This window comes from Rattus norvegicus, chromosome 6, assembly GCF_021556685.1.
Source record: "Rattus norvegicus strain SHRSP/BbbUtx chromosome 6, alternate assembly SHRSP_T2T, whole genome shotgun sequence".
Classification (NCBI taxonomy): Eukaryota; Metazoa; Chordata; class Mammalia; order Rodentia; family Muridae; genus Rattus; species Rattus norvegicus.
This window is the reverse complement of record NC_141539.1, coordinates 92,484,846-92,556,934: the sequence shown is the minus strand read 5'-3', so window position 1 is coordinate 92,556,934 and position 72,089 is coordinate 92,484,846. Positions and strand designations below refer to the sequence as shown.

Genomic DNA, 72,089 nt, shown 5'->3' with positions numbered 1-72,089 from the left:
GATCAACCCCTGAAAAAATTTTAAAGTAAACAACTGTCTTATACACTGTCTGAATTATTCAGTTTTATGTTATTATAACAAATGCCTAATACAAAAATACTATTTTTTTTTCAAAAAAATTGTTTTAGTCCCTAGGGCATGTGCAGTTTTTCATTTTTACTAATAACATTTCTAGAAATGGAATTAATAGCATTAATAAAATACCAAAATATACTACATAGAGTAAACAATTGTGATATTAAATTCTAATGTAAATATTAAAATAATCAGATAAATTTGAAAAATAAACTTATGTTGAGTACTAACTTAGTCTATAGTTAAATGAAGTGTACTTCTAAAACTAAAGCAGTGTGATACAGACCAAAAAGTAGGTAAACATATCTGTGGAATAGAATAAAAGGACCAGCAGTACTCCCCAGTATGTTCAGAGTTTGCATATAATAAACAATATCTTTACTCACTAGGATAATATGGATGTTTTAATAAGCAGTGTTGGGACAACTGTGTAAGTATGTAGATATATAAATAAAGTTTGGTCCACACAAACTAATAAAGTGAGGACATAAAAGAAAGAATTTAGAAAAATATTAAAACATTGATGAATTGTTTTTCAATCATGGTACAGAGTTAGACTGTCTTTGACTTAGAAGTCTAGAGACAATGAAAATTATTAATTGAATTATATAAAGAACTCAGTAAAATCAGTCATAACCCAATTAAATTGGTAATTGACAACATAATAGACAACATTCACTCTTCAAACTTCAGACACCAGGAAGGTTAACAGATCACTTGTATAAAAACTCTTAAAAACTGAAAACCCATTTCTAATTAAAACGTTAGTTAAACATAGTTGCCATGATGTCAGAGGTGGGTGAGCTAACACGAGGTAAAATGGAATCACTTAGAGAGAGACACAGATGAACTGTATGAGTGATCCTTGGAACACTCATATATTATTTGATAGCTAAAGGAGGAGAAGAAAGTACCATTAAGAAGAAGAAATCCATCAAAATGTCACTAACACACACCGTGCACTCTTTTCTCAGTGAAGTTTTCAAGAAATGGCTAAGGCATGAGTCAAGTCTAATAGGATATATTTGGAATCCACAACTTGAGAGTCTGAGAATGAAGAACATAAGTCTGAGACATCCTGGTTACACAGCATCCCCAATTTCACTAATAATAAAACAAACAAACAAACAAACAAACAAACAAACAAAAGGAAAATCAAAAGTGAGTCTCATGCAGTTGTAATAAGAAATCTACTAATAAATTAATTGTTCAAGAGACCATAACTCACTGCTATTTTATATCTTTAAAAAAATAACCATTTATTGTTCCTTGATTGAATTAATGGCATTGGAGAAAATTTCCTAAACAAAACACCAATGGCTTATGCTCTAAATCAAGAATCAACAAATGGGATCTCATAAAACTACAAAGCTTCGGTAAGGCAAAGGACACTGTTGCAAGTACAAAATGGCAACCAACAGATTGGGAAAAGAACTTTACCAGTCCCACAACTGATAGAGGGCTTATATCCAAAACATACAAATAACTCACAAAGTTAAGCTGCAGGGAGACAAATAACCCTATTAAAAATGGGGTTCAGAGCTAAACAAATAATTCACAGGTGAGGAATATAAAATGTCTGAGAAGCACCTAAAGAAATGTTCAACATCTTTAGTCATTTGCAAATCAAAATAACCCTGAGTTTCCACCTCACACCAGTCAGAATGGCTAAGATCAAAAATTCCAGTGACAGCAGATGCTTGCGAGGATGTGGAGAAAGAGGAACACTCCTCCATTGTTGGTAGGATTGCAGACAAGTACAACCATTCTAGAAATCAGTCTGGAGGTTCCTCAGAAAATTGGACATTGAACTACCTGAGGACCCAGCTATACCTCTCTTGGGCATATACCCAAAAGATGCTCCAACATATAACAAAGACACATGCTTCACTGTATTAATAGCAGCCTTATTTATAATAGCCAGAAGCTGGAAAGAACCCAGATGCCCTTCAACAGAGGAATGGATACAGAAAATGTGGTACATCTACTCAACTATCAAAAACAATGACTTTATGAAATTCATAGGCAAATGGATAGAACTGGAAAACATCATCCTGAGTGAGGTAATCCTATCACAGAAACACACATGGTATGCACTCATTGATAAGTGGATATTAACCTAAATGCTCAAATTACCCTAGATGCACAGAACGCATGAAACTCAAGAAGGATGACCAAAATGCGGATGCTTCACTGCTTCTTTAAAAGGGGAACAAGAATGCCCTTGGGAGGGAATAGGGAGGCAAAGTTTAGAACAGAGACTGAAGGAACGACCATTCACAGCCTGCTCCACACGTGGCCCATACATATACAGCCACCAAACTAGATAAGGTGGATGAAGCAAAGAGTTGCAGACTGACAAGTACCAGATATAGATCTCTCCTGAGAGACACAGCCAGAATACAGCAAATACATAGGCAAATGCCAGCAGCAATCCACTGAACTGAGAACGGGACCCCCGTTGAAGGAATCAGAGAAAGAACTGGAAGAGCTTGAAGGGGTTTGAGACCCCATATGAACAACAATGCCAACCAACCAGAGCTTCCAGGGACTAAGCCACTACCCAAAGACTATACATGGACTGACCCTGGGCTCCAACAGCATAGGTAGCAATTAATAGCCTAGTAAGGGCACCAGTGGAAGGGGAGGCCCTTGGTCCTGCCAAAGCTGGAGTACCAGTGAATGGTATTCTTGGGGGAGGGTGATACTGGGGAGAGGATTGGGAGGGGAACACCTATATTGAAGGAAAGGGAGAGGGGCTAGGGGGATGTTGGCCTGGAAACCGGGAAATGGAATAACAGTTGAAATGTAAATAAGAAGTACCCAACTTAATAAAGATGAAAAAATAAATAAATAAGTAAAAAATAAAAATAAAAAATAACCATTTGTTATTCCTTGATTGAATTAATGATTTAAAATTTTAATTAAACTAAATGAATTTGTATATAATCTACAATATGGTTTCTACAATCAGAAGTTAACTCTCTCATTTTCTTTCACACACACTCTCTGAATAATTGCCTGACTTTTAGAATCATTTAGCAAATTGTCATTTTCCTCTGCTTTAGAGAATCATAAATATGCATCTTTTTACAGAAAAACGTCTATTTTTAGAAGAAAACAAATCCTAAAATAGCAATGACAGACTACATAATGTTCTTAAATTATGAATTAGTAATTTTTGCCAAAGTATTCAAATTAGATATACTGTGGAGAATATAAACTCTCTGGGTATTGTTCAACCTATGCTGCCTGCTACTTGGTGGCTCCTGGTAAAATCCAGTGATAATAAATAGGGGGCCTGCTATGTTTGACACACTCTTTAGGATAACATGGGGAGTAGAGCAGCAGCGACTGTTTCTAATCATTAACTTGAAATGATTGATCAGCAGTGTTGCTGGGGTGCTAGTCATTTCCATAGAAAAGCTCTTTGACGTTACTAATTTTGGAAAGAAATAATTGAGTAAACAGCCAAGTTAATCATTGTGGATACCTTGGTGTCAAGACAGGCAATCTGTAATTTTGAAAAACAGTGGTATGAAGTAAAAAGAAATCTCATCAGCCTAATGTGATTTGTTTCCTGAAATGTTATTTAAGTGGTGACTATACTTGAATCACTTTGACACAGATTGACTGCAGCATATAAAAGAGAGCGAGCTGATGTATTCCAAATCTAAAGACACTCTCCATTTGTACTTGTCTATTCAGAAAGCAATTAAACACTTCAGCGCTGTCTTCATAGTCCTCATCACATAGCATTTATCAGACACAATCTTACACAGGAGTAGAAGCTGCTGACTGTGGAGACTGTATTTATATTTTATATTCGAACTGGAAACTAAGGTCAAGAAAAGTTTCACGTTATTTTATTGTTCGAAGAATTAGGGAAAAGTTAGAAAATTGGAAAATAATAGTAGCGTCATCTTTATCTTCTTCTTTTTTTATCTTTATTAACTTGAGTATTTCTTATTTACATTTCGATTGTTATTCCCCTTCCCGGTTTCTGGGCCAACATCCCCCTAGCCCCTCCCTCTCTAAAAAAGTTGTGGATGAAAGCAGTACTTTTTGATGAATAAAGTTTTCAAGATGGAAGACTCTGTGAGTTGCTTCTTATTTAGAATGCATGTATCTGTTTCTGGCTCTGTGTGTGTGTGTGTGTGTGTGTGTGTGTGTGTGTGTGTGTGTGTGTGCCTTTAAAATTTAGATGATATTTTCAATATTCTAAAAGTTTTCAATCTTCTCAGCAGATGTTTTCCTCAACCACCTTGCCTTTCTTTTCTGCCTATCAATATCTAGTCTAGTTTAAAGGGAATCATTTAAATGTGGTGATGTTGATTACTGTGGATATTTCTTAGGGAACTGAAGTGAAAGGTTCTGGATGGGTCATGTGGTGCAGACTTACATGGTGCTTTGCTGAGGCAAGCCCACTGGGAGGACATGTGATGATTGCAGTATACATAGGACTCAATGGACAGTGATGGCTTGCTTGCGTAGCTAGCTTTGTTAGTCTCTGGTCTTCACTGATCTTTGCTCCATTGAGAGAGGCACAGCAGAGAACTTCCCCTGCTGTCCTGGCTGATTGTGGTTGCTTCTGGTGACTCATGCTGATTCAGTGAGGTCTGACTGGTAGTACTGATCTTGCCATGGCTGCTGATTCATGTTTGCTATCCTCACACTGCTGAACTGGACTGCTTGTTTCCTGAAGATGGAGATTGAAATTACCCAACGAATGACTTCTAAACAGGTCCACATCCTCGTTTTCTGCTTACCATCTTTCCTCCCCTGAATGTGGACGGTGGGCTAAGAGGGGGTTTTAGAACATCTGAGAACCCTTATTAATATTAGGTGTTGAAAAATATAAGCCTACACAGAATAATACATGTTTTTATTCCAAATAAGTGAATATACGTCTTTAGATAAGAAAAACAACAAAATTTACAATATTGAACTCAAAATCAGAATAACATATTAGTGGTTGTATTTAAGAATAAAGTTGAATATAGCAGAGAGTATTAATGTTTATGGAATACTAGGTTATAAAACTTGGAGAATAACATAAAGTTGGTTTAAAATCTCATAGAGCATGCAATCACACCATATCTTTGCACATGGTTCAAAACTACATATTTTCATATTTAAATATAACTTCAGTACTAGATAGTCCATTTATGTTAAGCCATCACTAAAGACATCAACACTTTTACATGAGTCTATATTTCGTTATTCCAAGTTGATGAAAAATGGCAAAGAAATTTCACATGAACTATTTGTAATTATTATGTGCATTTGTATAAAAATATTCAGTTTTTGTTTTGCGACAGGGTTTTGTTAGGCATTCCTGGCTGAAATTTCTTTTTAGACCAGATGGCTTTTAATTTACATTAATCTTCATACCTTTGCCCATAGAATTTTAAGATTATAGTTGGTGTGCCCTGTATAACTATTAAAGGCTATTTTACAAGTAACTGTGCAGTGACCAAGTCACTCAGAATTCCTACCCCTATAATTCGGGAGTCTAGAAATGTCAGAATCTTGGTCCAGATACAAGGTGCATAAATATGAGAGGAAGTCCCAAATGGATGGTAATATGTTGCTGATAAAGAACAACTTGTTCTCTGAGAACAGGACCCCTTGGGGGGAATTAGAGGAAGGATTGAAAGAGCTAAAGGAGCTTGCAGCCCCATAAAAACAACAATGCCAACCAACCAGAGCTTCCAGGGACTAAACCACTACCGAAAGACTATACGTGGACTGACCCAAGGCTCCAACTGCATATGTAGCAGATAATAGCCTTGTTGGGGCACCAGTGGAAGGGGAAGCCCTTGGTCCTGCCAAGGTTGGACCCCCAGTGCAGGGGAATATGTGAGGGACAGTAAGGGGGATGTATAGGGGGAATATTCGTATGGGGGAATGGGAGGGGAAGGAAGGGAGGCTTATGGACAGGAAACCGGGAAGGGGAATAACATCTGAAATATAAGTAAAGAAATAAATCTAATAAAAAAAGTAGGCATTGGGAAAAAAGAACATCTTATTGACATTTTACTTTTTTAAAAACTGTAGATTAAAATAACTTTGAGATTTCATCTCACCCAATTAGAATGAGTAAGATCAACAAAACGACTGGCAAGTACTAGTAAAGTTGGGAATAAGAAATACCCAATTTAATAAAGATGGAGAAAAAAAAAGAGAGATCTGCATTCATTGTTGATGAATCTAGAAATATTTTTTAAATCTAAAAATAAATCTGTCACATGACCAAGCTATATCACTCCTTATCATAAGCCCAAATACTCAACATATTTTCTCAAATGGAACTGTAAATATAATGTAGACTGCCTCAATTCTGGTAGCTTTTACTTCACCTAGCTGGAAATACTTTTCAGTTATGATTGCACTGGTTTGAGAGGAGAGGAACATTTTCTAGAACCCAAGGGTGAACAGTAGGCTTCAGAGATTCTAAAGCATGGTTACTTCTGTCAGTGGGGTTCTGATGTTATTGGCTCTCATTATTCAAAGCTGTATGCATGCAGAAACTTGCTAGTGGTTTTTGCATATGTGTTTTCCTTATGTTGTCCATGTGATCAAAATCTAATCAATATTATGTGTTCTCTCTCTCTCTCTCTCTCTCTCTCTCTCTCTCTGTGTGTGTGTGTGTGTGTGTGTGTGTGTGTTTATTAGTAGTTCTAGTGAAAGCTTCATTTATGCAACGTTAGGCAAGCATGCTAACACTAGGCTGCATGATCTTTCCAGAAATTTTGACTAAAACAAGACATATTCAAGCCAAATTTCTGGGCAGTACGTTAGTACATTTTTCATTATTTAAATCTCAATAAAATGAACTAACATACACTAACCCTTATGATCAAATTACAGTTTTGTTTTTTAAATTATTAATTTTTTGTTCAATACTGCAAAAAATATACAATCTCTTTGATAATCTATAACTGCATCATTGGCATTTCAGCGAAACAGCAAGTTATATTTATTTAACGTTGATTAAAACCACTACAAGATACATTATTAATCACATGTGCTTTTTAATACTGACCTTGAGAATCTATTTTAGTTTGAAAAACAAATACGTATTTCCTTTTTAAAAAAGATTTATTTATTACATATAAGTACACTGTAGCTGTCTTCAGATACATCAGAGAAGGACACCTGATCCCATTACAGATGGTTGTGAACTACCATGTGGTTGCTGGTATTTTAAATCAGGACCTCTGGAAGAGCAGTCAGCGCTCTTACACACTGTGCCATCCCTCCAGTCCCCCAGATATGTGTTTCTTACACTATCCATGTTTCAAAAGTTAAGATTGGCAACATTATATATTTTTATTATTTCTAAAATAAGATTATTACAGATATGCATATATGTATGTATATATTGATAAAATTTGTTGTGTACATACTCCTTTATAATCCTCAAATATAGAAGAAATAAAATGTTTGCTTGGCTGATGTATATAGTTTGTTTAGTCTTTCTATACCTGCTAAGTTGAGACTATAGGAAATGGACCACTCACAAAGATAGGTATTAATTTCCCATTCTGTCAAAACAAAGGTAACCAGGACTTACTTAATTTGATGATTACTGTTGTCTGCTTGTTATACATACCATGGGAGACTAACAACCTTCTCTTAGCTTTGCATTTGCCTGCCGTTATACTTAAGAATAAAATAAAACACTGAAGGAACAGACTGGATAAACAGTTCTCTGCACCCAAATCCCGTGGGAGGGAGAGCTAAACCTTCAGAGAGGCAGACACGCCTGGGAAACCAGAAGAGACTGCACTCTGCACACATTACTGATTCCAGAGGAAAACACCAAACGCCATCTGGAACCCTGGTGCACTGAAGCTCCCGGAAACGGCAGCACAGATCTTCCTGGTTGCTGCCGCCTCAGGGAGCTCGTGGGCAGCACCCCGCGAGCAAATTGAGCCTCGGGACCACAGGTAAGACCAACTTTTCTGCTGCAAGAGACCTGCCTGGTGAACTCAGGACACACAGAGGCAGAATTCCTCTAGGACCGGGCACTTCCTGTGTTTACTGGGAGTCCCACACCCGCGGATCCTGGCCCGCAGCAGCTCTCTGCTCCCAGACCCCATGGGAGAGAGACCTCACCGCCTGGTCAGGTGGACACTCCTGAGGCTGCAGAGCAGAAGAGACCACCAACACTGCTCACCCCTGCCCACATCCCTGGCCCAAGAGGAAACTGTATAAGGCCTCTGGGTTCCCGTGGGGGAGGGTCCAGGAGCAGCAGGACCTCTGCGCCTCAGACACCGCCAGAACCTGAAGTAACAGACCGGATAAACAGTTCTCTGCACCCAAATCCCCTGGGAGGGAGAGCTAAACCTTCAGAGAGGCAGACACTCCTGGGAAACCAGAAGAGACTGTACTCTGCACACATTACTGATTCCAGAGGAAAACACCAAACGCCATCTGGAACCCTGGTGCACTGAAGCTCCCAGAAACGGCGGCGCAGATCTTTCTGGTTGCTGCTGCCTCAGAGAGCTCGTGGGCAGCACCCCGCGAGCGACCTTGAGCCTCGGGACCACAGGTAAGACCAACTTTTCTGCTGCAAGTGACCTGCCTGGTGAATACCAGACACAGGCCCACAGGAACAGCTGAAGACCTGTAGAGAGGAAAAACTACAGTCCTGAAAGCAGAACACTCTGTCCCCATAACAGGCTGAAAGAAAACTTGAAAACTGGTCTACAGCACTCCTGACACACAGGCTTATAGGACAGTCTAGCCACTGTCAGAAATAGCAGAACAAAGTAACACTAGAGATAATCTGATGGCGAGAGGCAAGCACAGGAACACAAGCAACAGAAACCAAGACTACATGGCATCATCGGAGCCCAATTCTCCCACCAAAGCAAACACGGAATGTCCAAACACACAAGAAAAGCAAGATCTAGTTTCAAAATCATATTTGATCATGATGCTGGAGGACTTCAAGAAAGACGTGAAGAACTCCCTTAGAGAACAAGTAGAAGCCCATAGAGAGGAGTCGCAAAAATCCCTGAAAGAATTCCAGGAAAACACAATCAAATAGTTGAAGGAATTAAAAATGGAAATAGAAGCAATCAAGAAAGAATACATGGAAACAACCCTGGATATAGAAAACTAAAAGAAGAGACAAGGAGCTGTAGATACGAGCTTCACCAACAGAGTACAAGAGATGGAAGAGAGAATCTCAGGAGCAGAAGATTCCATAGAAATCATTGACTAAACTGTCAAAGATAATGTAAAGCAGAAAAAGCTACTGGTCCAAAACATACAGTAAATCCAGGACTCAATGAAAAGATCAAACCTAAGGATAATAGGTATAGAAGAGAGTGAAGACTCCCAGCTCAAAGGACCAGTAAATATCTTCAACAAAATCATAGAAGAAAACTTCCCTTACCTAAAAAAAAGAGATACCCATAGACATACAAAAAGCCTACAGAACTCCAAATAGATTGGACCAGAAAAGAAACACCTCCCGTCACATAATAGTCAAACCAACAAACGCACAAAATAAAGAAAGAATATTAAAAGCAGCAAGGGAAAAAGGTCAAGTAACATATGAAGGCAGACCTATCAGAATCACACCAGACTTTTCACCAGAAAATATGAAGGCCAGAAGATCCTGGACTGATGTCATACAGACCATAAGAGGACACAAATGCCAGCCCAGGTTACTGTATCCTGCAATACTCTCAATTAACATAGATGGAAAAACCAAGATATTCCATGACAAAACCAAATTTACACAATATCTTTCTACAAACCCAGCACTACAAAGGATAATAATTGGTAAAGCCCAACATAAGGAGGCAAGCTATACCCTAGAAGAAGCAAGAAACTAATCGTCTTGGCAGCAAAACAAAGAGAAGAAAAGCACACAAACATAACCTCACATCTAAATATGAATATAACAGGAAGCAATAATCACTATTACTTAATATCTCTCAACATCAGTGGCCTCAACTCCCCAATAAAAAGACATAGATTAACAAACTGGATACGCAACGAGGACCCTGCATTCTGCTGCCTACATGAAACACATTTCAGAGACAAAGACAGACACTACCTCAGAGTGAAAGGCTGGAAAACAACTTTCCAAGCAAATGGTCGGAAGAAGCAAGCTGGAGTAGCCATTCTAATATCAAATAAAATCAATTTTCAACTAAAAGTCATCAAAAAAGATAAGCAAGGACACTTCATATTCATCAAAGGAAAAATCCACCAAGATGAACTCTCAATCCTAAATATCTATGCCCCAAATACAAGGGCACCTACATACGTAAAAGAAACCTTACTAAAGCTCAAAACACACATTGCACCTCACACAATAATAGTAGGAGATTTCAACAGCCCACTCTCATCAATGGACAGATCATGGAAACAGAAATTAAACAGAGACGAAGACAGACTAAGAGAAGTCATGAGCCAAGTGGACTTAACAGATATTTATAGAACATTCTATCCTAAAGCAAAAGGATATACCTTCTTCTCAGCTCCTCATGGTACTTTCTCCAAAATTGACCATATAATTGGTCAAAAAATGGGCCTCAAGGGGTACAGAAAGATAGAAATAATCCCATGCGTGATATTGGACCACCACGGCCTAAAACTGGTCTTCAATAACATTAAGGGAAGAATGCCCACATATACGTGGAAATTGAACAATGCTCTACTCAATGATAACCTGGTCAAGGAAGAAATAAAGAAAGAAATTAAAAACTTTTTAGAATTTAATGAAAATGAAGGTACAACATACCCAAACTTATGGGACACAATGAAAGCTGTGCTAAGAGGAAAACTCATAGCGCTGAATGCCTGCAGAAAGAAACAGGAAAGAGCATATGTCAGCAGCTTGAGAGCACACCTAAAAGCTCTAGAACAAAAAGAAGCAAATACACCCGGAAGGAGTAGAAGGCAGGAAATAATCAAACTCAGAGCTGAAATCAACCAAGTAGAAACAAAAAGGAACATAGAAAGAATCACCAGAACCAAAAGTTGGTTCTTGAGAAAATCAACAAGATAGATAAACCCTTAGCCAGACTAACGAGAGGACTCAGAGAGTGTGTCCAAATTTACAAAATCAGAAATGAAAAGGGAGACATAACTACAGATTCAGAGGAAATTCAAAAAATCATCAGATCTTACTATAAAAGCCTATATTCAACAAAACTTGAAAATCTTCAGGAAATGGACAATTTCCTAGACAGATACCAGGTACCGAAGTTAAATCAGGAACAGATAAACCAGTTAAATAACCCCATAACTCCTAAGGAAATAGAAGCAGTCATTAAAGGTCTCCCAACCAAAAAGAGCCCAGGTCCAGACGGGTTTAGTGCAGAATTCTATCAGACCTTCATAGAAGACCTCATACCAATACTATCCAAACTATTCCACAAAATTGAAACAGATGGATCACTACCGAATTCCTTCTATGAAGCCACAATTACTCTTATACCTAAACCACACAAAGACACAACAAAGAAAGAGAACTTCAGACAATTTCCCTTATGAATATCGACGCAAAAATACTCAATAAAATTCTGGCAAACCGAATCCAAGAGCACATCAAAACAATCATCCACCATGATCAAGTAGGCTTCATCCCAGGCATGCAGGGATGGTTTAATATAGGGAAAACCATCAACGTGATCCATTATATAAACAAACTGAAAGAACAAAACCACATGATCATTTCATTAGATGCTGAGAAAGCATATGACAAAATTCAACACCCTTTCATGATAAAAGTCCTGGAAAGAATAGGAATTCAAGGCCCATACCTGAACATAGTAAAAGCCATATACAGCAAACCAGTTGCTAACATTAAACTAAATGGAGAGAAACTTGAAGCAATCCCACTAAAATCAGGGACAAGACAAGGCTGCCCAGTCTCTCCCTACTTACTCAATATAGTTCTTGAAGTTCTAGCCAGAGCAATCAGACAACAAAAGGAGGTCAAGGGGATACAGATCGGAAAAGAAGAAGTCAAAATATCACTATTTGCAGATGATATGATAGTATATTTAAGTGATCCCAAAAGTTCCACCAGAGAACTACTAAAGCTGGTAAACAACTTCAGCAAAGTTGCTGGGTATAAAATTAACTCAAATAAATCAGTAGCCTTCCTCTACACAAAAGAGAAACAAGCCGAGAAAGAAATTAGGGAAACGACACCCTTCATAATAGACCCAAATAATATAAAGTACCTCGGTGTGACTTTAACCAAGCAAGTAAAAGATCTGTACAATAAGAACTTCAAGACACTGAGGAAAGAAATTGAAGAAGACCTCAGAAGATGGAAAGATCTCCCATGCTCATGGATTGGCAGGATTAATATAGTAAAAATGGCCATTTTACCAAAAGCAATCTACAGATTCAATGCAATCCCTATCAAAATACCAATCCAATTCTTCAAAAAGTTAGACAGAACAATTTGCAAATTCATCTGGAATAACAAAAAACCCAGGATAGCTAAAGCTATCCTCAAAAATAAAAGGACTTCAGGGGGAATCACTATCCCTGAACTCAAGCAGTATTACAGAGCAATAGTGATAAAAACTGCACGGTATTGGTACAGAGACAGACAGATAGACCAATGGAATAGAATTGAAGACCCAGAAATGAACCCACACACCTATGGTCACTTGATTTTTGACAAAGAAGCCAAAACCATCCAATGGAAAAAAGACAGCATTTTCAGCAAATGGTGCTGGTTAAACTGGAGGTCAACATGTAGAAGAATGCAGATCGATCCATGCTTATCACCCTGTACAAAGTTTAAGTCCAAGTGGATCAAGGACCACCACATCAAACCAGACACACTCAAACTAATAGAAGAAAAACTAGGGAAGCATCTGGAACACATGGGCACTGGAAAAAATTTCCTGAACAAAACACCAATGGCATATGCTCTAAGATCAAGAATCGACAAATGGGATCTCATGAAACTGCAAAGCTTCTGTAAGGCAAAGGACACTGTGGTTAGGACAAAACGGCAACCAACAGATTGGGAAAAGATCTTTACCAATCCTACAACAGATAGAGGCCTTATATCCAAAATATACAAAGAACTCAAGAAGTTAGACCAAAGGGAGACAAATAAACCGATTAATAATGGGGTTCAGAGCTAAACAAACAATTCACAGCTGAGGAATGCCGAATTGCTGAGAAACACTTAAAGAAATGTTCAACATCTTTAGTCATAAGGGAAATGCAAATCAAAACAACCCTGAGATTTCACCTCACACCAGTGAGAATGGCTAAGATCAAAAAGTCAGGTGACAGCAAATGCTGGCGAGGATGTGGAGAAAGAGGAACACTCCTCCATTGTTGGTGGGATTGCAGACTGGTACAACCATTCTGGAAATCAGTCTGGAGGTTCCTCAGAAAATTGGACATTGAACTGCCTGAGGATCCAGCTATACCTGTCTTCGGCATATACCGAAAGGATGCCCCAACATATAAAAAAGACACGTGCTCCATTATGTTCATCGAAGCCTTATTTATAATAGCCAGAAGCTGGAAAGAACCCAGATGCCCTTCAGTAGAGGAATGGATACAGAAAATGTGGTACATCTACACAATGGAATATTACTCAGCTATCAAAAACAATGACTTTATGAAATTCGTAGGCAAATGGTTGGAACTGGAAAATATCATCCTGAGTGAGCTAACCCAATCACAGAAAGACATACATGGTATGCACTCATTGATAAGTGGCTATTAGCCCAAATGCTTGAATTACCCTAGACGCCTAGAACAAATGAAACTCAAGACGGATGATCAAAATGTGAATGCTTCACTCCTTCTTTAAAAGGGGAACAAGAATACCCTTGGCAGGGAATAGAGAGGCAAAGATTGAAACAGAGACTGAAGGAACACCCATTCAGACCCTGCCCCACATGTGGCCCATACATATACAGCCACCCAATTAGACAAGATGGATGAAGCAAAGAAATGCAGACCGACAGGAGCCGGATGTAGATCTCTCCTGAGAGACACAGCCAGAATACAACAAATACAGAGGCAAATGCCAGCAGCAAACCACTGAACTGAGAATAGGACCCCCGTTGAAGGAACCAGAGAAAGAACTGGAAGAGCTTGAAGGGGCTCGAGACCCCATATGTACAACAATGCCAAGCAACCAGAGCTTCCAGGGACTAAGCCACTACCTAAAGACTATACATGGACTGACCCTGGACTCTGACCTCATAGGTAGCAATGAATATCCTTGTAAGAGCACCAGTGGAAGGGGAAGCCCTGGGTCCTGCTAAGACTGAACCCCCAGTGAACTAGACCATTGTGGGGAGGGCGGCAATGGGGGGAGGGTGGGGAGGGGAACACCCAGACGGAAGGGGAGGGGGGAGAGGGATGTTTACCCGGAAACTGGGAAAGGGAATAACCCTGGAAATGTATATAAGAAATACTCACGTTAATATAAAAAAATTACCTCCAAAAAAAAAAAGAATAAAACAAAACATTAAAGAGTAAGTTAGAAATATGGTCTCTCCATACATGTGCACAAGTATACAGAGATCTTTAGCAGAAATTTGCGTATAGAAATTGAAGTTATTTGGGGAAAATCTGTTCAACAGAACTTACCTTTGAACTGTCTAATCTGTAAGCTGCTCTAGCTCTAAATTATAAGAAATGAACTCTGTGAGAGTAATGGTTAGCTTGTCTTTGATCTGTGCTGCTCAATACTTACTAGTTTATATATAGTTGCATTTTAAGGCTGGTGTGCATATCTGGAGAGATACAGACCATATTTAATAATTTTAATTTATAATGTGATTTCCTATTTAATTTCTGAATGAGCACAAAAGACTCACCATGGTCTGCTTCCACCTACGCTGCCCTTGGTTTTCTTCTGTAGTCCTGTTTGCTTCCTTTTCTTCTAAAGAATGATGGCTAGTCTCTCTATTGAAGGTTTTGATTCTGACATAGATGTCTTGGGTTAGTCATATCTCAACTTTATGGTGCTTCTTAGAAACCTTAGTGCTACCCCATCCAACATTTTCAAATCTGTTTAGTTTCTAAACTTACACTTGCTTTAATTTCTATTGGACATGTACCTCTCATGGAGGGATTTTCTTATTTCTGACGTTTTTTATGTACTTAATCTATACTTTGAACCCTAAACAATAAAGACTTTGCCTGTCTGTTTGGTACTTGATGAAGTGATAAGACTCTGATCAAGTCTTTTCAGTTTTGAATAAGGTCATAGAAATAAAATTGGTAAATGAAAGAGAAGAATGTATTGATTTTATACAACTGAAATTAATGTATGATTTTTTTATTGTGATCTAACACGAAGCTGTATCTCTCATAAACGCATACACACGGAAATTTTGCAAAACACTTTTACTATTAAAGGAAAGCAATATTTATTCCATTGAAGGTATGTAAAATTATGTAATAGATGAAATCTTTTCCTTTAGTACAATATAAGACATTACAACATTATGCACCTACATATTTCACTTAATAAATGTCATCAGCTTTGCCAGATGCATTTTTAACATTGGCTTGATTTATTTCCACATCAAACTGTGTTTATCCATGTGTGCTCTGAGCTCAGTGAAATGGTGAGAAGGATAAACTAAGGAAAATGTCTTTAAATCCTATGTCTCACTTACTCTACTCAATTGCAATAGATTCTACTTTTTTTCCACAACTCCCAGTCTGCCTGTAGTGCACACCTCATTCTTTGCATGTAGTCTGATCTCTGTGATGATTTCAGTGAGATACAATTGATCATATCATCTTAGTGTCAGAACTTGGACAGGGAAAATGGGTCAGAAACAGAGATGGAGCCTCAAAGATGCCTGGGATGTTAGACTCCGGAGACTAGCATCAGGGTGCAGAGCTAACTTCTATTTTTAGTATAATAACATATATAACTTTTCAGCCAATAAGAGCATGGTTATATAATAAAGGGCCTAACAGGGCATTGCGCATGCTGTCTTGCTGAAGCTTATGTGCTTGCTCTTGACTCTGTACGGGATGGGGAGTCGATTACACAGGAGGATTATCATGAAGACAGAGGAAGTGGCTATCACCCTGGATTTGGGTCCTTTATTGAGTCTCATTGGTTTCCTGGAAGCTATGGTGGCCATATAGGTCTAGATCAAGATTCCTCAGGCAGACTCAGGAAACCATGGAGCTTTGTTCTCTGTCCCACTCTTTCCTCTTCAGGAGTCACTCCCACATCCCCAATACCTTAGTAATATCAACCATCTCTATCATACTAAGGACAAGTTCTCCATTGTGTCACAAAGATTTCTTCAAATATTTAACCTTTCTCCCTCATGCATGCTCACTAAAATCACAACCATAGTTTTCTCCCTTGTCGTGATGTATTTTCTCATATTATTCTGAAATTATTTTGCCAATTCCCAGATTTTTGTCCCTAGATCCCACTCATGATTCAGGACACAGCTCTGTTATTGCCTTCTGAGCAACCCTGTAAGAATTGTCCTAATAGCCTGTGTATTCCTGCACAACACACACTGCAGTCCAGTTTATTTTCTTCCACTGATATGTGTAATTTGATACTCTGGAGAAAATAGGCCCTTGTCTCATATTTCACATCTCTAGCATAGACCTTCAAATGTGACAGATGTTTTTCCACTTGAACCACGATCTTTTTTATAGATTAGTAAATGTGGTATAAATATGAATATGAATCCCAAACAATTTACTTTAAGCTTTAAGATGCTCAGCAATGATTCTCTCTGGTTCACTGTTGTCCTTTGTAGTCCGCTAGCACAGGTCTATCACATAGGCTGAGTTTAACAAACACATGAATGAACAGACTAACCTAGCATTAAATGACAGAAGTATGAATTCTGACCATTTTCAATGTAGATTCATAACAAAATCTCTGAATATAGTCTGTAAAGTTGGGACTAATTATATTTCTAAAACATATTTGTTCTGCCTAAAATTATAGGAATTCTCCAAAAAAATTATACAATGTCTTTTCATTTGGTTTGTCACAAATGTAATCAGTTTACTGGAGGTATTATTAATGCTACTTCTACTGTTCTTTTTTCTCTTTCTTCTTCTATTTTATTGTTAGATGATAGGAGAGGTAAAATTATAAGAGAAAAAATGTGTATGAATAGTGATTTTCTCCTCACAGATACAAAAGAATAAGGTTTCAACAAGAATAATACACAATGCAAAAAATAAAGGAAAAGAATCTTAAAGTTATATTAGTGGTTTTTCAAATATACACAAATTGTATATAGGAATTAGTACTTTACAGTATATATTTACCAATGGAATAGTTATAATGTCTGCCAAATTTATATTTTATTAGACATTAAGTAGAAAATAACATAGAAAATATCAAGACTATGTATTAATAGGCTCATAAGAATATGAATTGCCAAGCCACTCAAATACCGCAGTGGAATCCAAGAATTCTGAAGGAATATATTTGTTGCCTCAAGCCTCAAATTTATGCCATTAATTTTCTAATTAAATATGCTTCTCTCATTGCATTTTGTGCTGTTACAATCTCATTTAGCACTAAAGCAATTCAAACTGTTTTATGTGTTGAATATTTCCGTTCATTGATATTCATCATACAACATGTTCCTTTTCTTTTCAGCACAATCAGATATGAACACGTTCATTTGCATTCTGTACAGTTTGGATAGCAATCTGGCTCCTCTGTCAATATTCCATGATGATAAACTCATATGACTCTTCCTCCAGAAAGCCAGAGATATTTATAAGCTCAACTGGCAAACATGGCCAATGTGACTTTGCCAGGGTGGCAGCGATTGTTTGTAGCATTTATAAAATGAGTCATTTCTCTTAGGCACCCTAGCCTCACAGAGGCTGATTGCTCATTGTGCTCACACAGTGAGGATAATCAGCAGCCTGAACAGAAAGCAAGGTTAACTTAGCTTTTGTTGAAATCAGTGTGGTGGCAGTGTAATGACTTGAGACATCTCTAACTGCACTGCAGCCATAGCTTTTGTATGATCCTCCCCCTAAAATTACTAGCTTACTGGGTTTTTTGTTTGTTCATTTGTTTTATTGGATATTTTATTTATTTACATTTCAAATGCTGTCCCCTTTCCAGGTTTCCCCTCTGGAGACCCCCTATCCTATCCTCCCTCCCACTGCTTCTATGAGGGTGCTCCCACACACACTCACCCACATCCCCGCCCTTGCATTTCTGTACACTGGGGCATCAAGCCTTCCCAGAACCAAGGACCTCTCCTCCCATTTATGTCCAACAAGGCCATCCTCTACCACATATTCGGCTGGAGCCATGGGTGTTTTGTTTATAAAGAAGAAAGATAAAAAGGTGAAAAAATGTTTTGGGTTCCCTTTTTTTCCTCTAACTTACATGAGTTCTCTAGTCTTAGAAGACAGCTGAATGGTCAAAAATGTGGAGAGAGAGACAAAGCTAGAATAAAGCAAATACGTAGGCGAATGCCATCATTAAACCACTAAACTGAGAATGGGACTCCCATTGAAAGGACTGAAAGAGATGGAAAGGGCTTGAGAGCCCTTATGAACAACAATGCCAACCAACCAGAGCTTCCAGGGACTAAGCCACTACCTAAAGACTATACATGGACTGACCCTGGGCTCTGACCTCATAGGTAGCAATGAATATCCTAGTAAGAGCACCAGTGGAAGGGGAAGCCCTTGGTCCTGCCAAGACGTTCACTGGGGAGTGAACGTGATTGTTGGGGGGAGAGCGGTAATGGGGGGAGGATGGGGAGGGGAACACCCATGTGGAAGGGGAGGGGGAGGGGCTAGGGAGATGTTGGCCTGGAAACCGGGAAAGGGAATAACAATCGAAATGTAAATAAGAAATACCCAAATTAATAAAGATAAAAAAGAATTAAAATACATTGTAACTATTTTCTCTTAATAAATATAAATTTCAATTATAAAAAAGGTGGAAAGAAAAGTTAAGTTATAATTTATGACTTCTACATCAGACCTGTAATTTTACAAACCAGAAAGCCTGGTGAATGTAGAAGGAAACTTTAAGTCCAACAGCAGGAACATGCATGGGACCAGCAAGAAGAGTCAGTAGTTAAAACCACTTGCTGTTCTTGCAGAGAACCTGGGTTCACTTCCCAGAATCCACAAAATTGCTCACAAGATTCTGTACATGCAGTGCCGTGGAATATACTATTTTCTTCTGTTCAGCATATATGTCATGCAACTAGTGCATGCGGGCAGAGCACTCATGCACAGAAAACTAATACACATAAATTTTAAGAGGCCAATGCTCATGTATCTTTTTATTTCTATATATGGATATTGGATCACATACATACTGTACTTTAAACAGAAGGCCAAGGACTTTACATCTACCATATTTTCTTCCCTTTCCAATGCGTTCTTTGCTTTTATCCTCCTTGTTTCTTGTCTATAGCCTTGCAATAACTACTTTAGTTGGAAGATGGTTGTATTTTTTTCTCAGCATCAGTATTTTGAAACTTTACTTCTAGGATTTCTTTTTGTCTTGATTTTCCCATAAAATAAACCAAATTTTATATATAACTGTGTTTAATAGACTCTATTAAATGTCACATTTTATGTTGTTGAGCAAGTAAGTAGCTCTTTGGAAAGAGATTGCAAAAACCAAATACATTCACATACTATCTTGTAATGTGGATGGGTTCCTATTCATAATAGTCTCAATAAAATAGAATATCTAAGAATAATTTTTTCTCTATCTTTATTAAATTGCGTATTTCTTATTTACATTTCAATTGTTATTACCTTTCCTGGTTTCCAGGCAAACATCCCCCAAACTCCTCTCCCTTCCCTTCTATATGGGTGTTCTCCTCCCCATCTTCCCCCATTACCACCCTCCCCTCAAAAATCTCATTCACTGGGGGCCATATACAAAAGTGAAACTGTGGGGTAACCTGTTATCTGGCTTCTTGTACTTAATCTAATGATCTCCAATTTCATTCATGCAACTGTAAATGTTATGACTTCTTACTTTGAAATGCTAAATAATTATCTGTGGTACATATGTACCACATGTTCTTATTATCTGTTGATAGGCATTTCAATCTTCTCTATCCCTTGCCTTTGTTAGCAATTTCACAAGGAACAAAGCAGTTCACTGACTGCTCCACATACTAATTTCATTTTCTTTATTTCTATCCCCAGTAGGGGCATTGCTGGCTCACATCACAGTTCTTTTATTTGGCTATTTTCAATGACTTTTTGAAGAACAAATTTTACTTAGTCTTTCATGTGTGCTGACTTCAGACAAGTCTAAGGATCCATGAGAGTGGAAAATAAAACATCTGAAACAGAATAAGATATAAGGGAAGAGTTTTTATATATGTAAAGGAAAAGCACATTTTTAGTTTATAACGTGTCAAGATTAATATATCCTGCTTTGTAATGAAATAAATACAATGCTTGACATAGCAGAAAATTAAATAAAAGAACAGGGGTATGCTTGACAAGCATATTCAGAAAAGCTTGAAAGAGAAATTTTATGGGGAAAAGGATAGTGTATTGAGTGAATCTTGTATTTTAAAACAAATATGGTATCACCTTAAGAAATAAAGGTATGTACTCAAAGGAAGTGATTACATTCATAAAATGTCAAAGCTTTTTTCAAAATAAAAACAAATGCCTCAGAACCCACAATGTGTGTGATTTTTATAAGCACAGAACCATGCTTACCCACATATTTAGCTTTCAAAAACAAATAAATACTCCAACCATCCTTTATATAAGCAAGAAAGCTCCAAAGCAAAATAAATATCAACAAAAAGATTTCCAAACAAATATGAAGCTTAATAAAGAATGTTTTATAGCACAGAACTTCCAGGAAAGTGGAATAAATGTTACTATTTAAGGAGTTTTGAGCTAGGTTTGGTGGTACAGACCTATAACTACAGCACTTGCGAAACTAAGAGGTAACATCACCAGTCTGAATCAGTTTGGGCCTCAGGATACGACTTCTCTCAAAAAAAAAAAGAGTATCTTAGATAGAAAATAGATCACACAGAAAAGCATATATATATGTATATACATTCATAAAACCAATCAATTTTTTTAATTTTGAGGTTTGTTATATTTAAATTGTGAGTCTGTGTGTGTATGTATTTACACGTGAGTTTACAGAGTCCAGAATAGGACCCTAGAGCCCTGCAACTGGAGGCACAGGTAGTTGTGAGCCTCTTTTTTTTTTTTTTTTGGTTCTTTTTTTCGGAGCTGGGGACCGAACCCAGGGCCTTGCGCTTCCTAGGTAAGCGCTCTACCACTGAGCTAAATCCCCAGCCCCGAGTTGTGAGCCTCTTTGAGGGTACCAGAAGTGATACTCAGGTTCTCTGCAAGAACAGCTTATGCTTTTAGCTACCGAGTCATCTCTCAAGTTCTATAAGTCTTTTCTGAAAAGTTTAAAAATACTCCAAGCAAAAACAAACTTGGAAAATAGCCTTTGTATAAACCAACAACAAACACTCTGAGAAAGACTCTCATTTACAATAGGTTCAAAGAATAAAATTCCAATGAATAATTCTAACAAGACATCTACCCTGAAAGCCTCAAATCTCTCAAGGAAAAGAGCCATGAAAAAAAATACAAAGACCTCCCAGATTCACGCATCTTTAGAATAATATGACTGTGAAAATGACAATCCTAGGAAAGCAATTTATAGATTCGGTGAAATATCAGCCAAAATACCTATAATGCTCTTTATAGGAAAAAATATTATCCTAAAATCCATATGAAACTATAAATGAGCTTGAATATCCAAAGCAGCCCTGAGCAAAAGAATAATGCTGGATGGATTAGCATTCCAGATTTTCAGCTATATTATACAACTATAATAATACAAATAGTCTGGTGTTGTCTCCAAAAGAGATGTGTAGAGAAATGGAATAAATGAAAGATTCAAACATGCATATAAGTTTGTGCTAACTATAGCTCTATGATGTAAAAGAAACCAAAAACACACACTGGAGAAGTGAGAGTATCTTCAGCAAATTATATTGAGAAAGCCATATCTTCATATGCAGAAGAATTCAATAAGACTACATGTAGAACCCTGAACAAAAATTAACTCCAAATCAACCACGTTTAATTTGGGAATGTAAATGATAAAAATGATACAAGAAATATAGTCAGTACCTCACAAGATGTTGCCGTAGGAAAGGACTTTCTAAGTAGGACTCAATTTATCTGGGGATTAAGGTCACAGTTGAGAAGTGGGATCTCATAAAACTGGCAAGCTTTTGAACAGTTAAGAAGAGAACCAAGCAAGTGGAGAGTAAATCCACAGAATGGTAGAGAATCTTTGTCAGCTATACATCTGACAGGGTATTCATATCTAGAAAATGGTGTGTGGTGTGCTGTTTATGAGATGAAGTCTCACTTTGTAACACTAGGTCAGATAGAACTCATAAACTCTGATGAGATTGCAGGTGTGTACCACCACAACAAGCCAATATTCAAAATAGGTAAAGAACATTAAGAACAAATATTGGAGAAAAATACACATTTAAAAAAATGAGTCTGAATCTGTACAGTAAATTCTAAAGAAAAAACACATGTATTGCTATGAAGTAACTCAAAAAGTGTTCATTATCCTTAGAGACAATAAAGTTCAAAATAAAATGACTTTTAGATTTCATCTTATCCAAGTAAAAATGCTTAAAATTAACAAAATAGACAACAGCAAATATTAGAGTGTCCCCGCCAGTGGGGACCCAGTTATTCAGGGTCCCGAAGGGGCGCTACCCTTGGGCCTAAATGGGGGGCGAGAGAAGAAGGAGACCAAGCAAGATTCTGTTGTTAAGGTCTCGTTTATTGGGGTGAACGTTACAGCTTTAAAGGCTTTCAGATAGGGGGAGTGTCCTTTGTGAAACACAGAGGAGGGGAGGTGCGGATATAGGTAGTGATAGCTGGAGGCAAAGAGGTCAGGCGGTGAGGTCAGGCGGTGGAGACACCGGGTATTGATTCAGGAGGTAACAGGTATCTGCTAAGGGAGCTGAGGCATCCCTTGAATGTTATCTTCCTGTGCCGTAAATTCATGGGAGAGGCTTTCATTCAACAATCTTAAGACTTATGGCAGTCATCTTAGGGGTGAGTGTGGCGAAACATCCCAGAGTCACCTAGTCACTTTGAACCATGCAGTCAAAAGGCGGCTAGGCCCAAATCCAATATGGCTCTGTACATTGGAGGCTTATAGGGAAAGAGAAAGTTTGCATGCAGTTGGTGGGATTGTAATTCAGTTCAGTCATGCTGGAAAACTATATGGAGATCCACAGAGCTAACAATAAATCTATCGTATATCCCAGCTACACATTTACTGGCACATGACGAAAGGATTTGACATTCTACTTCAAAGAAACTTGCACTGCCCTGTTCAGAATAAGTGGAAATATATCTAAAAACATGCAACAGAAAAATGCATCATAAAAAGGTGAAGGGTGTGGAGAATTAATAGGGAAATAGACAGGGGTGGGGTTAAGGGACAAAAAGGAAGGTGAGGTATTATATAATTGTGCTTTAATTACCAAAACTTTTTGGGGGGTGGGTTTTTTGGGGGGGCATTGAATTCTTTTTAGTTTTTAATTGTATTTTTATTTACATTTTAAATGTTATTCCATTTTTTGGTTTCCCCTCCAGAAAACCACTCTACCATCCCACTCCTGCTTTTATGAGGGTACTTCCTCACCCATGTATCCACTCCCTCCCACCTCCCCACCCAGACATTCCCCTACACTGGGGCATTTCTTTCTTGACCAAGTTATCATTGAGTAGAGAATTGTTCAACTTCCATGTATATGTGGGCTTTCTGTTGTTTTTGTTGTTACTGAAGACCAACCTTAGTCTTCGGTGATATGATAGCATGCAAGGGATTATTTCAATCTTGTTGTATCTGTTGAGGCCTGTTTTGTGACTGATTATATGGTCAGTTTTGGAGAAGGTACGATGAGGTGCTGAGAAGAAGGTATATTCTTTGGTTTTAGGATGAAATGTTCTATTTCATCCATTTGGTTTGTAACTTCTATTCGTTTGACGGTGTCTGTTTAGTTCCTGTTTCCATGATCTGTCCATTGTTGAGTAGGCTGTTGGAAGTCTTCCACTATTGTTGTGTGAGGTGCAATGTGTGTTTTGAGGTTTAGTAAGGTTTCTTTTATGAGTGTGGGTGCTCTTGCATTTGAAGCATAGATATTCAGAACTGAGAGTTCATCTTGGTGGATTTCTTTTCTTTGATGATTATGAAGTGTCCTGCCTTATCTTCTTTGATAACTTTTGGTTTAAGATTGATTATTTTTGATATTAGAATGTCTACTCCAGCTTGTTTCTTGGGACTATTTCCTTGGAAATTTTTCCCACAACCATTTACTCTGAGGAAATATCTCTCTCTGTCACTGAGGTGTGTTTCCTATATGCAGCAAAATGTTGGGTTCTCTTTACTTTTCCAATCTATGTCTTTTTATTTGAGAATTGAGTCCATTGATGTTGAGGGCTATTAGGAATCAATGATTGTTATTTCCTATTACTTTTATTGTTAGAGGTGGAATTACATTTGTGTGGTTATCTTCTTTTGGGTTAGTTGAAAGATTCCTTTCTTGCTTTTTCTAGGGTGTAGCTTCCCTCCTTGTCTTGGAGTTTTCCATCTATTATCCTTTTTAGGGTTGGATTAGTGGAAATGTACTATGTAAATTTGGTTTTGTGGTGGAATATCTTGGTTTCTCCACATATGGTAATGGAGAGTTTTGCTGGGTATAGTAGCCTGGACTGGCATTTGTGTTCTCTTACGGTTTGTATAACAACTGCCCAGGATCTTCTAGCTTTCATGGTCTCTGTTGAGAAGTCTGGTGCAATTCTGATAGTTCTGCTTTTATATGTTACTTGATCTTCCCTTACTGCTTTAATATTCTTCTTTGTTTTGTGTATTTGGTGTTTTAACTCTCATGTGATTGGAGGAATTTCTTTTCTGGTACAATCTGTAGTACTGCAGGCTTCTTGTATGCTTATGGGCATCTCCTTTTTAGGTTAGGAAAGTTTTCTTCTATAATTTTGTTGAAGATATTTACTGGCCTGTTAGGTTGGAATCTTTGCTTTCTTCTATACCTATTATTCTTTGCTTTGATTTTCATTTTGTGTCCTGGATTTCCTGGATGTTTTGGGTTAAGAGCCTTTTGCATTTTGCATTTTTTGACTGTCATGTTAATGTTTTTCTATGGTGTTTTCTGCCCTGAGATTCTGTTGGTGATGCTTGTTTGCATCTAAGACTCCAGATCTCTTTCCTAGGTTTTCAATCTCCAGGGTTTTCTCTCTTTGTTTTTTTTTGTGGTTTTTTTTTTTTTTTTTTTTTTTTTTGGAGCTGGGGATCGAACCCAGGGCCTTGCGCTTGCTAGGCAAGCGCTCTACCACTGAGCTAAATCCCCAACCCCTCTCTTTGTTTCTTTATTGTTTCTATTTTTCCATTTTTAGATCCTGGATGGTATTGTTCAATTACTTTACCTGTTTGGTTGTGTTTTCCTATAAATCTTTAAGGAATTTTTGTGTTTGTGTTTAAGGCTTCTACTTGTGTACCTGTTTTGTCCTGTATTTCTTTAAGGAAGTTATTTATGTCCTTATTACAGTCGTCTAACATTAATATTAAATGTGATTTCAAATCAGAATCTTGCTTTTCTAGTGTGTTTATGTATCCTGGACATGTTGTGGTGGGAGAACTGGGTTCTGAAGATGCCAAGTTTCTCTTGTTTAGGTTTTTGCCCTTGTTCCTTGCCAACTGGTTATCTCTGGTGTTAGCTGGTCTTGCTGCCTTTGACAGTGGCTTGACCTTTCTGTAAGTCTGTGTGTCAGCACTCCTGGACGACCAGCTCTCTCCTGGCAGGATCCAGGCACAGAGACCTGTGGCACAGGGTCAGTTCTGGATGCACACAGAAACTGGAAGGATCAGATCCCAGACTGCTCCTTTGCTCCTGTGTCCCACGGGCTCTAGGCGGGGCCCTTGGAGCAGAAGTGGTGGTCTCACCCATGCTTCCAGGTGTGTCAGCACTCCTGGGAGATTAGCTCTCTCCCAGCGAGATCCAGGTACAGAAGGCTATGGCACAGGGTCAGCTCTGGGTACAGATAGAAACCTACCAAAATGTTTTAAAATTTAAGTAAAGTTATGAAAACACATAGCATATATCAATGGCATTATAAGATTAAAGAAGATATATATATGCATATACATGTATATGCATATATATATACACACACATACACACATATATATATACACACAAATAGATAGATAGATAGATAGATAGATAGATAGATAGATAGATAGATGAGAAAGAGAGAGAGAGGGAGAGAGAGAGAGAGAGAGAGAGAGAGAGAGAGAGAGAGAGAATGAGAGGAGAGATTCCATGGACTTCTTTCTAGCAAACAAGAACTTACATTCTCTCCAGAGCTAGAGAATCAGTCTTTCCTAAGAAAGATACCCCAAATGTTCATTCGATACTAAGTGATCAAGCCTAAAATCACACAGGTAGAAGTAACACTATATACACAGAGTGGTTATACTTAATATATTTAGAAGTGCGTGTGTGTGTGTGTGTGTGTGTGTGTGTGTGTGTGTGCACCTGCATGTGTCATGAACTAAAGAATAGAAGACACAAATCTGAGAAAGATAAAAGAGGAGTAGATAGGAGAACTTGGAAGAATCAAAAGGATTGGTTAAAATGGTATGATTACATTTTAATTTGACAAATATTTAACAAAAGGGCTTATTCCTTGTTTCTTAACACAATTTATTATTTTTCTGTCTGAATTCAAACTAGTTCACATTCAATAAGATTAATATGCACTGGAAAAACTTAATTCTTCAATAAAAATCTAAAATTAGATTGACATCTATCATTGAATAATCAATTTCAAGTTTTAATTTTAAAATTCGCCATTTACTTATTAACGGAGTCATATATAGTAATCCTAAGTTTATTCTTTAGCATTGCATGCCATATAAAGGGAATAAATTTGAAATGTAAATAAAAATATCCAGTTAAAAACAAGAAATATTGATGCCAGTTTTTCAAAATAAAGGTAAATAATTTGACAAATATGGACTTTGAGCATAAAATTTTGAATGATTTTTGTTATGATGCGATCGTCTTCTCTTGATTTTTGATTATTTTATTAAAACATGTGCTGCATGAGAACCTTGCAAGAAAATCTAGCTAAGGAAGCCTACATTAATTTAAAATTCACGGTAGTCCATTAGGGAAGACAGTGATACTAAAGATAATCATATCATCCTTTTAATACTTTTAATTAATTTATTCCATTTTAATATTATTGTACATACTTCAAAGAATAACCTAGATTTATAATTAAAATGTTGATGATACATGGAAATCATAATCAATTGATATTTTATCAGGATGATACCATGAGTTACTTCATTTGCATTAGAAATATGTTTTCTTTTTCATGTCTTAGATATAGTGTATTTTATGTAGGCTATTCTTTTTAAAGAAATGTGTAAGTAATGTTCTTGTACATTAATATTTGAGTTCTACGTTCATTCAGAGCCTGCCCCGCATGTGGCCCATACATATACAGCCACCAAACTAGATAAGATGGATGAAGCAAAGAAGTGCAGGCTGACAGGAAACAGATGTAGATCTCTCCTAGGAGACACAGCCAGAATTCGCCAAATACATAGGCAAATGCCAGCAGCAAACCACTGAACTGAGAATGGGACCCCTGTTGAAGGAATCAGAGAAAGGACTGGAAGAGCTTGAAGGGGCTTGAGACCCCATATGAACAACAATGCCAAGCAACCAGAGCTTCCAGGGACTAAGCCACTACCCAAAAACTACACATGGACTGACCCTGGACTCTGACCTCATAGGAAGCAATGAATATCCTAGTAAGAGCACCAGTGGAAGGGGAAGCCCTCGGCCCTGCCAAGACTGATCCCCCAGTGAACAGGATTGTTGGGGGGAGTGCGGTAATGGGGGAGGATGGGGAGGGGAACACCCATAAAGAAGGGAAGGCAGAGGGTTAGGGGGGATGTTGGCCTGGAAACTGGGAAAGGGAATAACATTTGAAATGTAAATAAGAAATACCCAATTTAATAAAGGTGGAAAAAATGAGTTCTAGATCAAATATACGAAATCTTCAATACATGAAGACTGACATTTCCAACTAACTCTAAAGACAGGGAGATATGGTTATTGCTTTAGATAAAAATTGTTTCATTTTCTTTGTGAAAACTAATTTGGATCTTTCATAACAAAATCTTTGAGATTAGGAAGCTAGACTTCTAGGATTGAAGTGCTGCTGAATTATGGTCAGCTATAATTATGCAAAGAAATGTTTTTTAATGTATTTATATATGGAAAATAATTTATTTCCTTAATAAGAAACACAGTATGTTTCTTGCACTAGGAGAGAATAAAGATGTCACTTATGAAAAGTCGAAGTCTCAGGAGACTTCATGCTTTCCAACACACATAGACACACACTATGTTACATGTGTTTCTCTGGAGAACGTAGAATATTATAGGTCTGTATGTTGGGACAGAACATGAGGAAGAGGCACTATTTTATATTTACCAAAATGTGTCACTATTGACGTGCTCATGCTAGAGGATCTTGAAGGTTAGAGCCTATCTATAGAAGGCATTCTCATGACAGACATTGAAAGGAACTTTGCAAATGTGGCATTGACGGGACCTGAGGAAGAACTTAAGTGCACTTGTTAATTAAATAAAACACAAAAGCTTCCTAGCAATTAGAAAATATTCATCAGAGGACCCAGGCCTAGTAAAGAATGAATTTGCTTATTAGTTCCATATAATATAAATGTGACTTAAATATATTGTGTTCATTCAGATTAGTTAAATACATTCCGAGCCAGCATGTATGACCACCGTAGTATTGATTATGCCCTAGAACCTTCCTTCAGCTTCTTTATCAACACTCAAGGTACTTACAACACTCAGCTGTTCTACCTGTTGTGAAAAATGGCCAGAAATCTAAACTTCATGAAGTAATTTAAATGAAGGCTAAACTCTCTCATCTTCCCCCCCCTCTCTCCTCTCTTCCTCTCTTCCTCTCTTCCTCTCTTCCTCTCCTGGTTTGACATGATAAAAAAAAATGAAGGCTAAAGCCTGTGTTTGGCTAAAAACATTTTTACAAGTATAATTAAAACAAGCAAAAGACAAAATAAAATAAAATAAATCCTTCCTTAAGAATTTCAAGGGAGAGGTAGACATTTCAATATTTTATTTTTAATTAGGATGCTTTATCTCACATGAATGCACCATGTTAATCTATAATGCTTCCTCATTAGCAACAAAGCAATAAAAATAAGCACAACTGAGTAACTGTACTACTGTTTTAAATGCCTAATTACAGAACCTCTTCAAGGTGATAAAAATGTCAGCTCATTAGAACACAGTTGTTAGTATTTGGAGCAACAGACTATAGCCGATATAAAAGGTGACATCGTAAGCTAGCCATTTGTCATGATAGAATATGTGACTAAATTACTATTTGTACATATGTTGATAACTATTTCTGGGTGAAGTTTATGGTTTAAGGGAACAAAGAGAAGAATGGGAAAGGAATATAAATCAGAGTTATGTCAAAATATTTAATAGAATGATTTCACATACATAATCTAATGAAAATTAACATATGCCTTTATTTTATAAATATCCTGTGTGTTCTTTTCCATACTCTAAATAATTCAAGTAATATGAACCCTTTTTGTGTTGGGTTGTATTTTAATTAGGCAGCTGTGTAATTTCACATCCATCTTTCAATGGCTTCAGTTTTGGGCCTTACTTGGAAGAAATACAATCCAGACATATATTCCAGCAATGAAAAAATATTGGTTTTCATCATGTGAATTATTGTATTTGGCTCCACCAGTAAACTTGAAAGGCCAACAGGTAAGCTCATCGTAACTGTTTCAACTGACTATAGAGGCCAATCAGACATCCTTTGATTCCTGGTAATTGCATTGGTTTTATTTCTGTCACTTTAATAAAATGTCCTAACAAAAGCAAGTTAAGGAAGGAAAGATGTTGTTTTTCTTTGCTTTTGATATAGTTCACCATGGCAGGAAATTATGGGGGCAGATGCTTGAGGCAGCTGGCTACACTGCATCTAGAATTAATATGTAGAAGGGAAAGACTGTTCTCTGCTCACTTTCTCCTTCCCATACACTCTTTATACTAGCCAAGGGATTTATGCTGACACTGTTTGAGGTTTTTCCAGTTTAATTCATATAATCAAGGTCTCTCAGGTATGCACAGATACCCATCCCTCAGATGACTCTAGATCATATAACATTGACAGTAAAAATTAAGTATCAGGGCATCAACAATTTTTAATAGTTTCCTGATTCATAGCTAATCATAGCGCATTCCAGTGGAAACTGTCCAGCCCTTGGACCCCCTTCTATGAGCATATGTTTACTTAGCTACAGTCATTTTCTTTGTAAACCTAAGTTGAATATATATATATATATATATATATATATATATATATATATGTATGTATCCTACCCTCCAGTGCTACAAATATACAGCCCATCCCAAAATTGTTGGAAAGAATTGGGAAAAAAAGACAGTTTGAAAAAAAATAACTTTAGAACATCTATATAAATCATTATTTGTCAAGAGAATCTAGTTTCTCATTCTTATCATATCTGAACAGCCAACAGACCATCCACATGATTTTCTTCTACCCTGGACCTTGATTCTCTTCTGTGTAAAATGAGAGTTGTAATGCATAGTCACTAATGTTTCTGAAATTTGACACTTTATGACTCGATTCTAAGAAATCAGGCTTTCTAAGCTGTCAAAAGAATTGCACTCTGCTTTTGTACTCACTTGAAGTGGTTTGTGCTGCTACCCTCAACTTCCATTAGGTACATTTGAAAGCTGATAGGAGCTGAGGTCTCTAACCTTCTAATCCAAAAGTCCTCTCGGTGTTCTGTGAAAGCAATAAGGGACCTTATTTTTGAGAGAGAATAAATAGTTTCTCTGATTGTTAATAAGATGAATACATCTTATTGGGATCTGTCTCCCAGTGGCTAACATCTTCTTGTAGAATATTAAGTGAAAGTTTCCCTGTTGTCCTAGAATTGACCCAGTGGCTCAAAGTTGAACTCCACACTACAGAACATTCTAATATCTAAGGTCAGATGCCATAAGTAAGCCAGATCAACCACTTTTATTCAGAATTAATTAAGAGGATTAACAACTAAGCTATTCTAACCTCTGCCATCTCATCATATAGGGTGTCATAAATCACTTAAATCCATGAATGACATTTCAAGAACAAAGTGTTCAACCTAATTTATTCATAAAAACAATACTTGTGAACAGTGAAATTGGCCTTACTATTCAACTTGATGCTTGTTGAATTTGAATAGCTACTTTTATATCCTGGAAAGAAGAGACAGTGGTCTAATCATTCTTGAGAATATTATCAATGAGTTTGGTATCATAGACTTTTATCACCTTTTTATTTAATATAAAAGGGAATTAGATATTTTAATTATGGAGTTTATCCACCTCTGATGTATTGATAGCCGAATAAAGAAGGATTGCTCAAATAAGGTAGTCAAGGATGCCAGATAGAAGATCGTTCTTTGTATGGGTGGTTGTAAAATTATAGACCATTAATTCACATTGTATATCAAAGGAAAAGTGAACAAAAGTTTGGGTTTCTTCATGACTCTGCATACATACTGGGCAAAATAAAGGTATTATGGGCAGCTACTGATCAAAATACAATCATATTTGGGTTACATATTTTGTCATATGTCAATGTTATATACAACTAAAGACTATCTCTTCTTAAGCAAATAACTAAAATTCAGAAAAGGCTAGACCAGAACCAAGGTTTTAAAAGCATCATCACAACCTTTACTTTTCCTAACCTCTTATCTTTTCTCACATGTTTTATATTAAAGTATGAGCCTGTGAAGATAAACAATGATGAAAGAAATGTCTTGTTGACAGGAAATATTCCAAGGTCTGTCTGCAGTCACATTACCATCACATAGTCAGATGAGAAGAGGAACAACCAAATTTTGAACTTAGTTGAAAATAAAGTGTAGACAGAAAAATAAACAAATCTTAACCATGAAAACAATGCTGTTCTAATAATATACCATTAAAGAAGTTTCAGAACTGAGCAAAGATATATGAAGTCATTCTAACATCAAAGGAAGTTTCATCAGAATATAGTTGATGGCAAGCATGTAAGTGCATGCTTATCAGGTAATAAGTTTCCTCCAAAATTTAAGGAAAAACAAAATAAATCCAACAAAACCCTCTACCATCTCAATTTTCCTATCTGGGGCCTCAGGTAAAAATAAATTTGCTACTTGGCATTTGAGTGTAGAATAAAATTTTACATTTACTTTTTATCAGTTACATTAAGATTCTTTTTCTACTTGAAAGAATCATAGGGAAATTAGAGTGTAAATGAGAAACAAATCATTTACTAGGGCATAGTAAAATTTGCTATTATAAATCCTAACTCTTTAGTGCCAGTGATGATCCAAACTTCTATATTAATAAAATGTTTCCATGCCTTCAATTTGTTGAAAGCTCCGATGAGGAAACAGAATTTTTTTCTTTATCTCAAATGGTAAAAGTTCAGTTGCTATTCTGCCTCTGTCACGTGAGACTGAACACTGTTGAATTTCCTTCTCTTGTGTGTTCTACATACTTACGATATAGTATAGTACATATAAAATGATCAACACAATGATGTCTGAGCACTTTTATGATCATGCCTCTGCTAAGTCGCATTCATCATATATACATATATGTCATATACACACATATATAATATACACTTATACATCATATACATATATACATACACATATACATCATTATGAATATACATCATATACACACATACATCATATACTTATATACATCATATACAATAAACACCATATATATGGTGAGGTATATATATATAGTTGATTTAATCAAATTTTGGCGAATATTAGAGGTAGATAAATACAGACCGTTTTTTCATTTTAAGTAAAGACTGAATTATATTCATCAGAAACTTCAGGCTACTTCTAATGTTTTCAGAGGAGATTTTCTTTTAATTTAGAATATGACAAATGGAGTAAGCATACATTATTGTTTATGTTGTAAACATAGTAATCAAATAAAGCAACCTGCTTATTGAAATGCTCTAAATCATATCCTTGACAATTGTGTCTTTGTCCTAACTACTTCTATAGTTTTCACTTCTACTGATAATCAATTAAACATATGAAAAAGGGATTGCTTGTGAAACCAAATATACTGTCTCTGAATATAAATCAGAGACTGCGAGGCTATAAATACAGACCAAATAATTCTGCAGTTTAGATAAAATTTTAATTATTAAAAGTATTAAGTTTAGACAGATTTATGTACAACAAAAATCCGAGATATGTTTATCATCATAAGGTAATGACTAAAAGAAGCACATAGCCTTGACAAAGCTAAGTTTTCATAAGAAGTTTACTGATTGGATGCAAGAGAGTCATATTGTATAATGACCTACTATGGAATTAATATGTAAATTAAAGGATAAGAAGATATATTCAGATTGATAGTAAGCCCATGTTCACAGAGAAAAACTGACAGGAAGTTCTTCTCAAAGAGCTGTCTCCCAAGTAACCAAGTTGATGTCAGCACAGTCTCATAGCCTGGACCTACATGTATTCTACTGTTGCTTCTGTCAAAGCTTGTACTTTTCTAATGGACAAGAACTCTGTATATCTTCTGGATTTTTCTTTCTTGTTTGCGTGATTCAATGTTGCTTTTATTTCATAATAAAATACTAGAAACAAAGCTACCTACACTATTCATTTAGAAGTTATTTGATCTAGATAGTCAAATTCAGACATGAGAGGGGAATGGGATATAAATGCCACAGATTTGATCATAGTATGATTCTCACCACTTCACATTACTTAATACTAGATAGATAAAAGAGGGATCTGTATAGGCATAAATTAGTATGTATTGGCACCTATCATCATTATCTAATTCTTAATTATCATTATTATTATCACTGTCATTTATACATGAATGACTGTTTCCATGAATTTAAATGACTCCATGTACTATAAACCTTGCTTTCAATCCCGCTCAATACTTAGAATTTTTGAAAAGACTTTTATTGCAAGAAAACTATTCACAATTATTTATATACTGTCATGACTATTTTGAGCTACAAGTGCAGACTTTAATGTGTTTAAGAGGCTGAATTGCTAAGGCTTTCAGAATAACCCTATGTTTATTAAATACAAGCATAAGTAAACATAAGTCTTTGGAACTAACCAAGTACCTTTCTCATACATGACTTCATCTCTAATTATTTTTATGGTAGTGTATATTCACCACTTATTTATCTATCACTTGAAGACATCCTTACCATCTGGACACTTCACAAAGCCAATTTAATAGTTACAACACCATGCTAAATTTAATAAGATATTCACTTCATCTTTTCAAATTACTGGCACATATCTAACATAACTGGATGGAGAGTTAAGAGTACATTCTGTGTATCAGCCCATTAAAAGCACTAAAGCCTAGCCCTCATTACCACTTAGGAATAATTGTTTCTCTACATTAGTTAGGGATGTTGGGTATTACGTTATCTTCTTACACGATGGAAAAATCTAATGATATGTCTTTCAGGTTTCTTCTAAAGACTATATTAAAGTTCTTAGAATTTAATTAAGTCAGTGATGAACTTATATTGCATTTTTAGTAAAAGCCTTTTTTATTTTTTATTTCTTTTCTGTTGTCGATTTTAATTTAACTATTAAGCTTAAAATAATTACATTATTCCTCCCCTTCCCTTTCCTCCATAAAACCTTTTCATTTTCAAACTTCTAATGCCCTCTCAAATTTCAAGGACTCTTTTTATATTGTTATTAATGTATACATACACACGCACACACGCACACACACACACACACACACACACACATCCTGCTTAATTTGCTTAATGCTACTTAAATATATATGGTATCAATCCTGAACCCACTTGAAATAAGATAAGCAATGAAGGGGATCAGCCCTGAGGATTATTAATTCTCCCATCCATTAGCTGACTCTCGTTTTTTTTTTACCTATAGATAGAGCCCCTTTCATTTTAATATGCCTATTGACATTAAATTTATTGAGGTCTTGTTTAGGCAATATGCGGTTGAGGAATCATGGGTACAGCTCCTTGTGCTATCTAGAAGACATGATAACACCACTGATTTCCTAGTCCTCTGGATCTGGTGTGTGCGTGTGTGTGTGTGTGTGTGTGTGTGTGTGTGTGTGAGAGAGAGAGAGAGAGAGAGAGAGAGAGAGAGAGAGAGAGAGAGACTGGGTCACCTCATTCAGGCTAATACTTTCTAGTTACATCCATTTGCCTAAGAATTTCATGAAGACATTGCTTTTAACAGCTGGGTAGGACTCCATTATGTAAATGCACCACAATTTCAGTATCCATTCCTCTGCTGAGGGACATCAGGCTTGTTTCCAGCTTCTGGGTATTATAAATAAGGCTGCTATGAACATAGTGGAGCATGTATCCTTGTTATATTAGAGAATCTTTTGAATATATGCCTAGCAGTGGTAGAGCTGGGTCCTCAGGTAGAACTATTACTAATTTTCTGAGAAACCTCCAAACTGATTCCCAGAGTTGTTGTGGTAGCTTGCAATGCCACCAGCAATGGAGGAATGTTCCTTTCTCCAAATCCTTGGCAGCATCTGTTGTCACCTGAGTTTTTGATCATTCTGACTAATGTGAGGTAGAATCACAGAGACATTTTGATTTGCATTTACCTGGTGACTAAGGATATTGAAGATTTCTTTAGGCACTTCTTAGTCATTTGATATTCCTCAGGTGAGAATTCTTTGTTGACCTCTGTACTCCATTTTTAATAGGGTTATTTGATTCTCTGTACTCTAACTTCTTTAGTTTTTCATATATTTTGGACATTAGCCATCAGATATGGGATTGGTAAATATCCTTTCCCAATCTGTTGGTTGCCATTTTGTTCTAATGACATTGTCCTTTGCCTTACAGAAGCTTTGCAGTTTTATGAGGTCTCATTTGTTGATTCTTTATCTTAGAGCATAAACCATTGGTGTTTTGTTCAGGAAAATTTCCCCAGTGCCCATGTGTTCAAGACTCCTCCCCATTTTTTCTTCTACTAGTTTGAGGTCCTTGATCCACTTGGACTTAAGTTTTGTGCAGGGTGATAAGAATGGATCAATTTGCACTCTTCTACATGCTGACCTCCAGTTGAACCATTTGGTGAAAATGCTGCGCTTACCTAGGAAGCGCAAGTCCCTGGGTTCGGTCCCCAGCTCCGAAAAAAAAAAAAAAGAAAGAAAAGAAAATGCTATCTTTCTTTCATTGAATTGTTTTAGCTCCTTTGTTGAAGATCAAGTGACCAGAGGTGTGTGGGTTCATTTCTGGGTCTTCAATTCTATTCCACTGATCTATCTGCCTTTCTCTGTACCAATACCATACAGTTTTGGTTTTTTTTTCTTTATCACTATTGCTTTGTAATACAGCTTGAGGTCAGGGATGGTGATTCTCCCAGAAGTTCTTTTATTGTTGAGTATAGTTTTCACTATCCTGGATTTTTTGTTATTCCAAATGAATTTGCAATTTGCTCTTTCCAACTCTATGAAGAAGTGAGTTGGGGTTTTGATAGGGATTACATTGAATCTGTTGGTTGCTTTTGGTGAGATGGCCATTTTTGCTATGTTAATTGGGCCAATCCATGAGCATGGGAGATCTTTTCATCTCTTGAGGTGTTCTACTTCCTTCTTCTGAGACTGGAATTCTTGTCATACAGATCTTTAACTTGTTTGGTTAGAGTCACACCGAGGTATTTTATATAATTTGTGACTGTTGTGGAAGGTGTCATTTCCCTAATTTCTTTCTCAGCCCCTTTATCCTTTGAGTAGAGGAAAAATACTGATTTGTTTGAATTAATTTTATGTCCAGACACTTTGGTGAAGTTGTTTTTCAGCTGTAGGAGTTCTTTGTGGATTTGTGTTGGGTTTCTTATGTATACTATCATATAATCTGCAAATAGAGATATCTTGACTTCCTTTTTCCCAATTTGTATCCCATTGATCTCCTTTTGTTGTCTAATTGCTCTGGCGAGGACTTTGAATACTATATTGAATAAGTAGGGAGAGAGAGCACAACCATATCTTGCCCTTGATTTTAGTGGGATTGCTTCAAGTTTCTCTTCATTTAATTTGATGTTGGTTACTGGTTTGCTGTATGTTGCTTGTATTATGTTTAGGTATGGGCCTTATATTTCTGATCTTTGCAATACTTTTAACATGAAGGGGTGCTGTATATTATCAAATGATTTTTTAACATCTTATGAGATGATCATGTGGTTATTTTCTTTGAAGTTCTTTATATATTGGATTATGTTAATGGATTTCCATATTTTTAACCATCTCTCCATCACTGGGATGAAGACTTCTTGATCATGGTGAATGATCTTTTGATGTATTCTTGGTCTCAGTTTGCTAGAATTTTGTTTACTATATTTGCATCGATATTCATAAGGAACATTGGTCCGAAGTTTGTTTTCTTTGTTTGGACTTTGTGTGGTTTAGGTATCAGCGTAACTGTGGCTTCATAGAATGAATTAGGTAGTGTTGCTTCTGTTCTTTTTTTTTTTCTTGGAATAGTTTGAAGAGTACTAGTATTTTTAGGTCTTCTTGAAAGGTCTGAAAGAATACTGAACTAACCGTATAGTCTTGGGCCTTTTATGATTGGGAGACTTTCAATGACTGCTTCTATTTCTTCAGGGGTTATGGTAATGGTTAGATGATTTACCTGATCCTAATCTAACTTTGGTACCTGGTATCTGTCTAGAAAATCATCCATTTCATCTAGATTTTTCAGTTTTGTTACGTATAGGCTTTTGTAGCAGGATATGATAATTTTTTAAAAATTTCCTCAGTTTCTGTTGTTATGTCTCCCTTTTTATTTCTGATTTTGTTAATTTGGATACTGTCTCTTTGCCCTCTGGTTAGTCTGGCTAATGTTACTGTTGTTTGTGTTGTTGATATTGTTGTTGTTTTATTGGATGGTTTGTGTATTTACATTTCAAATGTTATCCCCCATTCCTGGTTTCCCCTCTCCCATCCCCCTCCCCATGCTTTTATAAGGATGCTCCCCCTCTCCACACCTACTTTCATCTTAACACCCTGGCATTCCCCTGTACTGGGAAACAAGCCTTCACAAGACCAAAGGCTTCTCCGCCTATTGATGCCAGACATTGTCATCCTCTGCTGTATATGTGGCTGGAGCCATAGGTCCACCCATGTGTACTCTTTTGTTGTTGGTTTAGTCCATGGGAACTCTAGAGTGTCTGGTTGGTTGATATTTTTGATGTTCCTTTGGGGTTGCAAATGCCTTCAGCTCCTTCATTCCTTTCTCTAATTTGTCCATTGGCATTCCCATGCTCAGTCTGATGGTTAGCTGCAAGCATCTTAATATGTATTAGTAAGGCTCTAACAGAGCCTCTCAGGTGACTTCCATATCAGGCTCCTGTCAGCAAGCACTTCTTGGTATCAGCACTAGTGACTGGGTTTGATGGCTGCATATGGGATGGATCCCCAGGTGGGGCAGTTTCCGGATGTCCTTTTCTTCAGTCTTTGCTCCATTCTAAGTTTTATCTATTGTGTCGATTTTCCTAAAGAAACAGCTCCTGGTTTTGTTGATTCTTTGTATAGTTCTCTTTGTTTCTACTTGGTTGATTTTAGCCCTGAGTTTGATTATTTCCTGCTGTCTACTCCTCTTGGGTGTATTTTCTTGTTTTTGTTCTAGAATTTTCAGATGTGCTGTTAATGTGCTTTTAAGCTGCTAGTGTATGTTCTTTCCAGTTTCTTTATGGAGGCACTCTGAGCTATGAGCTTTTCTGTTAGCACAGCTTTTGTTGTGTCCTATAAATTTGGAAATGTTGAGACTTCATTTTGGTCAAATTCTAAAAAAAATCTTTGGTTATTTCTTACCTGACCAAGTTATCACTGAGTAGAGCGTTGTTCAGCTTCCATGTGTATGTGTATGTGCACCTTCTGTTGTTTTTGAAAACAAGCCTTTGTTCATGGTAGTCCAATAGACTACATGGGATTAAGTCAATGTTCTTGTATCTGTTGTGGCTTGTTTTGTGTCTAATTATTTGGTCAGTTTTGGAGAAGGTACCAGAAGGTGCTGGGAAGAAGGTATATTCTTTTGTTTTAGGGAGAAATGTTATGTAGATATCTGTTAAATCCATTTGGTTCATAAGTTCTGTTAGCTTTATTCTGTCTCTGTTTAGTTTCTGTTCCCATGATATGTTCATTGGTAAGAGTGGGTTGTTGAAGTATCCTACTATTACTGTGTGAATATCAATGTATGCTTTGAGCCTGAGTAATTTTTATTTTACAAATGTGTGTGCCCTTGTATTTGGGGAATAGATGTTCAGAATTGAGAGTTTATCTTGATGGATTTTTCCTTTCATGTGTATGGAGTGTTCTTCCCCATTGTTTTTGATAACTTTTGATCTTAACATTTTTCCTATCTCGTGTTCTATAATATAACCAGAGCCCTAGGTGTGGGGCTTCTGCTCTAAATGTAGCCATGTGACTATCTACCCCATAGTCAGGCATTCTTCATAGTTTAATTAAGTTATGGTTTTCTATATTGGTCATTATTTGCTATGAAGAAAGGCTTTTTGATGAATCACAAGGACTTCATTTATCTGTGGATATAAGGATAAGTTTCTGAAATCAATTAGGAATTATGATATTCTAATGAAGTACCAGCATTCTGGGTAGAGCTATCAACAATCAGTATATAGTAGAAATTGTAATTCTATAATTGAATTTATGAGTGATATGGTGTCTAGCAACTATATTAATAAGAGATTCAAGACTTTCAATCACTATTTTAGTGGTTTCTCCTAAACAAAGATCTCATGGGAAAAAAACAAAAGAAAAACAAAAGACAAGAGTCTGATTTATTACGGGGATACTTTACCTAATGTAAGAATGTTTATGGACTACTAGATAGTAGGAAATGACGACTGGCTAGTTAGAATCTAATGTATAAAATTAGAACACCATGGAAAATAAGTTTGGAAGTATAGCCATGTAGATAGACTAGTATAAATATACAATCTAGGACAACTTGAATACCAAGTTCAATCAGTAGATGATAGTCAGTCTGTATGTAACCAACACATGTCAAAAGTTAATAAAACACATTAAAGTATATTACATAAAGAAGCACATGATCACCTGGGTAGATGCAGAAAATCATTTTAGAAAACCCAACACACCTTCATGATAAAAGTGCTTACATATAAGAGACTATAGGGAACAAATCTCAACATAATTAAGAGCTATATGGGGCTTGCTGTCCTCCATCGTGGCATAAGATCAACGAGAAACCCCCTTGTGGGAACTTTGCATCTGCAAGCTCTTCCTCAGTATCTGTGTGGGGGAAAGCAGAGATGGACTGACCTGGGCAGTCAAGGTGTTGGAGCATCTCACAGAACGGACACGTGTATTTTTCATAGCTAGATATACTGTGAGGTCCTTTGGCATCAGGAGAAATGAATTGCTGTTCATTTCAAGTTCCATGGAGTCAATCAAGGCAGAAATTCTGGAGAAAGGCCTGAAGATGTGGGAGTATGAATTACAGAAAAATAACTTCTCAGTCACTGGAAACTTTGGTTTTGGGATTCAAGACCTGGGCCTCAAATATGACCCGAGCATTGAGACCTATGGTCTGGAATTCTATGTGGTGCTGTTTAGGCCAGACTTCAGCATTGCAGACAAGAAATGCAGAACAGGATGCATTGGGGCCAAACACAGAATCAACAAAGAGGAAGCTATGCGCTTGTTCCAGCAGAAGTATCACAGGATCATCCTTCCTAGCAAATAAATTTTATCCAAAAGGCCAATAAAGATTTTTCAGACAATAAATAAATAAATAAATAAATAAATAAATAAATATAAAAGTAAAAATAAAAATAGCTATATGTGAGTTCTTAAACTGTAGCAACATTATCCTAAATTGAGTATAACTTGAAACAATCTACTGAAAACAGCAAGGAGACACTACTGTCCACTACTGTCTACACCTTTGCAAAATTGTGTTCAAAATAATATGTTAAGCAATAAGCCAAGATAAGAAATTAAAGGGATATGAATAGGGAAAGAAGTAAAAATTTTCATATTCCAGGTGACATATTAATGTATCCCAAAAAAATGTATCAGAAAGCTACTGGAAACATCAACAACTTCAATATTTTACCAGGAAAATAATAAACTTGAAAAAAATTACTAGCTTTTCTATACACTGATTTAAAAAAAAATACAGAGAATGTGGTACAGGAAACAACCCCATTTATAATATCCTCAAGAAAATAAAATACCTAGGAATGAATCTAAACAAGCAATAAAGGGTCTTTGAAAAAGATTTAAAGCACTGATGTAAAAGGAGATAAAGACACTAGACCATCTATACTCATGGATTGGTAAAATTAATATTATGAAAATGGCCTTTTTGCCAAAAACATTTAGCATTTATAGATTGAAAATAATCCCATTGGAAATCCTCATGCCATTCTTTATATAAATAAAAAAATCCAAATTCCTTACTGATTCACAAAAGTCCCTCCATTATTATTATAGAGCTATAGTAATGAAAACATTAAAATATTGGCACAAAATCACACATGTGGACAAATGAGACCAAATTAATGAAGAAACCTGTATCTCATATTGAAAAAAAAGAGGCCAAAGTTCAATAGTTGAGAGAAGACAGACTCTTCATCCAGTGTTATTGTGGAAACTAGATGGCCACATGAAGAAAAGTGAGACTAGACTTCTTTGTTTCTCTTTGTTTGAAACCCACCTCCACATGGACAAAAGACCTAAACCTGAAACCTGAATATAACAGAAAAGAAACCATAAGCACTAGACTATATGATATCAGCATAGGGAAAGACCACATTTATTCAGGAATTGAGGACAAGCACAAATGGAACCCCATAGAAATTTAAAAAGAAAAAAAAAAAACAAGTCTGAATAGCTAATAAATCAGGTGAGGAGGGGAAAGCACACAGAATGGGAATCTCTCTCAGCTATATCTGAGAGAGGATTAGTACCCAGAATATAAGAATAACGCAAACAACAAGGAGTCAAGTAAACAAACAATCCTTCAAAATGTGATCTGAATAGAGAGTTCTCCAAAGAATAAATTTTAAAAAATGGCTAATAGATATCTCGAAAAAGGTCCATTTTCTCTAGCAATGAGAGAAATGCAAATCAAAATCTCCTTGCTTAAAACCCAACTGCAAATAGACAAAAAACCCAACCCTGAAACCTGAGTCTGCCGGGGAAAAAACAGAAACTCTGCCATATGTGATATAAATGCAGAAACGACCCCGTTTATCCAGGAATTAAGGTCAAGATTAGATTTCATCTTACCTCAGTGACAATGGCAAAGATCAACAGAAAAATCAACAATGAATACTTGAGGGTACTCTAAAGGGAAGTCCCATTAACTCCTGGTTGAATTGCAGACTCTGTAACCACTATGGAAGTCAACATAGAGAATTCTAAAAGAAAAAGGAAAAGAAAGAAAGAAAAGAAAAAAAAAACCCACACCCGCAGATCCCAGCCCACAGCAGCTCTCTGCTCCCAGACCCCATGAGAAAGAGACCTCACCGCCTGGTCAGGTGGGCACTCCTGAGGCTGCAGAGCGGAAGAGACCACCAACACTGCCCACCCCTGCCCACATCCCTAGCCCAAGAGGAAACTGTATAAGGCCTCTGGGCTCCCGTGGGGGAGGGCCCAGGAGCGGCAGGACCCCTGCCTGAGACACCACCAGAACCTGAAGGAAACAGACCGGATAAACAGTTCTCTGCACCCAAATCCCCTGGGAGGGAGAGCTAAACCTTCAGAGAGGCAGACAAGCCTGGGAAACCAGAAGAGACTGCTCTCTGCACACACATCTCGGATGCCAGAGGAAAACACCAAAGGCCATCTGGAACCCTGGTGCACTGAAGCTCCCGGAAGGGGCGGCACAGGTCTTCCTGGTTGCTGCCACTGCAGAGAGCCCGTGGGCAGCACCCCACGAGCGAACTTGAGCCTCGGGATAACAGGTAAGACCAACTTTTCTGCTGCAAGAGAGCTGCCTGGTGAACTCAAGACACAGGCCCACAGGAACAGCTGAAGACCTGTAGAGAGGAAAAACTACACGCCCGAAAGCAGAACACTCTGTCCCCATAACTGACTGAAAGAGAGGAAAACAGGTCTACAGAACTCCTGACACACAGGCTTATAGGACAGTCTAGCCACTGTCAGAAATAGCAGAACAAAGTAACACTAGAGATAATCTGATGGCGAGAGGCAAGCTCAGGAACCCAAGTAACAGAAACCAAGACTACATGGCATCATCGGAGCCCAATTCTCCCACCAAAACAAACATGTAATATCCAAACACACCAGAAAAGCAAGATCTAGTTTCAAAATCATATTTGATCATGATGCTGGAGGACTTCAAGAAAGACATGAAGAACTCCCTTAGGGAAACACAGGAAAACATTGATAAACAAGTAGAAGCCTACAGAGAGGAATCGCAAAAATCCCTGAAAGAATTCCAGGAAAACACAATCAAACAGTTGAAGGAATTAAAAATGGAAATAGAAGCAATCAAGAAATAATACATGGAAACAACCCTGGATATAGGAAACCAAAAGAAGAGACAAGGAGCTGTAGATACAAGCTTCACCAACAGAATACAAGAGATGGAAGAGAGAATCTCAGGAGCAGAAGATTCCATAGAAATCATTGACTCAACTGTCAAAAATAATGTAAAGCAGAAAAAGCTACTGGTCCAAAACATACAGGAAATCCAGGACTCAATGAGAAGATCAAACCTAAGGATAATAGGTATAGAAGAGAGTGAAGACTCCCAGCTCAAAGGACCAGTAAATATCTTCAACAAAATCATAGAAGAAAACTTCCCTAATCTAAAAAAAGAGATACCCATAGGCATACAAGAAGCCTACAGAACTCCAAATAGATTGGACCAGAAAAAAAACACCTCCTGTCACATAATAGTCAAAACACCAAACGCACAAAATAAAGAAAGAATATTAAAAGCAGCAAGGGAAAAAGGTCAAGTAACATATAAAGGCAGACCTATCAGAATCACACCAGACTTCTCGCCAGAAACTATGAAGGCCAGAAGATCCTGGACTGATGTCTTACAGACCCTAAGAGAACACAAATGCCAGCCCAGGTTACTATATCCTGCAAAACTCTCAATTAACATAGATGGAGAAACCAAGATATTCCATGACAAAACCAAATTTACACAATATCTTTCTACAAATCCAGCACTACAAAGGATAATAAATGGTAAAGCCCAACATAAGGAGGCAAGCTATACCCTAGAAGAAGCAAGAAACTAATCGTCTTGGCAACAAAACAAAGAGAATGAAAGCACACAAACATAACCTCACATCCAAATATGAATATAACGGGAAGCAATAAGCACTATTCCTTAATATCTCTCAACATCAATGGCCTCAACTCCCCAATAAAAAGACATAGATTAACAAACTGGATACACAACGAGGACCCTGCATTCTGCTGCCTACAGGAAACACACCTCAGAGACAAAGACAGACATTACCTCAGAGTGAAAGGCTGGAAAACAATTTTCTAAGCAAATGGTCAGAAGAAGCAAGCTGGAGCAGCCATTCTAATATCAAATAAAATCAATTTTCAATTAAAAGTCATCAAAAAAGATAAGGAAGGACACTTCATATTCATCAAAGGAAAAATCCACCAAGATGAACTCTCAATCCTAAATATCTATGCCCCAAATACAAGGGCACCTACATATGTAAAAGAAACCTTACTAAAGCTCAAAACACACAATGCACCTCACAAAATAATAGTGGCAGATTTCAACACCCCACTCTCATCAATGGAGAGATCATGGAAACAGAAATTAAACAGAGATGTAGACAGACTAAGAGAAGTCATGTGCCAAATGGACTTAACGGATATTTATAGAACATTCTATCCTAAAGCAAAAGGATATACCTTCTTCTCAGCTCCTCATGGTACTTTCTCCAAAATTGACCATATAATTGGTCAAAAAACGGGCCTCAACAGGTACAGAAAGATAGAAATAATCCCATGCGTGCTATTGGACCACCACAGCCTAAAACTGGTCTTCAATAACAATAAGGGAAGAATGCCCACATATACGTGGAAATTGAACAATGCTCTACTCAATGATAACCTGGTCAAGGAAGAAATAAAGAAAGAAATTAAAAACTTTTTAGAATTTAATGAAAATGAAGGTACAACATACCCAAACTTCTGGGACACAATGAAAGCTGTGCTAAGAGGAAAACTCATAGCGCTGAGTGCCTGCAGAAAGAGCATATTTCAGCAGCTTGACAGCACACCTAAAAGCTCTAGAACAAAAAGAATCAAATACACCCAGGAGGAGTAGAAGGCAGGAAATAATCAAACTCAGAGCAGAAATCAACCAAGTAGAAACAAAAAGGACCATAGAAAGAATCAACAGAACCAAAAGTTGGTTCTTTGAGAAAATCAACAAGATAGATAAACCCTTAGCCAGACTAACGAGAGGACACAAAGAGTGTGTCCAAATTAACAAAATCAGAACTGAAAAGGGAGACATAACAACAGATTCAGAGGAAATTCAAAAAATCATCAGATCTTACTATAAAAACCTATATTCAACAAAACTTGAAAATCTTCAGGAAATGGACAATTTCCTAGACAGATACCAGGTACCGAAGTTAAATCAGGAACAGGTAAACCAGTTAAACAACCCCATAACTCCTAAGGAAATAGAAGCAGTCATTAAAGGTCTCCCAACCTAAAAGAGCCCAGGTCCAGACGGGTTTAGTGCAGAATTCTATCAAACCTTCATAGAAGACCTCATACCAATATTACCCAAACTATTCCACAAAATTGAAACAGATGGATCACTACCGAATACCTTCTACGAAGCCACAATTACTCTTATACCTAAACCACACAAAGACACAACAAAGAAAGAGAACTTCAGACCAATTTCCCTTATGAATATCGACGCAAAAATACTCAACAAAATTCTGGCAAACCGAATCCAAGAGCACATCAAAACAATCATCCACCATCACCAAGTAGGCTTCATCCCAGGCATGCAGGGATGGTTTAATATATGGAAAACCATCAACGTGATCCATTATATAAACAAACTGAAAGAACAAAACCACATGATCATTTCATTAGACGCTGAGAAAGCATTTGACAAAATTCAACACCCCTTCATGATAAAAGTCCTGGAAAGAATAGGAATTCAAGGCCCATACCTGAACATAGTAAAAGCCATATACAGCAAACCAGTTGCTAACATTAAACTAAATGGAGAGAAACTTGAAGCAATCCCACTAAAATCAGGGACTAGACAAGGCTGCCCACTCTCTCCCTACTTATTCAATATAGTTCTTGAAGTTCTAGCCTGAGCAGTCAGACAAAAAAAGAAGGTCAAGGTGATACAGATCGGAAAAGAAGTCAAAATATCACTATTTGCAGATGATATGATAGTATATTTAAGTGATCCCAAAAGTTCCACCAGAGAACTACTAAAGCTGATAAACAACTTCAGCAAAGTGGCTGGGTATAAAATTAACTCAAATAAATCAGTAGCCTTCCTCTATACAAAAGAGAAAAAAGCCGAGAAAGAAATTAGGGAAACGACACCCTTCGTAATAGACCCAAATAATATAAAGTCCCTCGGTGTGACTTTAACCAAGCAAGTAAAAGATCTGTACAATAAGAACTTCAAGACACTTAAGAAGGAAATTGAAGAAGACCTCAGAAGATGGAAAGATCTCCCATGCTCATGGATTGGCAGGATTAATATAGTAAAAATGGCCATTTTACCAAAAGCAATCTACAGATTCAATGCAATCCCCATCAAAATACTAATCCAATTCTTCAAAGAGTTAGACAGAACAATTTGCAAATTCATCTGGAATAACAAAAAACCCAGGATAGCTAAAGCTATCCTCAACAATAAATGGACTTCAGGGGGAATCACTATCCCTGAACTCAAGCAGTATTATAGAGCAATAGTGATAAAAACTGCATGGTATTGGTACAGAGACAGACAGATAGACCAATGGAATAGAATTGAAGACCCAGAAATGAACCTACACACCTATGGTCACTTGATTTTTGACAAAGGAGCCAAAACCATCAAATGGAAAAAAGATAGCATTTTCGGCAAATGGTGCTGGTTCAACTGGAGGTCAACATGTAGAAGAATGCAGATCGAACCATGCTTATCACCCTGTACAAATCTTAAGTCCAAGTGGATCAAGGACCTCCACATCAAACCAGACACACTCAAACTAATAGAAGAAAAACTAGGGAAGCATCTGGAACACATGGGCACTGGAAAAAATTTCCTGAACAAAACACCAATGGCTTATGCTCTAAGATCAAGAATCGACAAATGGGATCTCATAAAACTGCAAAGCTTCTGTAAGGCAAAGGACACGGTGGTTAGGACAAAACGGCAACCAACAGATTGGGAAAAGATCTTTACCAATCCTACAACAGATAGAGGCCTTATATCCAAAATATACAAAGAACTCAAGAAGTTAGACCGCAGGGAAACAAGTAACCCTATTAAAAAATGGGGTTCAGAGCTAAACAAAGAATTCACAGCTGAGGAATGCCGAATGGTTGAGAAACACCTAAAGAAATGTTGAACATCTTTAGTCATAAGGGAAATGCAAATCAAAACAACCCTGAGATTTCACCTCACACCAGTGAGAATGGCTAAGATCAAAAACTCAGAGGACAACAGATGCTGGCGAGGATTGGAGGAAGAAGAACACTCCTCCATTGTTGGTGGGATTGCAAACTGGTACAACCATTCTGGAAATCAGTCTGGAGGTTCCTCAGAAAATTGGACATTGAACTGCCTGAGGATCCAGCTATACCTCTCTTGGGCATATACCCAAAAGATGCCCCAACATATAAAAAAGACACGTGCTCCACTATGTTCATTGCAGCCTTATTTATAATAGCCAGAAGGTGGAAAGAACCCAGATGCCCTTCAACAGAGGAATGGATACAGAAAATGTGGTACATCTACACAATGGAATATTACTCAGCTATCAAAAACAACGACTTTATGAAATTCGTAGGCATATGGTTGGAACTGGAAAACATCATCCTGAGTGAGCTAACCCAATCACAGAAAGACATACATGGTATGCACTCATTGATAAGTGGCTATTAGCCCAAATGCTTGAATTACCCTAGATGCCTAGAACAAACGAAACTCAAGACGGATGATCAAAATGTGAATGCTTCACTCCTTCTTTAAAAGGGGAACAAGAATACCCTTGGCAGGGAAGAGAGAGGCAAAGATTAAAACAGAGACTGAAGGAACACCCATTCAGAGTCTGCCCCACATGTGGCCCATACTTATACAGCCACCCAATTAGACAAGATCGATGAAGCAAAGAAGTGCAGACTGACAGGAGCCGGATGTAGATCGCTCCTGAGAGACACAGCCAGAATACAGCAAATACAGAAGCGAATGCCAGCCGCAAACCACTGAACTGAGAATAGGTCCCCCGTTGAAGGAATCAGAGAAAGAACTGGAAGAGCTTGAAGGGGCTCGAGACCCCAAAAGTACAACAATGCCAAGCAACCAGAGCTTCCAGGGACTAAGCCACTACCTAAAGACTATACATGGACTGACCCTGGACTCTGACCTCATAGGTAGCAATGAATATCCTACTAAGAGCACCAGTGGAAGGGGAAGCCCTGGGTCCTGCTAAGACTGAACCCCCAGTGAACTAGACTGGTGGGGGGAGGGCGGCAATGGGGGGAGGGTTGGGAGGGGAACACCCATAAGGAAGGGGAGGGGGGAGGGGGATGTTTGCCCGGATACCGGGAAAGGGAATAACACTCGAAATGTATATAAGAAATACTCAAGTTAATAAAAAAATAAATAAATAAATAAAAGAAAGAAAAAACCCTAAAATTAAGTTATGCCACAAAATAGTCAATGTTTTTTTTCAATTTTATTTCATCTTTCTTTACAATCCAGAGTTTCTCTCCCTCCCAGTCTACCTGCTGATCCTATTGCAGCTATATTATCAATAATAAGGAAATAGAAACAATTAAAATATCTTTCAACTTCAGAATTGATTATAAAACTGTGATATATATACATATATATGTATATATATAATGAAATATTATTCAGCTATAAAAATAATAATCATTACTAAATAAAATGACCTACAGACTTGCTACAGGACAATCTGATGGAGGATTATTGTTTATTTATTCTATCAACTTATTGATTAAATCACTTTACTTTCCAATCTCTAACCCCGCCTGTCTTCCCAACCTTCTCCCATTCCTACTCTCTTTCTGCTCTAACAAGTGGGGGGATCCCTGAGTACCAACTCATCTTAGCATCTCAAGTCACTGCAGAACTAGGCATATCCTCTCCCACTGAGGAAAGACAAGGCAGCCCAGTCAGGGGAACAGGATCGACAGGCAGGCAATAGTCAGGGTAAGTCCTGACTCCAGTTGTTAGGGAATCTATATGAAGACCAAGCTGCACACCTGCTATAAGTGCAGAGGGTCTAGGGGCAGCCTGTGTATGCTCTTTGGTTGGTGGTTCGGGCTCTGGGAGCTCCTAAGTGTTCAGGTTAGTTGAGTCTGCCTTCTTGTGGAGTCCCTGTCCCTTCCTGATTCCTCAATCTTTTCCCCCCAACTCTTCCACAAGACTTTCTGAGCTCTGTGTAATGTTTGGCTATGGATCTCGGCATCTGTTTCCCTCAGGTACTGGCTGAAGTCTCTCAGAGGACAGTTATGCTAGATTCCTGTCTACAACCATAGCAGGTTATCAATAATAGTGCCAGGGATGGTTGTTGCCCATGGGATGGGTCTCAAGTTGGAACAGTAATTGATTGTCCAGTCCCTTAGTCTTTGTTCCATCTTTGTTCCTGCTTTTATTATAAGCAATGCTCTCAAGTTAGTGAGGAGGGAAACTTTTGGTTTTCTTGTCTCAGTGACTATTCTGATCCTTTTAAGAAACCTTAAATGATCTTCTCATTTGTTTTGAATCCACATAGAAATTAACATGCAAATCAAATAAGGACATCATGTCTCTTAATTACAAAACAGTCCTTGTTTAAAGAAAGCATGTGTGTGTGTGTGTGTGTGTCTGTGTACAGTGTGTGTGTAGTGTGTGTGTATATATAGTGTGTATGTGTGTGCATGTGTGTGTGTCTGTGTACAGTGTGTGTGTGTAGTGCGTGTGTGTATATATAGTGTGTATGTGTGTGCATGTGTATGTGTCTGTGTGTGTAGTGCATGTGTGTATATATGTATATATAGTGTGTATGTGTGTGTGCGTGTGTGTGTCTGTGTAGTGCGTGTGTGTATATATAGTGTGTATGTGTGTGCGTGTGTGTGTCTGTGTGTGTAGTGCATATGTGTATATATGTATATATAGTGTGTATGTGTGTGCGTGTGTGTGTGTCTGTGTACAGTGTGTGTGTGTCTATATGTGTGTGTGTAGTGTGTCTGTATGCATAGTGTGTGTGTGTGTGTGTGTGTGTGTGTGTGTGTGTGAGAGAGAGAGAGAGAGAGAGAGAGAGAGAGAGAGAGAGAGAGAGAGAGATATGAGGGAACAGGAGCCATGGCCACTCCCATTATTGAACATTTCAACCCACAGAGAATAAATAATCAAATAAGCATTCCTTCTTTCCCTCTGATCCGATAGACCAAATCTCTTTTCAATTGTGTGACTTTCAGTGGGACAAAGCAAAATCCCTATGCTATACTTTTTTATTGTCAAGTACAATTTGTACAAGGAATTGATACCCAAGGACTATGATGCAACTGAAAATGTTCTTGCCACTAAGAACCTCACAGTGGCCATTATCTTATAGTTGTCATACACAAGAAGCAATCATAGCTATCAAACAACTTTGACAATTTCCTTGATCTAAAGTTCCCCCAAACTCTAGAAAGGACAATTGGAGAGTCATGGCACTTGACTCCTGTCTGCAATATATACACTCTTCTGCAGCTAAGAGTGGCAGGGTACAGGGTTATATATGTTGGCAAACACATTTCAGGGCTTTTTTTATTTTGTTTTGTTTTGCCTTTTTTTATTTTTATTTTTTAGAATCCCCAAAACCAACATAAATGACAGCCAGTATTGACTTTCTGGTATGTCAAAAAACACACTGAATGAAGTCTTATCATCTTCTAGTACCACAGGTCCACACTAATGCATTCATAAAAATGCAGACAAGAGTCATACATATATTTTAAAGGGAGCAGGAGGAAAAACATAAGGCCAGCCTCTTTTTTTTTCAATTTTACCCATATTTGTCAGATGTAATATTTGTAAATACTATGAAGATATGTATGCTAAGTGCACTGAATAAAACAAAATCAGACATAGAATATTCCATAAACCATAGGCACAGAATAGCCAGAATAAATGGTAGTACCTGTATTCTAAGCACTTGGTGTGAGGTGATAGAAGCCAGAGGAGGCTAAGGTCATCCTTAGCTATATTGCAAGTTTAAGGTCAGCCTTGACTACATGATTGACACCTGTCCAGCAAAACCAACCAAACAAATAAAAAACAAAATAACTTCAAAACCAATTCTCAATGTGACATTTCTTAAAATTTGCTTCATTTGTTAAATTTTTTTTTTAGTTTATACAATGCAACAGCATTACTTATAACAAATTCACACATTCTCTCACACCCAACCCATAGGAAAATTAATATAGAGTCTCATGAAGCCCAAGAAGCACCCAAAATGATTATGGCTTTGAGACTGTGAATCCTCATTCATTTACTTTTACATGTCAGTATGTTAGGATTATAGTCAGATACCACTGCACTTGTCTAAAACACTTTTCTTTGTCATCAGGGAAATGCAAGTCAAAACAACCCTGAGATTCTACCTCACACCAGTCAGAATAGCTAAGATAAAAAACTCAGTTGGCAACAGATACTAGTGAGGATGTGGAGAAAGAGGAACACTCTGCCCTTTTTGTTGGGATTGCAAGCAGGTACAACCACTTTGGAAATCAGTCTGGTGGTTCCTCAGAAAATTGGACATAGTATTACCTGAGGACCCAGTTATGGTACTCCTAGACATATACCAAAAAGATGCTCCAACATACAAGAAAGACACATGCTTCCCTATGTTCATAGCAGCCTTATTTATAATAGCCAGAAGCTGGAAAGAACCCAGATGTCCTTCAACAGAGGAATGGATTCAAAAAAATGTGGTACATCTACACAGTGGAGTACTATTCAGCAATGACTTCATGAAATTCATAGGCAAATGGATGTAACTAGAAAGTATCATCCTGAGAGAGATAACCCAATCACAAAAAGCATACATGGTATGCACTCACTGATAAATGGATTTTATTCCAAAAGCTCAAATAACCCAAGACACTATCCACAGACCACATGAGGCTCAAGAAGAAGGATGGCCAATGTGTGGATACTTCAGTCCTTCTTAGAAGGGGGAACAAAAAAATTCATAGGAGAAGATATGGAGACAAAGTTTGGATCAGACACTAAAGGAATGGCCATTCAGAGTCTGCCCCACCTGGGGATCTAGACCATGTACATACAGCCAGCTAACCCAATCACTATTGGGCATGCCAAGAGAGGCATGCCGACAGGAGCCTGATATTTCTGTCTCTTGAGAGGCTCTGTGACAAATACTCAGGTGGATGCTGGCAGCCAACCCTTGAACTGAGAACGGGGTCTCCACTGGAGGAGTTAGAGAAAGGATTGAAGGAGCTAAAGGGGTTTGCAACCCCATAAAAACAACAATACAGTGTGCCCAGGGACTAAACCACTACCCAGAGAGTACACATGGACAGACCCATGACTCCATCAACATAGAGAGAAGAGATGGCTTTTTTGGGCACCAATGGGAGGAGAAGCCCTTGGTCCTGACAAGTCTCGAACCCCCACAGTAGGGGAATGGCAGGATGGGGAAGTGAGAAGGGGTGTTTGGATGGGTGGGGAAATACCCTCACAGAAGAAGGGCAAGAGGAGATGTTATAAGAATTTCATGGACGGGAAGCCGGGAAAGGGGATAACATTTGAAAGGTAAATAATTAAAAAAAATCCAATAAAAAAGTATTAAAAACACTTTTCTTTGTAAGGAAGCATTTTTGACATGAAAAATAAAAGCAGATTTCAATGATATATAAAAAATTAATTTTGAAAGTAAAATGTTTGAAATTGAAAGAAATGCAGTCTTACTGCTTCTCAGCTTGAATTCTAAATTTTAAATTGCATTTAAATTTTCATGACAGATTCAGTTGTAAATCCTAAAATAATAGTCTTAACAGAATGACAAAATTACTAATGATGCTATTAACATTTTAGACATTAAGTATCATTCATATTATAATGTGCACTTTTTAAGTCTGAACTATTTTGAGACTTTGACTAGACATGCAATCCTGAAAAAGCAGAAGCTTGAGGCATCACAACTTCAATCTGCAATTAATTTACAAAGCTATACTATTAAAACAGTCCGTGATACTGACATACAAGTAGACACATAGACAATAGAGCAGGTCACCAAGCCCAGAAAACAACTCAAACATACATAGTCAAGAAATCAAGTGGCCTTCAGCAAAGATATTGAATATAGAAATAGAAGAAATGTATTCTCTTAAATAAATAAGATACCTAGTGTTTAAACACCGGATTTTCATGTGAATAAAAAAGTTGGTTTGCATACTATACAAACATAACACTCAATGGGATAGAGACAAAGTAAAACCAGAGCCATGAACCTCCTAGAAGAAATAGTAAGTTAAGGGTTCAATGATAGTGTTTTTTTTCCTAATGAGCTTTTAAATATGACATCCAGGTGAGAGAAAGAGGGGGATCGAATGTCTCTACATTTATGAGCACTGGCTCTTACAAATGACCCACTTTGGATCCATGTCTAAGACACAGAATTTCATAATTGTCCATAACTCTAATTCTGGATCTGAGGGCAACAGACAAGCATGTAGGTATACTTACATGCATACATTCAAAACATCCATGCACATAAAATACTTAAATTTTTTTAAAAAAGTCAACTGACCATATAACAAAACAGCTTTTATTGAACAAACTAGAAGATAAATAGGCAACAGAATTGGAGAAAATATTCGCACAATGTATATCTAATAACGGAATGATGCCGCATGTAAAGAGCTCATGTAGTCCACTGTTATAAAATACATTTTATAAAGGATTTGAGTGGCCATGTTTCCAAAGATTACAAATGACAAAATGGATTATAAAAAGGCAACTCCGTGTTACTAATTAGAATAGAAATGCAAATTATAACCTCATTGAGACATTACCACATTCCTATTAACTGTCTACTACCAGATAAGTGTTGGAGAGAATGTAGTAAAGGGGAGATCCCTGTTTACAGTTTCCGAGAATATGAACTGCATAAGCACTGTGAGAGCATCATGCAGATTTCTCAAAAGAATTGAAAGTAGAATTACCATGTTTCCTAGCATCCAACTTCTATGTATATGTCCAAGGGCAGTAAAATTATCTGCAATCTCATGTGCAATATAACATTATACACAATATTCAGGAGATAGAGATAGAATCCACTTAATGTCTTAAGAAGATCAATAGCTAAATAAAATTTTCCAAACACATGCATTTGCATGCCTACAGAAACTATGAAACTTTAAGATAAAAGAGAATCCAATGATATGAAAAACATGATGAGGAAGATATTATGAAAAATGAAATACTTTACATATATCATTTTTTTATTTTTGTGGCTTTATATTCAATAATCATATTATTTTTCATTCTAATAAAAATTTCAGTCAAGTATATTTTAACATGAATGTTACAAGATAAAGGGAGAGAGAGAGAGAGAGAGAGAGAGTTATGAGTTGATGGAGTGAGGTAATTTGATTAAAATTGTCCACAATAAATTCATGTGGTGTCCACGTGATAATGTTTGGGGAGGAGGTTGTGGACTTGCTGGAGGAATTAATCCTCTAGAGATGTTTTATGAGAGTGCATAGTCTGGGCCCACTTCTAGTTCATTCTATGTTCTGCTTCCTGTTTGTGGCTGAAAATGACATCTGTCAACTTTGTAGACTATCCTTCTGCTACCATGAGTCTCAAGCCATTCTGGACTCTGAAATCAGAGGCCCAAATAAATCCTTTCTTCTATAAGTTACTTTGTTCATGGCATTGTATAGCACAACAGAAATGTGGCTAATATGTAAAGTAAGGGGAAATTGTTAGGGAGCCCAGTGGTTTGAATGAGAATGGTCCCTATAAGCTCATGTGCTGGTGGAACTGATTTTGAAGAGTTAGGAGGTGTGGCCTTCTTAGAGGAGGTATATAGGTAGAGAGGGGATTTGGAGCTTTAGGTCCAGTCTCATTCATATTTCTCTCTCTCTTTCCCTGAATCCAACTTGCGCACCAAATCTTAATTACTTTGCCAGTGCCATCTGTGCCTGCTTGTTGCCATGCCTCCTGCAATGATAGTCATAAGCTTACCTCTGAAACTCTAAGCATATTCCTAATTAAAAGCTTTCTTCTTTAAGTTTCCTCAGACATGGTGTTTCCTCACAGCAATAGTAAAGTAACTAAGATGGGTAAGAATTTTTGTTTTCCTGAGCAAACTAATAATACTGTGTGATCTGCATGGATAATATTGAAATTTCATTTACGATCTGGAGACAGTGCTTTGCTGCTGTAAACAAAGACATGCAATTATTTCCTTTATCAGAATGCTAAAGTATCTGTTTTGTCTACAAGTAAAAGATTTGTTTCAACCATGTATAATTATATTTCCAAATAAATATGAAAATTGCTGTAATTTTCAGCATTTTTCTGGTGAACGTTCTAACATACAAAGTACAATTTGAGTGCACCTTTTGTATCCATGGGAATGGATTATGAGATTATGCATGAGTCTGTACCCTGAGGCTTTCATCCAGTATGTGTTTGAAACTCCATTTTCAAGATTAAATGTCTCTTGAAGTAAAATATATTTATGGATGTGTCCAAAATAGTACAATCCTTATGAACAGAAAGGATGGAGATGCTTCAAAAATAGAAAGAATTGTTTCTACATGAAATTTTTTCCAGATTTGTAAGATTCAAATTAATAAACTAACTTTATGGTAGAAATGTGAATTTCCTGTTAATACCTTGGAACTGGCAAAAAATTCCTAACACCAGAATAAAATAAGATTTTATTAAATGATGTTCTTGAGTTTATAAAACACATTGGAAATATATATATATTAATCTCTGTTTAAAACCATATTTAGTGATATTTTCTTTATTTTAGAGTTATTCATTTTGAGAAATACATATCTACTGTTCTTGAAACAAATTCTGTTCTGTTTTTTACAATTATTATCATGTTGTACAAAGTAAGCCACAAAATGAAAGATGGCTTTGATGTGGAAATCATCTCAAATCCATTTGCTCATTTTACACTCTCCATTAGTCATGGCCAAGAGTGTTAAGCACCTTTTCTTGTTAATGAACAGGCCTAGCATAGCCTGTGACTGTTGTTAAAGTATGTATTGTTCCCAGGAGACAATGCAATTATATTGTAGGAGTCAGAAATTATGTAGCTTAGTTCATCACTGCATAGAACTATCAATAGTGTTTCTCCACCACAGAATTTTAGTTCAAAAGTTGTAAATAACATACTGAGGAAAATAAAAATCTAGAGCCCACAACTTTTGTAAAGTTCATTATTGTAAATAATAGGAAAAGCTTGATTTTTGTTATAGTTGTGGTGGTGCTGGTTGTGTATTTCAAAGTGTTAACTATACTCTAAATGTTTGTCATTATCCCCAAAGTTAAATGTAGTCTTCTCCCTTCATCGAGGAAACTACTTCTGGTAACTACAGAGACCATTACAGAAAATTAAAGGCAGTCAAGTGTAGAGTCTTGATCCTATTCTCAATGGGTACATTTGTAAGACAGCATCACATGCGAGTTTCAGGGAATGCTGTGAAAGAACGAGCAGGAAGATCTTAAGAGCCAGATGATCAAGGACCTTTCTGTGAGAGTGTGTCTCCTAGTAAGGTTGGAAGATATACCCATAGAGCCTCACCTTCCTAAGTGTGTGCTGAACAAGGACGCCAAAAGAATTAGACATGCTAAAGTGGCAGCATGACTGCCTGAGCATGAGCTGAGCAAGCATACTATAGAACTTCCAAAATGAACAGGGACAAGATCACTAGGCCTCAACCCTAAACAAAGACCTACAAGCAACTCAGGAATGCTGAGAGCAGAAGAAAAAAAATCTTCCCCAAGAGAAAGTACACCAATTGGTTATACAATTCAAAAAATGAAGCCAGGAAAACATACAGAGAAGTAATACAGTCTGACCAGGTTATAGGTGTTGGTGAACTGACCCTGAGGGCATGGGAGCATGTGAGCTGGTCACACCCACACCTTTGCAGCTGTGGCACTGGATGAGCTATCTGGGGCAGTGCTGGAAAGCCTGCCCTGGTGGAAAGGGTACTGGAGAGCAAGCAGGCTGACAATTCAGCTACCACACACACCCATCTAGAGAGACATGAGTTAGCCCATCACTACCCAACATCTGCCCCATTTATGAACTGCTAGATTGAATGAAGGGTCTGGTGCTATACATGCACCCCTGCAGGATCTCCATGACACAGGAAATAACAGGATATCTGAGAGGAGTGCTGGTGAAGATCCAGTATTGACAAAGTAGTCATAGCCAGAGGCCTTGAACCAGACCCATGACTCATTACAATGAAAGTCTGCCAAAAAGATGCATGAACAAAATCTTCCATGATCAAAAAAATTTTTATTTTATTTTTATTGATTATTTCATTGCTTTACATTTCAAATGCTGTCTCCTCTGTAAGCCCCCTATCCATTTCTCCCTAGTCTGCTGCTACATATTCAGCTGGAGCCAGCGATCCCTCTATGTGTACTCTTTGGTTGGTGGTTTAGTCCCTGGGAGCTCTGTGTGTTTGTGGATGTGTGTGTGGAGGGTTGTCTCGTTGGTTGATATTGTTGTTCTTCCTATCCTGTTGCAAACTCCTTCAACTCCTTCAGTTATTCCCTAATTCCTCCATTGGGGTCCCTGTGTTGGTCAGATGGTTAACTGCAAGCATTCACATCTGTGTTGGTCCATCTCTGGCAGAGCCTCTCAGGGAACAGCTATACCAGGCTCCTATTGGCAATCACTTTGTGGCATCAGCAATAGTGTCTGGGTTTGGTGTCCGCAGTTGGGATGGATCCCTAATTAGGGCGGTCTCTGAATGGCCATTCTTTCAGTCCCTGTTCTACTCTTTGTCCCTGCATTTCCTTTAAACAGGAACTACTCTGGATTAATATTTTTGAGGTGGCTGGGTGTCCTCATCCCTCAACTGGGGGCTGGGTCTATCCAATGGGTATGGTCTCTACAAGTGCTATCTCCCCTTGGTTGGGTATTTGAACTAATGTAATTTCCATTGTGTCCTGGTAGCTTCTTGCTTCCCTGGCATCTGGGACTTTCTAGTAGCTAATCCAGTGCCTCCACACCTCCATTCAATTTCCTGACCCTGTCTCCTCCCACACCAAATCCTGCCTTCTCTTCAACTCCTCCCTCCTTCCCAGGCCCTTCCCTTCCTCTAACTCCCTCGATTACTTTCTTCCCTCTTCTAACTAGTACTGAAGCATCCAGACTTTGGTCTTCCTTCTTCTTGAGCTTCATATGGTCTGTGAGTTGTATCATGGGTATTTCGAGCTTTTGGGCTAATATCCACTTACCAGTGAATATATACCATGTGTGTTGTTTTGTGACTGGGTTACCTCACTCAGGATGATATTTTCTGGTTCCAGCCATTTGCCTTCATAAAGTCATTGCTTTTTAATAGCTGAGTAGTACTCCATTTTGTAAATGAACCACATTTTCTTATATTTTTGGTTGTGAGCCTAGCCTTTAACGGCTGAGCCATCTCTCCAGCCCTGAACCACATTTTCTATATCCATTCCTCTGTAAGGGACATTTGGATTGTTTCCAATTTCTGGATAGGAGTAGAGGGCAAGAAATAATCAAACTCAGGGCTGAAATTGACCATGTAGAAATAGAGAACTATAACAAGAATCAACAAAACCAGGAGCTGATCCTTTGAGAACATCAACAAGATAGATAAACCCTTAGCCAGACTAATCAGAGGGTACAGAAACAGTATCTAAATTAACAACATCAGAAATGAAAGATAGATGTAACAACAGAACCTGAAGAAATTCAAAAAATCATCAGATCCTACTAAAAAGCCTATACTTAACAAAACTGGAAAATCTAATTGAAATAAATGATTTTCTAGACAGATATTAGGTACCAAAGTTAAATCAGGATCAGATAAAACATTTAAACAGTCCCATAACCCCTAAAGAAATAGAACGAGTCATTAAAAGTCTCCCAACCAAAAAAAGTCCAGGACCACCAAATGATTTTATTTCTTTTTTAATCTTTATATTTTTCCTCTTTCCTTCCTTCTTTTCTTCCTTCCTTCCTTCCTTCCTTCCTTTCTTTCTTTTCTATGGTGGTGGTGGTAGGTTGCAAGGTCAAAGAGTAAATACAAAGGAACAGAAAAACAGGTGGGATGGGTGCGCATGATGGGAAATTCACAAATAATAAAGTTAAAATAATTACATTTACATTCTTATTATAATTTCCTATTTCAAAAGAAGTAAGATGATATTTTCTTTGGCTTTTCTGGTATATAATTTCATAACTTTTTATTATTGTTAGAGATGTATGAATTATAATTTTTTCTCTTTCAAACATTGTTTGCTGTTATAATTCATGGATCATTTCTCCTACATTTATTTTGGGTAGATATGATTAATTCAACGGGAATGTTGAAATGGAATCCACTGAGGTAATATGCTTAATTGTGATCACTTGTACATTTTCCTGTCACCCCTTGATAATTCTATATCTGCTTTTATCTTCTTAATAAGGGCCATTGAACTGCATTTTTTCTAATATTGAACAATATTAAATGATGGTTACCTAAATAGTTTTTAAAACAACCTAACTTTATATGAATAATTTCCTAATGTAATTTAACTTGATAATTATATTTCAGAATGCCAGATTTTTTTTGTTCATTTTCTGTCCTAATAATGTGGAGATTCCATTTAGTAATACATACAGTCTAAGAGCTTGATAAATGGTTCCTCCTTTTTGTTTTAAGAGGTTGCTGTTACTGAATTTTGGGTTTATTTAGTGATTTGGACTAGCATCTTAACACATTTCTGTCACATAGAATAAAGAGTGATGTAACTCTTTAAGAGACTCAGCCATCATTTTGTTTTGTTTTTAATAATATGTCCCCTCTCCTCTTTGAAAATGCCATATATTTATATGATGTATTTTGACCATATTCATACATCATTTTTTCCTTCCAAGTCATCTTAGTGGCTCTAACTGTATCTCCCTCACACCTTCAGGTCCCTCATTTTGTTGTTGTTGTTGTTGTTGGTAACTTCCTGAGTCACATGAGTGTTGCCTTTTGCACAAAGGTGAGGATGGCTCTCCACTTAAACATTGCTAACCTGCTAGCAATCATTTGCACTAAGGAAAGTGACTGTCTTTCCCCCAACAACCATCTACTGTCCGAGGCTAAGGGGACTCCTGTTTATGGTGGAGATTTACTGGCTTGAATTGATGTAGGTATCACCATTGCTGCATATGATTCTGATCTCTTCCTTCTCTGGGGAATGCATTTTTCTGCAAATAAGTAAGAGATCATTTATTCTGAGCCAAATATGACTAGGTATGTCTTAGAAACACAGAGTTCATTGCCACAGATTACAAAATCCGCTATACCAATGACTGCATGAAGTTTTATTAGCTATGGAACGAAAGAAAGTCATACATGGTGTCTTACCAAACACATTGGTGGGAATTTGCAAAGAGACTGAACTATCTTCGCTTAGTACCTCCAGCCCTCTCTAATGAAGGTCTTTGTGCGATTGTTCCAGTGGTAAGGTTGAAGAGTCTGTTCTATTACTGATGTGTTTGATGCTCTGGTCATTGGACTTACTGACTTGCCTTTGTGGGAATGAAAGCTTTCTTCTACTTGTTCTCAGGCAATGGGGATTTGAACTTAATACTCTTGAAACACTGTTTTGTGAGTACCCTCTGCTCTGAGTCATTCCAGATGGAAGAAAAGTGTCTTTGACCACTCAACCTGAGACTTAAGTCCTTCAAATGTGTACTTGAAGCGAATTTTTAAATTGCTGGAAGTCTACCCCATCACAAGAAATTAAGTTCCACAAACTTTATTTCAGAACAAAAGGAGTTATTGCCATCTCTTATTGGCTACCACTTGCCAAACCAAGATCGCACAGTAGACCAGGGAAGAGTAGACAGTGACCTAAATATTAGAGATTCTCACCAATCATTCTGACCTTCTCTAATTAGTTTCTCTCATGTTTTATGACTTTAGAACAGCATGCAGAAATTGTGTAGAATTTGTGTGAACAATTTTTAGCCTGTTTTGGCTGCTTCTCTAGGAAGCATTACACACTGCTCTTTTGAAAATGAGCTGATAAGCACAACTGTATCTCAAACTCACATCACAGTGAGCTCAGTGGCATTGTACCATCAAATGATTATATTCCCAGTTTTCAGTCTCTGGTTGCCATGGCCCTATATGATAATAGAGAATATTTCTATATTTGTTTTCTCGCCCATAATGTAGGCGATGTTATTCCATAATGTTATTATGGAAGACAGGGTGATATTTAATCAATTTAGGACTAGCTTTCTGTAACTTTTAGTAAAAAAAAAAAACAATTGTTGCCTTTTGTTTTATAATTCTTCGTTTCTATAAACATGTATCTCCTGTTTGTGGGTTCTGCCTGGGCTCTTCTTTTATCTATCTCCTAACAATATCGTCTCTGGCTCAGCTTAGCTTCTTCTGGGTCACTGTCCCCAACTGTCTTTGCAGACTGCTTACCCAACTTTCATCTGTCTCCTACTTTCACTCTTTAAAATCTTTTCTCTAGTCCTTCTTAGCCCTATCCCATCCTACGTTTCTCTCTTTCAAACCATGTCTTCTTTCAATTTGGTAGGAATAGAATGATGTATTGTTTGACTTTGGAGTTATGCTTTTCCCTGAGTTACAAGGTCATATGTGGATTTTAATACTCACACGATGTTACCAATTCATAATAACAGCAGGAATCTATAAATGAACCTGGGTAAAGAATGTACTTCAATAATACAGCCCCAGTGTTCACTACCCAGAAACATAAAAATGAAAGAAAAACTATGAAAATTCAGTATACGGCTTTTTAAATGAAACATTTCAAAGATAATAGTCTGTTATGTTCCACCTCCTGGAAGAAGCAGAGACCTTGGTAATTCTCTTTGGTAATTGCACATGAACATTAATATATAAACTACATATATATATGTGTATATATATATACATATATATATATATATATATATGCATGCACTGGGTAAGAGAGGCCATACCCATGACACTGCAACAACAATATATCTGCCTAAATAAGCAATATTGGCACATCTGATGTTCACAGTCTTTGGTTAACTGATAGCACTGACAGTTGCAAACTGTTTTTTTTCTCTGACAGTAACTATAATATCGGCTCAAGAAAAAAAGCTATGCCCTGTAGGATAAGCACATAGTTTCTGGGGAGGTGCATCTAAATACTCACCTTATAAGCTTAATTAAACTGTTCCTCATTTAAATCAAGTGATGTACTTTTTAACCTCAAACTCTGATATTTACAATCGGAGATGTTTAAAAAATCTGATCACATTGTATGAGCTTAGATTATGAATATTTTAAAAGAATATTTAAAATAACAAATTTAAAACAACATTTAGAAAATAATAAAATTAATAAAATATTTACAAGAAAACAAAACATTTTTTCAGATATCAGTATGAGAAACTTTGAACAGTCACATATTTTTTACCATGTGCACATCTGATAGAAGTATAATAGCTAAAATATGGAAAACTAAGACTGCACATCAAGAAAACAAACAGACCAATTAAAAATGTGATACAGATATAAACAGAGAATTATCCAACAAGGAAACAAATGAATGAGAAGAAGCACTTAAAGAATTGTTCAACATTTTTCCTAATCAGGATAATGCAAATCAAACTACTTTGAAAGTTCACCTTACCCGATTCTTCTCATCATGGCCGATATCAATAAACCCAATGACAGTTCCTGCTGGAAAGGATGTAGAGTAAGGGGAACCCTTAGTAAAAGGTAAAAGAAAAGGCAGCAAGGAAACAGAAATGTAAGAAGAAATAACTTCATAATGTCTAAGATAAAACTTTGGTATTTTGGAATTTAAAAGAGCATATATATATATATATATATATATATATATATATATATATATATATATCCTAATACCTGTATTATCATTTTTATTGCTGTGAAGAGAAGCCGTTACCACAGCAATACTTATGAAGGAAAGCATTTATCTGGGTCTGGCTTACGCTAAAAGCTTCGCCCGTTATCCCAGTGATGAGAAGCATGGCGGCATGGAGGCAAACATGGTGCTAGAGAGGTAACTGAGAGCTTTATATCTGCTCCAAAAGTGCAAGAAGAGAGTGCCACTGGGCCTGTCTTGGGCTTCTGAATCCCCAAAGTCCACTCACAGTGACACACTTCTTCCAACAAGTTCAAACCAACCAATAGTGCCACTCCCTATAAATCTATGGGGGCCATTTCCATTGAACCCACCACAAGACCATGTATTTGTGTATCATTCAATGTATTGTGCAGATGCAGGTAATAAATTATCTCCTGTGGGATTATTATTGAGTCAGCATTACTTTCCTTGTCATCCTCACATATGACGAGCATGAGCTAAATGTGCTAAAAACACATAAGTTTAAAAGTTTATTTCTACCACAATACAATCAAATATATCCAGGACCTAATTATTTCCTTTCAAATGATCCTCCCTGCATTGCTTTCTCATTCGAAGAGATTTCTGTTGAATTTTCTTACATGACAGCATTTTCATTTACTTTAGCCTGGCAAATTCATCTGGGGGAACTTTGTGTGTGCTGAGCTGTTTTCTGCTGTGGCAGTTATATTGCTGTCCTGCTATCACTTTAAAGGTACAGAAAGAAATACTCTAGACACGCAAGGGACTTAGGCAAGTAAAAGCAAAAGAAAGTTCATGACAGGTCAGGTCCCACAAAGTAAAATTAAATACATTATTCTTACACAATGAGGTTACCAAAGAATCTTTAATCCCTCTCTTCTCTTTGATCCTTTTTACTCTCTTTTTCCTTTTATTTATTCTTCTTTCATGTATTATATCCCTACTGCAGTTTCTCTACCTCAAAAAAAAGGCAGGCCTTCCAGGAATATCAACCAAATATGACATAAAAACATACAACAAGACCAGACATATATTCACACATCAAGGCTGGGCAAGGAAACCCTGAAGGGAGAAAAGGGTCCCAAAGGCAGGCAAAAGGATCAGAGACAGCACACACTCACACTGTTAAAAGTCCCACAAGAACACTGAGCTATACAACAAGAGAACTGTGTTAGTGAGACTTCAAATAACCATGTACCAGATTTAAATTATGGTACAAATAAAATTAATGAAGAGTGTGTGTAAGAAAGTATTTTGTGGGCCTTAAAGATGCAAAGCTTGCACACGTCTGGTAATTTCACTGGCCCATTGAGCAACTTTCCTGTTTCTCCCCATATCTGACCCTGACCACCTATTCCACCTTGCCTTCCCCTCTCTTACCCAAGTACCTCCACCCCTCTCTGCCTCCCATGAGTATTTTGTTTCCTCTTCTAAGTGGGATTAAGCATCCTCATTTGGATCTTCCTTCTTGTTTAACTTCTTTGGGTCTATGGGATATATCATAGGTACTCTGTACTTCTTGGCTAATATCCACTTATCAATGAGTTCATAACACACATGTCCTTTTTGGTCTGACTTATGTCAATCAGAATGTTATTTTCTAATTCAATCCATTTGCCTGAAAAATTCATAGTGTTCTTATTTTTAATAACAGAATAGTATTCCATTGTGTAAATGAACCACATTTTCTATATCTGTTTTTCAGCTGAGGTTGCTTCCTGTTTCTGGCTATTACAAGTATCATTCTTATGAATATAACCAAACATATATCTGTGTGATATGATGAAATATGCTTTGGTATATCCCAGGAGTGATATAGCTGGGTCTTCAGGTTGAACTATATCCAGTTTTCTGAGGAATCTCCAGATTGGTTTCCAGGGTGGTTGTACCAGTTTGCAATCTCACCAACAGTGGAGGAGTGTTTCCCTTTCCATGCCAGCATGGACTGTTGCTTGAGTTTTCAATCTTAGCCTTTCTGATTGCTGTGAGCTAGAATCTCAGGGTTGTTTTGATTTTCATTTCCTTTATGATTGAGAACATTGAACATTTCTGTATGTGCTTCTTGGTGGGTGGAATTTCTAGAGAGTCCGAGAGACCTAGGATAGAAGAGACTTCCAGAATTCACTGTAAGTAATCTTAGCTGAAATGCTCATTAGTGGGGATATGGAACTTGAAGCGCACCTCCAGTAGTCAGACACAGCCCCCCTTCTCCTGAGGGATGGGGACATCAACCCACCTATAAAACTTTTGACCAAAAATTTCTCCTGTCTAAAATAAATGCAAGGACAAAAGTGGAGCAAAGCCTGAAGGAATGGCTGACCATTGCCTGGCCCACCTTGACACCCATCCCATGGGCAGGTACCAATCCCTGTCACTATTTCTGATGCTATGTTGCGCTTGCAGACAGGAGCCTAGCCTGGCTGTCCTATTAGGGGTTCTGCCAGCACCTGACTAAGACAGATGCAGATGCTTACAGTCAGCTATTGGACTAAGATCAGGGACCCCTATGGAACAATTACAGGAAAGATTGAAGGAACTGACAGGGATGGCAACCTCACAAGAAGCCCAACAGTGTCAACAAACCTGGACCCCTAGTTATCTCCCAGGGACTAAGCGATAGGGCATACGCGATTTTTTCAGAGGCTCTTGGCACATATGTAGCAAAGGGCTACCTTGTATAGTCTCAGTGGAAAAGGATGTACTTAATCTTGTAGAAACTTGATACCCATGGAAGAGTGATAGCCAGGTAGTGAACCACCCTCTCAGAGGCACAGAAAAGGGGTGGGTGGGGGAAAGAACTCTGCAAGGGGAACAAGGAGGAAAGCAGCATTTCAGATGTAAAGACATATAATAAATTAATTTTTAAAAAGACAGAAAACCTAGAAAAGTTTATGAAAACACAGAAACTATACTGTCATTCATGGATCATTCTACACAGTTATCTCTTAATACGTAGATCTCGACCAAATATTGCCTTTCAGCAACTTCCCACTTTTCTCTATCTCCTGAATTAATAACATGCTATATATGACATGTTATTAATATATATACATAATATATATATTATACATAATATATATATGTGTGTGTATGTATACATATATATGTATTATAGTGTTTCTTATATATATTAAATATATATATTATTTCTTAAAATAAATTGACTCAAACAAAATTTTAGGATATTTAATTCTGATTATTCTCCATATTGGTTCTAAAGGTTCCTGTCTTGGCTGGTATACTATAAGATTGTTAGCCACATTAACATATGGTCTTACAATTCAGGCCAGCATAATGACATTCAGTAATTAGGTCTTAGTCTGCTTTGTGTAAATACCTATTCAAATATATAAGCACATACAAATGTGCGAACATCAACATTTGGTAAAGTTCAATCTCTGGCATTTAAGCAGATAGTTTACACTATGATGAAATAGTCGCAAGTCCACAAAATTAGAAATTACTGGGATGAAGGTTAATTCATTGCTCAAACTCAGTCTAAAGCAAACCCACATCATCCATGGTGGAACAATGCAGTCCAGGAGGACGTCTTATCCATTTTAAAAGATGAAGACAATTTCTACAAACACCTGATGAAATGAACACTGTTAGAGTGGTTGACAGCTTTTGTGATGCGCATTTCTATTTACATGCTTACGTGTTTGTAGGTGTCTTGTAAGTGGGTTTTCCCACTCCAGCTAGGTCTTCCTTATAACCTGATGATATAACCTTGTATCATCAGGAAGCTCATTGGCCATGTCACTGAACTGATCCACTCTGAGTTTTCAGATTGGTAGAAATTGTGTGAATTAACTACAAATGCTTATTACCTTAACATGTTCTTTTGTTTTTGTTTCATAGGTTTTGTTTGTTTGTTTTTGTTTTTGCTTTTGAGACAAGATCTCATGTCCCAGGCTGGTCTCAAATTTATTATAGAATTGAGAGGGCGATTTTGAATTTCTGCTTCTCTTCCCTACTTCCCAAGTGCCAGAATCACAGTATGAGAACAAATCCATTCTATATGGTTCTGGGAATGGAACCCAGGTTTTTTTTTTCAAAGACTAGTTTTGACACCAAAGGTTATGGTGAAGGGAAGTGTTGAGTAGGTAATTCAGGTCGCTGATGACAGCAGCCAGTGGGGATCAGCACTAGCAGAGCTGACAGGGGTCATTTCAGATAGCACTGATGGCAGCAAGCAGCTAGGGCAATCACTCAGCTCATCAATCAACTCAGACTTTGCTCTGGGGAATAAAGCTTAATTCATTTGGGCTCGCATTGTCTGCGACTGTCGAGAAATTTTCTGAACTATTTAAGTTCTTTTGGGGACTGAAGAGAGGAGAATGGGCGTGGGGAATCACACACACATACACACACACACACACACACACACACACACACACACACTGCAATGTGGATAATGCAAGATGAGCTCCAACAACTTTACCTATACACATTCATACATACACACAAGTGGACAGGCAGACAATCATAGTAGATGGATGGAGCAAAACTCATACAAGCAGGTTCCAACCATTTTATAGACTTGTTGATAGACAGACGGGCAGGCATACTGAATGGATAGAGCAAAGCTTCAACAAGCTGGCTCCAACAACTTCATACAAACACATAGATACATACATACATACATTCATACATTCATACATTCATACATACTTACATACATATGGAGAGACATATCTACATTCATACATTCATGAGAGGATGGAGCAAAGCTCCCACCATTTTAAACACACAAATGCATTTTTGGTGGATAGATCCCAACAAGCTGGCTCTAATGACTTTATATACACATGCTTGCCGGATGGAGGAAATCACATACACATACATACACATGCTTGCTGGATAGAGGAAATCACATACACATACATACACATGCTTGCTGGATGGAGGAAATCACATACACATACATACACTTGCTTGCTGGATGGAGGAAAGCTTCAACAAGGTCCATCTTTACTTCTTTTCTTCTATAGTTTATATAACTCAGCAAAACCTTTCAAGTAGTATAGACATTATAATATGATTACATTCCATTTTTCTTTTAGTGAATGACTATGAAAAACACAGTATCTTCCCCAAAAACTTTACTAAAAAACATTATGCAGTACAGGTACAGAAAACAAATCATTCCTAAGAACCCAAATATCCTCATAAGTAAGCAAAGCAAGGAAAGTCGTTTCCTCAGCCAGTTTCTCTACCTGGCAGGGTGACGACAGAGAAAGGGTCAATTAGTATTTATCTTAAAAAGCAACCTTATATGAATATTCAAAGTATCACAAATATAAACTTTTGTGTAAAAAAAACAATCAGTCAGTTCTACTTTAAATCCTCAGAGTGCACATCTACTCACCAACAATTTTGATTCAATATTATCAGGAAGCTGAGGGCAAAAATGAGCGTTACAATCTCATTACCAGCCCAGCTCCAACAGAAGAGACACATTCAGTGTTGCCATTGTTTTTGTTCCTGACCTCAAAAAGTCTCTAACTCAAATATGAATGTGTTGGTGAAATAAAAATTGTTCCCTAGGATTTTCTACATCAGAGCCATTAGCAAAAACATCTTAACCTAAGTTCACTAACAATTTTATTTTTCCAAATGCTTTCTAAGGGTGGTGGCCATTGCTGACAACCTACATCTCTAAGTTCTTCTCCAGGGTGGTGATGGAATCATTTATCTGTTCCAGCAGCAACGCCTGTGAAAGATCAAGCATTATTATCGTGAGAGCCAGTGATGCTGGCCAGTGAGGGGTTGGAGACCCCTTAGAGTTTCCATATCATTCTTAGATTAAGAGGGATGTGAAGGCAAAAAGCAGAGCAAAACTCCACAAGAGTGTGAAGTCCTCAGGACACAAGCTGTGTCCTTTGGGCTGTGCAGCTCAGAAGCACAGCTCTGACATAGCACTAACTGGTGGGGCCATGTTCAATGAGTTCTAAAGCTCTTCTTCGTCCTCTTGCATGGCCTTCAATAGGCCTTGTGCACGGTAAGCATTCTATTAACTGAGATTTAGCTCTAACCTTCCAAGTTTGAAATGTTTCTTATGTACAGTATATAATAAATATCTCAGGACCAACCTGCTACTCTTCACTACAAGCCTGTACTGGACTTCATTTCATCCATCTGACAAAAGTTTACCAGCATTTAACTGTTTATATCTGGCCACAGGGCACATCCTTGAACCTTATCCTAGCTTGGTTGCCAAGGCAGAACAAGTTCCATGTTTGGCAGTAATTTTGTTTTTTGTTATCCCTTAATTTTCAGTTACTAAGAAACTTTAATGTTTTTCACTGTTAGTGTGGTGCCCCACAGACTCTGTTGGAGTAAATTTCAAATCCATTCCTGCAGTTTCTATCCCTCCTTAGACCATTTCCTTCCCGAATAGAAGACACACTTGCAGATTTTGTATTACAATAAACCTTAAACAGCACTAGAGCTGGGCAGCAACCTATTCTCTATGCTGTTAGAATCTACTTTTCTATCCATAATCCTGAGTTATTACTTTCTATTTATTATGTTCCAGCCGGGCTATTAACTCCAATGGGCAGCAGTCACGGCCATGCTCTCTTGACCTGGGGTGGCTTCTCTCTTTTCTCCTGTACCTTCTTCTGCTCTTGGTCCTCCTCAGACTCCTAGCCCTGGAACCCTAAACCCCACCTATGTCTTTTCTGCACAACTATTGGTTGTCAGCATCTCTATACACTAATTAGAATTAACTTGGGGGCAGGGTCACAGTGGCTATCTTTAGACATCAGATATTGGAGGCCCGTACTTAGCATTACAATAGACAGGAAAGGCACAATCTCCAGAGGACTCTCTAGCATGCTGTTTTTCTTCCTTCCCACTAATAGATTCATTTTTCCCTGTTTCCTCTCAGGGTGTGCAGAGTACTTTATCCTCATGGAGATGTCAGCTTTCTCTTGTCAATGCCCTAGTGATTTTTGTTTTTCCCTTCCAGACATCTAAGTATATGACTGAAAAATAGCAGCCTGCGTTTTCTTTATTCAGCCCTTCAGAGGCCTTTGAGTATATTGACACTCTCTGTGCTTGCTGGGGATAGCTATGAGTGTAACCAACATGTAATTATAGACTTAATTAAAACATTTTCACAGTTTTTTGTGTTTCTCACAACATAGTTGGGATAAGGATGCGGTACAAGATACAGGGATGCACACTTTTTTCTTTACATTGTTTCTGGCTTCTTTTAATCTCTCTGTAGTTTCCTTGCTTTTTTTTCCTTCCTTTCAGTCTCCCTTACCCTCTCTTTCTTTGTTCACACATTCATTCACAATGTAGTTTTGCTAATATCCTAGTAGTCCAACAATCCTGATAACTGTAAACTATATAGTAGATTGAATAATTAATGGGGCATGCTAAGATTAACATGTTTTAGAGGTGGCAGTTTCTGACTTAGGACATAATAGGAATATTATGAACAAAGTTGTTTATATTTTTGATGTGGGACTAAAGCTAAACAGAGTTGAAAGTTTTAAACTTCACCTTCAACTAATTCACTTAAGTAGTTAAACCAGATGATTAACTGGGCCCTTTATCCCGATGAGAATATGTTATGTAACATATCTTTAGTGCTAGAATATTTTTCAACCACCACAACAAACAACAACAAAAACAAAAAAAACAGTAAAATTATTTTACACCCTGAGAAAACTTCCAGACATACAAAATTTGTTTTTAGGTAGCATGAGTTTCTTTATTTTCCTTTATGACTGCAGTCCAGATTATAATTACTATTGTGAATTAAGTTTGAAAAGATTAAAAGGCCAAAGACCAAGTTCCTTTTTCTTAGATTTGATTCTTCATCTCTTTTTAAATTTGGAAAGTATATATAATATCTTTGTTTGGTGGTGGTGTGATGTTTTTTCAAGATAGGTTATCTCTGTGTAATCTTGTCTGTCCTGGAACTTGCTGTGTAGACCAGGTTGGCCTAGAGCTCAGAGATCAGCCTGCCTCTGCCTTCTGAGTTCTGGTATTAAAGTTGTGTACCACCACCACCCAACATTAATAACCATATTTTATTATAGGCTTAAGAATAATGTTTAGAATGACAAGCACTTAAAAAGATGAAGGACACACTTGAAAGTGTGTGTGTGTGTGTGTGTGTGTGTGTGTGTGCATCGCAAAGAGGAGCCACAGAACTTGAGACACCCTTAAGTGTGAGTATGAGCACACACTCAGAGAACAGTGGCTTGTTGTTTGTTCATTGAGTTGTTTTGTGAATGTGGTGCACGTTCCATTGTGCAAAGGCCAGAGGAAATTGTTGAGTGTCTTTATCACTCTTTGGGGTTTTCTCTTTGTCTCTTACAGAACCTGGATAGACTAGCATCCAGCAGGCCCATTCCCCACAGCAC

The 72,089-nt window shown here is 37.4% G+C and overlaps 1 pseudogene; it reads left to right on the top strand.

Annotated features, from left to right (window-relative positions):
- The first annotated feature begins 33,543 nt into the window (after positions 1 to 33,543).
- On the top strand, positions 33,544 to 41,073 carry Rpl11-ps10 (ribosomal protein L11, pseudogene 10; annotated as a pseudogene).
- The last annotated feature ends 31,016 nt before the right edge of the window (positions 41,074 to 72,089 follow it).